Here is a 72,089-nt window from a genome sequence, read left to right on the forward strand (position 1 = left end):
ATGATTGTTCGTATACTTCAGAGTTAATTACAGACCTTTCTACGTTCCCATATTCAACTTAACTTCAGGATGCGTCCTCGAAATATCATGTCCATAATGTAGAAACACACAATCCATATCCATTGGTTGGCCGTCCATGGCACCAATATCGATATGTTACAATTAATGTATATTAGTATATCACAATTAATGTACATTAGCATGTCAAAACTAATGTATACTGGTATGTCAAAATGCGACAATTCATACCGCAAAATTGACAGCAGAACAACATGAACTAAGAGAAACATATGTGGGAAAATGTGTGTTGGGTGAAAGAGATATGCATCAGGTACGGTTCGAACCTTCAACATTTTTGTAGTCGCTACTAAGAGACAACCTCCCTACCGAATACGCCTAGGTTGATAGATGGGTGGATAGATGGGATGTAGGCAGGCAGACAGGCAGGCATAAATTGTATGTTGAAATATAGTTTTTAAATACATTGAAACTTGTCCTCTGTATATAATTATTCATCTAACACTGTATATATTAATATAAGCTTTACTTAAGTACAAATACAGGAAATGGACATAAAGGACATACGAATAATTAATATACTCAAAACGTTTAAGAACGCTACATCTTAAAATTGAAAAAGAATGTTCCATGAAAAGGATAGCAATGCCATAAATCCGGAAACCAATGGTAATTAGTCCATGCTACTTGAAAATGACTACCACTACTGGAAGCCGTATTCGGATATTTTTTATTCGGGTATATATATATAACACAGTCTGTGAAAACTACCGAATGTCCGTTAAAGTGGTAGCATTGTATAAAAATAATACCAAATATAGAAGTTTGATTCGACCATTGCCTTGAAAAATGCGTTCGAAAATGAAGTAATGAAAAAAAAGATGGAGTGCTGGTGTTACATAAGGTTTCTAGTATTGCAGTCTGGTCCGTATACTTTCGGTGACTCTGCCGTAACGAAGTATTAGAATTGTGACTAATTTTGTTGTGTAAAGTTTAAACTGAATTTGTTTTTGAGATACGCCATGAGATTGTAATTTACATCAGCATTTTAGAAAAAGATTTTTGTAAATGCACACAATAGATTTTGTATGACACAAATAACAACGCGAGCTACATGAACACATGTTACGATGGTCACGCCTCAGGTATCACAAACAACTCCCTAAATTAGATCATCTTTCATGAGTTATAATAAATGGATATTACCATGATTGTATACAAGCTGATGTTGCATTTTTAATTTCCATGTGTGTAGTATATCACCATCCGCCAGAAGCGGATATTTACACTTTGAGTTCACTAATACATTTAACACAGAAATGAATAGTATATTCACAAAATTAATCTTGTCATCTGTATTAACGTAGATGCTGGTCAAGTTTCACTAATAAGGGATACCAATTTTTAAAAAAAAATAGATATGTTTTTGTCAAGATATGTTTTAATGTCTTGCTTTGATTTGCTATGTAGTATATATTTTACTGCTGGATTTAATATAGATACGAAAAATACAGTATCATTACGCGGATATTCGGACCCTGGCAATTATTTCGGATACTCCGTTGGGATAGCAGTGAGAAAACATACAGAGGATAATTGGTAAGTGAAGCTGTAGGTAGTGCATGTTGTTTTTTTTCCTATATGTCGAATACGTTACAACAGAGCAGCGGTTCATAAAAACGTATAAAAGACTAATATAATTATGTATATATATATATATATATATATATGGCAGCTAAGTTCTGCTCTTAAGTATAAAGTGTTTGTTTGATTTTGATTAATTTCATTAAGTAACTAATAAAACCGATACATTTCTTGCTGTATGGCGACGGCGAAGCTTTAACTGGTAGTGAAACATCCAAAATGCCCCGCTGGGCTGTATTACACACACGCAAGTTTCTTAACAGAGTTTATATAATATACATATTGTTATCATTATAGGATAGTGGTCGGTGCACCGCGAAGTAATGACCCAGAGCTGCCAGATGTACAGAGACCCGGTGCTGTGTTTGCCTGCAACATTACTTCTAAAGGGAATTCTAACTGCACAAAACTGGATATTGACAGTATGAATATTATCTAGATCAGTTGTCACAGAGCCACAGCATGAATTCAACAACAAAATGATTCAGAGAAGTTGTTTATATTGCTTATCAACAATGCAGTTATTCTACATACATATACAATATATAGAAAAGTGTGTTGATCACTCATTGTTCACACATGTTTACTCTCATGATAAAAATATCCCAAAATTACTACAACAGCAGCAGTTTTGTGCTAGCATATTGGTAAAACTATTAAATGTTTTATCATACTTAATTTAAACGCTCAGTACAAAACTCTTTTGAAGTTAAGTTTTACTTACAAGGATGTTCATATTGATCACGTGCATAGCAAGCGTTCACACACATTTTTACAAATAGCCTGTAAGTTAAAAACATTTTTGTGCTATTCCACTGTTTCTAATTCCTTATTTGTTTACCTTACACTTAGAAACCGAGGGACTTGACAATGTGCAGTTAAATGGAAAACAAATAATATTCAAACACGGTAGAAATAATTCTTGGCTAGGGGGATCTATAGACGTTGTGACTTCCGGTTCATCAGAAAAAATTGCAGTAAGTATATATATATTTTTTTCAGTTGAGTAACCTTTAAACTTTAAACATATTGAGACAATCGATAAATAATTCATAGTTTTGATATTTTTATAACAGATATAATATGATAAGCTTTGCAGCCTCATCGACTGCTTTTTAATGCATCACTTTGTAAACTGACCTCTTAATGGGCTAATATGTTTCACCTAACCCGAGATGAGCCGGTCACGTGAGCGTCAAGAAAACACTTTTCATCGCTATTTGAAAAAAACGAGTTCTACCTTTACTGGTATAAACTACATATTTCCAAATGTTTATCGGAATTTGTATCGCTAAAATGTAAAACCGGCGCACTTCGGCGTACGTCATTAGACCCGGGCAACCGAACATCTATCCGCCTGCAAGCAGAGAAACGGTGTACGCCGCAAAAGTGAAACGGATTGGTCCATGTTTTATTATTTGTTTCGTTATTTTTTGTGTGTATACAGTCAAACCTGTCTATAAAGACCTGCCTTGGGAGAGCCAAAATGTGGTCACTAGTTAAAATACACTGTAAACGTTAATTATTGGCAACAAAAATGTGCTCTTTAGAACCAGGTGGTTTCTGTTCATAGGTGGTCTTAAGCGCAGGTCTGACTGTATTAAGATTTGTATTGTTTTGAATGTTTTTTCTTACAGCATTTGGAACGTGCACGCAAGAAAAGTATCATAATTTATTATGTATATATGGTATATTAATATTATATGTAAAAAATAATAATAAATCGTTTTGTTCACTATTTTCAAATCTTCATGTTTTATATATATAGCACAAATTATTGTGTAAAGTGTTGCATTATGAGCAAAACAAGAACGCCCTTATATTCAAAACCATTTGTTCTAAGACTATTCTGAAATTTTATATTTTTGATAAATTACATTGTATCAAACAATCAAAAAAGTATCAAAAACGTTCCAATAAGCAGGTTTTAGAATAACTACACTTAGCAGTCCAGATTCTATAGAATCAATGTAATGAATGTACTAAAACATTGCTACGTGTTGTCATTTATTACAGATTTGTGCACATAGGTGGTGCAACACATACTTTTATGGTCATTCATACATGACTGGTCTATGTTATGAAATGCCTTTAGATTTGAACATGACAAATGTTAAAAAGATACCTGCCTTGGTTGACGGAAGTCAATATATGAAACGTTTACAAGATGGTGATAATTTTGTACAAAAAATAAATTACGGTTTTGGTGGACTTGGCATTTCGATTCATTACACAAAGGTAACTGTACCATAACTGATAGATGCAATGAAAATAACTGGGTCATTTAAACATTTGAATGCATTTTTACATGGATTATTGGCAAATTTTCACCGTTTATCATTTCAACGTGAAATATTTTGTCTACTTACACAATAATTTAAAATTTTGGCCATAAACAATTTTGATATATTGAATACATAAAGCATTTTTCATTACTAAAGTGTATTTAAACTGAATATGTGTATCTTTTTATGTTAGAATTAAATAGAATTGCAGTTTTTATAACTGTATGCTATTATATGAATATACAATTACTGACATTTGAAATTATATTGCCTCGTACTATGTAAACTTTGAGAGGGTGTATACATTTGTTTTTATAGGAAAATATTTTCTATTAGGAATTTGTTGATTTTATATACACTGTACATATCTTAATGTAGTTGATATAATGCAGTGTTTGTGTGTACCCTTTTGTAGAATGGCAATCACTTACTTTTGGGAGCTGCGGGTCTGCTTGACTGGACTGGTGGTTTTGTTGATGTGGACAGAGATAACGTAAAAGTCATGCAGAATGATGTGAATTCTTTTGATAGATATCTAGGTAAACACATGACATTCATGTTAAGAGCGTGTTGCTTTTTTTTAAACAAAACATACGTTAGTGCAACAGACAGGCGCTTAAATTGGAGAATTGTTCAAACCATTTTTATACGCTTACAAAATACAGATTTATATAGAATTGAAAAGATATTTAAAGAAAACCAAGTGTATAGAATGTTATAGAATACAAACGTGTCTCCTTTTGTTACAGTACATAGCCGTCATCATTTTTAACTTGAAATTAACGTACTTGTTTAATATAGTCCATGCGAAATTTAAATCACAAGAAAGTGGACGAATAATTACATGTATATTGATCTAAACGCTGACTTTTATACATTGATTTATGCTAAGGTTATTCCTCTACAAGTGGTGTGTATTTTGCTGATTATCGGACATATTTTGCATTTGGAGCGCCGAGAGAACAAATGATAGGCCAGGTTAGCTGAGCATGTTGTCAAGAACGTTTAATAAAACAATTCAGTATGCATTCTGCACTTGCATTGTTCACACAACATATCTATTTATCATATTTTGTTGTCATGAGTGTTTTTGTCAATAACATCTAAAAATAGCATTCTTCGACCCAAAAATACAGGAGTGTATATATTTCTGTTTCTGTCTTTACATCAAATCTAATAATTCCTTGTACGCTAAAACTTACCTCTGCCAATACCTATACTAGATAATATACCATGATGTATCCAATACGCTGACTCCCCCTGAACACTCGTGTGCTAAATAGGTGGAGTCACCATTTAATGCGTTGGTAGATCTTTTTGTGAATCTCTTTAGAGTAATTTCGCCTGCTGAAAAACGATTTGTCGTATCTCCATTTTTTTTTTTTTCAAAATTGAGATATTGGTGCAGTTGAATCATATCTGAAATGCCGTATGTTCTGACACATCCCTTACTTACCAAGGTGGTCTAGTTTTGACGTACTGAAAATACGTACGTATCAAAATGTCGTATCTCCATATTTTAACCACCTTTTCCGAAACAGTATGTCTTATCTCAGTCAGACAGTCAAGTAACAGAATGTTGTCACAATCAACAGAATGTTGTCACGTGATAGAAACTGCTAAATTTGAAGTATCGTATGACCAAAACTTGGGTTCTGCATTAAAGAACAAAATGTCGTAAGTTCAAATCATTCTGAACACTCTCTATGAGAAATAACCGTTCTTACAAACAAGGCGATTTGTTTAAACGTATCTGATGTATGTAATGGTCAAATGTTATGTTTCAACATTTCCCGCCTAATATTTTGTTTAACTTCCAGTTCTATAATATATTTATATTTGTCAAATTGGTTTCTGCGGTGCGGCCTATATCTGTTCCATCGTTGATGAATATAATATATTTATTTTGTGAAAATTTTATAGGTTCTATTCTTCAAAGCTGGAGAGAGTCAGTATAAATTTCAAGATGCTCCTATGGTCTTAAAAGGTATCGAGAACGGCAAGGTAACAGATAACTTATAACTATCTAATAAATGAAAAATATAAACAAAATTGTTTCATTTTCTATACTTGTCAATGAGTATATATAACTTATAATGGTATATTGTAAGGCATTTCGACAATACAACGAGTTTTACATTTTATTGTACGCCAATCTTATTAGTTGATGTATTTGTTGTTGGGTTAACTTCATACGGACACAATGTTAGGTCATATGGCGACTCCCCAGCTTTGATGGTCGACAAAGACCCCGAGTGCCATCCTGAGTATCATTTCATCAAGGTTGGACACTAGATAGAACCAAAGACCTTGCGTTAGCCGACTGGATGTCTTTCTCAATGTATTGATATGACCACAAGGCAGCTTATCTTCCTAGTATTTCCACGTGACAACAATGTACATTAATGATCCATACATATAGCTTATACTGACATATGACAATGGAGTCGGGTAATGCTGCTGTGTTAAAACACGCTCAACTTCTTTAGAGATTCTCTTAGATTGCTATTCCTAACCAGTAGGGTAATTTATGAAAATATTGAGAAAATGATATTGTTTTGTGACAGAATCGAGTGTTGCCCACGTCGCAATAACAATATACCAGTTTCATAATGAAGTATTTGCTTGTTTTGTTTGTTTTGGGTTTAAGCCGTTTTTCAACAGTTTTTCAGTCATGTAACGGCGGGCAGTTAACCTAACCAGTATTCCTGGATTCTGTACCAGTACAAACCTGTTCTCCGCAAGTAACTGCCAACTTCCCCACATGAATCAGGGGTGGAGGACTAATGATTTCAGACACAATGTCGTTTATCAAATAGTCACGGAGAACATACGCCCCGCCCAAGGATCGTACTCACGACCCCGCGATCTTTAGACCAAAGCTCTACCTACTGAGCTAAGCGGGCGGGCTCATAATGAAGTAAAGGGTGTCATTTAATATAATTTGTGAGTATGTTTTGAAGTTGTGAAATAAATTGCAAAATAATGTTTGTGTAAAACATATTGTCCTATATTATCCAATCCATGCATATTGTACATTTTAGAGTTTACCAATGAACTCCTATTATGGAGCAACATTATGCACGATGGACATTAACAATGACAAGAGTGATGACCTGTTTGTAGGAGCTCCGGTGTACAGTCCTTTAATAGATAACCATTTTACACAGGAACTGGAAATAGGAATGGTGTTTGTGTACCTTGGCTCAAGATTGGTACTGATCTTCAAAGGCCAAAGCTTATTATTGGGTTGCTTTTTAATAGAATAATTAAAAACCAAAAGTAACATCTACTTTATTTGTTTCGAAATATCACCTGTTTGTTACCATACTGAAATGCGTTATTGTCTGTAAATTTGTTTCTCTTTCCGTTCACTTCCAACAAAAATGGTCAATGTAGAGGAGCTTCTTTGATCTATAAATACTATAATACGTAAGCATATATACTCAAAAATAGAGTAAGCGAATTCATGATCGACGTTTTTGTTCTTACGAGGTCAGAATGAGATCTAGTCAAGTCTTGAGAACAATAATATGTATCAAAATTACATCTTTTAAAACTAAAGAGGCAAACCGGTCAAAACATTTCTTCTTGTTTTCTTTTCGTTTAATTTGATCGACATACCCATTCATTAATAGCTATTAATTTCAGGCAATGGAATTTAAATCACAACCAGAAACACTGAAAGGAACTTTTCCAAAGGGAAGATTCGGTAGTGCGATTGCTAGCTTAGGGGACATAAACTCCGATAGCTTTGATGGTACGTATATATAATACTTTGCTTCACAAGTCTACTCGTACACTTACGTTCTACAACATTTTACTATCAATATTAACAGCCTTAATGTTTTAAATTGAATGCAACGCTCTAAAGATTACATATATCGATTTCGAATCTCATAAAATGACGAATTTGACAAGGTAACCACGTTCAACTGAACACGTTTATTTCAACACGCCAATATGTGCTATGTGCATTTAAACCGACGTTACTAGAAGAAATTGTGCGTCGTGACACGACGTTAAAGCCGTCTGTTTTTATTCTTGCAACCGCCATAAAATTATAAGCGATTTGTTGTCTCTGGTATATGAATATTAAATGTATGGAACACGCGATCAAATAAAAAGTTGTGAATGAGAGGAAAACAAAACTGTTAATATTATATATGAATTGTTGTTTGAAAATTTTCAGTCTTGGTATGAAATACAACGGTTTTGTTCTTTTAGGACAAAGCCATTATTTTTACTGGGGGCCATACGCCGCTTCTCATGGAATTGCACTGTGTGATCATTGTATGTTCTATGTGCACCGCCGTATGAAAACATCACGATTGTCTTTAAATTATAATCTGGTACTTTTAACATGTGTAAATGTTGAGTTTTGTTCAATTCGGGGCTAGAAGGCGTGGGCGGTAGCTTGCATTTCCACTGCCGTCCATAAACAGACTAAATCAATCAGAGCCTCCAACATTTTCGTTTATGTCGTGTTGGGCATAAAATACTTTTTGTATTTTAAAGTACGCAAAACAATGAATAATATTTTATCTTGATTGACTTTTTAAAGAATTGCTATCATTAGTACTTTCTCTCCGCAATTTGATCTTATAAAGCGAAGTGCTTTGTTGCAATAATTTGCTTATTTTAGCATACAGTGGTACATACTGTAAATACTGGTACTTTTACAGCCCGTGCATTTGAAGATTTGAAATACCTAATTGGGGATCAATTTCAAAATGGAATAACAAGAAATATCATTAAAGAAGATGGTCGGCGAATTGTAATAAGACATGAAGTTTATGAGGTTTTCATATCATTTGTATTATCATCTATCTAACATTTTGCAAATAGCAAAACTAAACACGACACTTCAACAGTTTAAATTTTTCACAATGTGTTTGTAGGGGTGCAATTTTGTTTCGTTTTTTTTTCTACGACGAATAACTACAGCAGTGGTCTGGAAGCCTCTACCTAGAAGACTTTAATCGATCGGATAATCACACCCTTAGGATTCATGTGATACTTTGACCGTAATCAGCTCTATCTGTAAATTGATTTATGTTGGTCTTTGAACAGGATTTTATTATATTTATTAAAGTTACTTAATGCCGATTTCAGAATACCGCGCCGATTCAGTGTTTGCATGCATCATACACATTTAGTAACTGACTGATATCGATTTTCCTATCGTGAGTGGCTAATTTTGTAACCGTCATTTACATAAACTCCGCTCAAGAGGCGAGTCAAGTTTTGTTAAGTATAATGGTTTTTAAAATGGATGATATTACAGTTTTAGCCGTATCTCAGAATCGGTTTCAAATCAAACATTTTTTACAGTCCTATCCAAAACGTGCACTCAGAGACTGATTACATTATGTCTGTAAAACTGAACTTGATTGACGTCGAATTATCTCGATCATTTCACGTGTGTAAGTATTTTTTTCCTGTCACCGATGTACATCGATTTCTTTGTGACAAGTCGATGAAAAATCATCAATCCCTTTAGTCTACCAATTATTTTCATATATGTGGCTGGAAAACACATACGTAGGCATTTCGTGAAGATTCAACTTTCGTGTGCTAATTGTGAAGTATATGATATAAGTAGTTCATTGATGCCGGTAGTCGCAATCCTATGGTCAGCTTAAGGTCAAGAAATTAGGTAAAAGGTCTTTATGTGCAGTTTTTACAAATTCCACTTTTATGGCCTCATATCTTCGCCATTTGATGTAATAAGTGAGCAAAAAATGGTATTTAACTTTGAAATAAAATCACTATATGCAAATTCGCTTATTTGCATATTAATTAATATTAATGACAGCGGCAAAATCATAAAAAATTACGATACAAATTGGCATGTATGTAGAGCTGTACAATAATTATTGTTTTTATGTATAATTTTCATGATTTGAAAAGCAGAAAGGTAACAAATGATATGTGGGATACTTTTCTACTGATTAACGCAACTGCTTATATCGCCATCATATGTGTTTTATGTGTAGATATTACTTGAAGTTGGTCGGGTGAGTTGACTTCTGACCAACAGTAATTTTTTGCACAATTGCGTATTTTTTTTCATAAAAGCAAGGCATTTTGTTTTGTATTAAGTACATATCTGCCGGTTATTTTAGGATGTAAATCTGTGTCACACAGCCAATATGGCTGCCATTTTGTTTTCAAAATAGCGACCAAGATGACCACCAAAGGTAAATATTTTCAAAAGTATGCATTTATATGAGCGTTTATACATGTTTTATTGTAATTTATTGCAGTATTAAGCTTGATAAATACAATTGATAATCAGACCATAAACCATATACTAGGCAAACTCGGATAATCAATATGGCGGTCATATTTCATAATGGCTGCCAAAAGTTAATATGTTACGGTCTTTTTTTTGCATACATTATAGAGTTTACATAATTGTTTTATGTAGTTTAGTACAGTAATGTGATAGAAAAATATTACTATTTTAAATCAGATTGACACCATCTCAGACAACCAATAAGACAGCCACTTTTCACAATGGCCATTAAAAAGTCAGTATTGTTCAGTTTTTCTAATATATTGGAGAATGTACAAAAGGTTCTATGTAAAGTTTGCAGTATTCTAACGGATAATTAAACATCATTCTTTTAAAAATATATTGGGTTTACAGACGGATAGCCTAAATTGGTATCAATGGTAATACTTGGTATTACGACTGAACACTCAATGTTTCTAGAGGTATAGAGAAGGTGACTATGGATATCTTAGGTATATCGGCAGGCAATGTTGGCTTTTCATACAGGCCGATATGGATATTCTTAGGATACAGACAGGCAAACTGTGTATCAGTGATATGTAGGCAGGCCAATATTTGGTATATTTTGTATACAGACAAGCCATATCCGGGCTGAATATTCATGCCATTGTCGGTATCTAGGGTATACTGACATACCACTCTGGGCATCCTGTGTATACAGACTGGCCGTTTTTGCTGTACATACAGACAAGGGAAAACCTGGCTATACTTACAGACAACAATAGGTAGTCTGGATATAGAGACAGATAACATGGATATCCTAGTTATATAGGAAAATTATCCTGGGTATACATACATGTACATTCTACTATGGGTATCTTAGTAATCATTCACTCTGCGTGTTTTGCGCATACAGAAAGGCCATCCTGGCTATACATTCAGTCCACTATGGGTATTCTGGCTTTACATACAGGTCACTATGGGCACATGGTATCATGGGTATGCAGAAAGGCCTATATGGGTATCCTGTGCATACGGACAGGTCATATTGGCTACCCATGTATACATATTGGTACACTGAATATACAGACAGGCAATTCTGGGTATTCTAGACATACTGAAGGGCCAACCGAGCCCTGCTTTAGAGACAGATAACTCTGGATATTCTGGGTATACAGGCTATATAGTTGTATAATTTTATATAGGTTTCTAAGGGTATCTTCAGTTTACATACACCTTATTTTGGGTATCGTGGGTATATAGACATGCCATCATGGCTAAGCATTCCGGTCACTTTGGATGGTATTGGTATACAGACTTGATACCTATGTATCCAAGGTATAGAGCCAGGCCACTCTGTGTAGCCTGGATATGCAAACATGCCATCGTGGTCATTTATACTGGCCAATATGGATATTCCGGGTTTACATATAAGCCTTTCTGGGTCAAAAACCTGGGTATACAGGCAGACCATCGATATCGCTGCTATACACTAGGCCAGGATATGCGTTGAGTATGCTTGGTATATAGACAGGTCACCTGAGTGCCTCCTAGGTAGGTCACCTTGAGTATCCTAGGTATACAAACAGGCTATCCTGACCGTTTACATAATGTCACCAGTATGAATATCCTGGGTATAAAAACATGCCCCCGGTGTACCCTAGGTATACTTTCAGGTCGTCTTGGCTATAGATACTCTTGGATCCTGGGTACCGCTATTTATAAAGTTGTTATTATACATAAAGACCACTCTGGCTATACTGGGTATAAATACGGGTCATCCTGATTATATACGGAAAACTATGGCCCCTCGTTGTATCCATTGTATACATACAGGCTACCAGGGTTATATATGTATGCCAGTACAGATATCCATGGTATACAGAAAGACCGCCAATGTATCCAAGATATACACATCACTCTGGGTATCATGGATATACAAACAGGTCAGGTTAGCTATACAAACAAATATACTATGAGTGTCCGTGGCATACAAAGAGGCAACTATGGGTACCTTAGATCCAGATACAGGTCATTTTGGGTATCAGAGTTATACAGACTGACCACTTGTGTATCCTGTGTATACAGACAGGCCATCTTAGCTATACATATATGGCAGTTTGGACATACAGTCATCCTGTCTATAAAGACCACTCTTGGAAGAGCCAAAATGTGGTCTTTATTGGGAGGTGGTCTTTATTCACAGGTTAAAAGACACTGTAAATGTTAAAATGGAAAACAAAACATATGGTCTTTAGAGCCAGGTGGTCTCTGTTCAGAGTTGGTCTTCAGCACAGGTTTGACTGTATACTAATTATACTTCACAACTTAGCGTAAAGTAATGGATCTAAGTTTGCATGTATACAAAGGATACCACGGGTGACATGTATGACTGTATTCCTATAAAACCCAAAGTAACATATCATATACTAATATGGATTGCAAGGCGGAATGTGGCAGTTCAAGGTGCAAATGCTACCGATCCATCCAGGTTTGAATGTTTGAGTGTGCATGCGAGGCTTTTTATATACCAACGGTAGAAATGTAAATGACAACGAGGACAATAAAGTTGTGACATCTTTAAAACAATGTCTTCTGGTATTTTGTATAGAGAAAAGACTATGAGCAAGACTGAACTATGTTGTGCAATATTTGAATAAGTGTTACATATTTATAATTTTCTTAATGCTTGGAATATTTACAAGCTTTACCTGGACATTGATACAACTGATTAGATCCTTATCAATGGTTAAGAACAGATATATGTGTACTAAATGAACGTTTTAAATGCATATTTGATACATTTTAATTAATATTCATGAGTATGCAAATGAGATGAAAAACTCATAATTAATATTTATGAAGAACGTTATTCCAAAATCAAAACATCTTACTATCTCACAATTTGGTTAATATGTGAGATATGAAAATATTGTCTGTTTATTTTTTTTTTTTAATTATTAATATACCCCACCCACTTTTGACAGTATTTACTCTTGCAAACAATAAATAATGCTACAAACAGATATATATTTATATAAAGTAATGTTTCAAATGTAATATTGCTTATTTTTGTCCATTTATAAACACAAATAATGAAGATTTGATTTTTGTGTTATTTGAAAATGTCATTTTTAACGAATTATCTGCTCATCATTTTAGTTTTCTTGAATATTCATAAGTATGCAAATGAGAAAATTTAACTAAGTGTTTGTAAATTGAATGTACAAAGTTCTGGCTTCATTTTGATACCGTAGTTGTTATTCTACACCGATAAATGACCAAGATACAAGGTATTTTATGTGACACATATGAAATGCACCGATTGACCTTTGACCTCGTTTATTTCACTATGAAGGGCCTCTCAAGGGCGACAACCTGGCAAGTCCTTCTTGTGACACCTAGTAGATAACGTTTAACTTGGTAGTCGTCCATCTTCAGAGAATGCCTACGCAAGTCACAATTTTGAAAACTCTAGGCATACTACTTCTAGCCTCACTACAAAATGCATATAAGGTCAGCGGGTGCATAAAGATCGAAAGTGTGTTTATACATGTAAACTACATGTGTATTTTTATCGCTTTGTCAGGGATCTAAGTTATAGCCTGATGGGCATCACTTTTCACATTAAAATATATATATTTAATTTCAACATCGATGCCCTATTTACATACATTACTCAAGTTATGAAGGTAATAGCTCTAAACTCTTTGGTGTGTTTGAGAATCCAGCAAACATGCGATTCTGAAGACATGTTTGAATTAACTGGAATCATTTTTTTTTCGTACATTGAACATGTATTTAGGTCCTACTTATCAACAGTTCAACTTCCGGTCATGTAGCCGTTGCACATGAATTTAAAAGCCTTAGGTGCTGGGCTCCTTCATTTGGCTTTAATAGCGAATTGAAACTTGATTCGGGATTCATGACTAAGTAAGTTTCCTTGCCAAGACACTTGCTCACGGCGGAAATTTATTTTCTTGGGTTTAACGCCAGTTTTCAACAGTTCTTCTTTTATGTCGGGTGGCAGTTTACTTAAACATCGCTCCTGGGAAGAACCAGTAATAGACTCCGTCCTCCGTAAGAAACTGTCAACTTTCTCACACAAAGACATCTGGTCGGTAGAAAGACTCGAACCCTTGCCCCCCCCCCCCCCCCCCACAAATCGGATTCTAGAAATCACACGGCATGTAGTTGCAATAAAGCAGAAGTCGGCATATAACTCTCAATATGATTTAGGGCGATGGGTTCGACTAACAGGTTATTTTTATCTCTACTTTTTTCCGTTTGACTTAAGTATTCATGACATCGCATACCACATGTCTACTGTATGCAGTAATAATTTGACGGGTTTCTATGAAATAATGTATATTTTTTCATATGGAAAACTTTTTTAATGAAATTCTAATCGATGTCGATCCTTTGGTTTGGTATTTTACAGAATATGTCGTAAATACAACATAGATTCTATAGAACGTACGTGTTAGTATACCTAGAATTTTCAAAATTGTGACTTGCGTAGGCATTCTCTGAAGATGGACGACTACCATGTTAAACGTTATCTAGTAGGTGCCATAAGAAAGACTTGCCCGGTAGTCACGCTTGAGATGCCCTTTATTGTGAAATAAACGAGGTCAAAGGTCATTCGGTGCATATTGTCATGTGTGTCACATAAAATACCTTGTATCTTGGTCATTTATTGGTGTAGAATAACAACAATGGTATCAAAATGAAGCCAGGGCTTTGTACATTTATTTACAAACACTTAATAAAAATTTTCTCATTTACATACTTATGAATATTCATGAAAACTTTAAAAAAATGGGCAGATAATTCGTTAAAAATGTTATTATTAAAAAATACAAAGATAAAATCTTCACTATTTGTGTTTATAAATGGACAAAAATAAGCAATATTACATTTGAAACATTACTTTATATAAATACAGTGGAATTCCGCTATTAAGACCACCCATGGTTCTTTGTAAAACTGGTCTCATTAGCGGTCTGGTCTGATTAGTGGACAAGGCTATACGGGGAAGGTCTGGCAGATAATAACACATTGGAATACAGTCAAGACGCAATAATGGCAAACACAGTGTTCAATTTATATGTAGCTTTATTTTCTTTAATTTCTATATATACTATTATTTTATAACCAATAATAATACATGATTTTTTCTATGAAAGTCATCATTTTTAATATCACAATTTCATTTGTATACATGCACATGTAATAAGCATTAATGTAATGCAGTTATAAAATTAATATCCAACATTTTATATATTAATCATACAAAACATACACAAGTTTTTCACACATTTTCCATGTCAAGATCACATTTGTATCAGTCACTTTAATTTCACTTTAATTTTTACCTTTCACTCATTTTGGTTTAAAGAAAGAGTCAATAGTTGACTGCTTTGTTGAACACAAAGCATCAACTGACAACTTTTCAAGTTCCTCTCCTGCACGACTGAACATGGCGAAAACTGAACCCAAGTCTTTATTCATACAATAAACTTTCAACTGGTCAATACACTTTAAAGCATCCTGGTGAGTTTTTAGGTCACATCTTGGTTCTGGCGTGGGCGCTACTCCACTACATTCATCATCATTATCACTATCGACAGACTCAGACTCAGTATTCTAGTGAGTTTGTAACAAGTCACTTTCCCAGTTCTCACTTAAATCCTCACCATTGGGGATGTCACTGTCCACATCAAGATATTCCTTCACTGTCATTGTATCACCTAAAGAGATCTTTTTGTTAGCTACACGCATCAGTTCCACGAGTTCTTGTATCGGCACATTATCATCCTCATCATCATCATCATCATCAACCACAACACTGTCACTCGCGAACAAGGATTCTTTAAACCCGGCTTTCCTAAAGCACTTCGTCACTGTGTCGGCCTTAACGTCCTTTATAGAATAATTTACCCACTGCACAGCGTCCAACACGTTCAAACTCTTAGACACGGATTCAGCACTTACAACACTCTCGTCATCGATTTTCGCGATCACTGATCTCAACAAACGTTTTCTGTAGAACTGTTTCATGTTCTGAATAATCCCTTGGTCCAGAGGCTGTAACTTCGCGGTGGTGTTAGCTGGTAGAAACAACAACTTAACATTTGATAAGTTCAAGTCAACTGGGTGAGACGGAGCATTATCCAGTAGGAGAAGCACATTACGACCTGCTCTTTTCATTTTAGAATTTAAGTCCTTGACCCACTCGGTGAACAAAGCACTAGTCATCCACGCCTTCTTGTTAAAACGCCAAGTCACTGGGAGGCTCTTAACATTAATGTTCCGAAAACACCGAGGCACTGCTGCCTTTCCTATGACGAGTGGTTTTTCGAACTGACCTTCCATGTTAACACATAACGACACCGTTAATCTTTCTTTCGAGCGCTTTCCCCCCTTACATTCCTCACCACTAACACTTAATGATTTATCTGGTAAGGCTCTGAAGAACAATCCCGTTTCGTCCATATTGTAGATGTCGCGCGGTTTATATCCCCTCACTAACTCTGGAAAACGTTCGCACCAACTGTCAACAGTCTCTTTAGACTTACACAGTCTGTTGAGATTAAACATTTCCCATTTTATTTATTTATTTTTTTTTTTAAATATATATCAAATTTTCTGTAGCTCCCTTTTACTGTGGCTTATCTCAACAGACTTATAAAATGCGATTTCGGCTTACATAACCTCGATGAGGATTCATCAGTGTCCTAACAGTACAAAGATTTATTGCCCAATGAACAAGTCAGTGTTATGCCATTACCACTGACCACAAGGTAATAAATGAGGCTTAAAACTCCAGCCAGATGTTGAGCTGAGAGAAAATAAACTCTGCTGCTCCATAAACAAGATACAAGTTTTATGTGAGTATTAAACTAGATTGTGTTTCCTTTAAGAAATGTGCAAAAATGGAGAATAAAATGTATAGGTAATTCATATATAAGTTTGCAATTTTATTAACAAGAGCTTTTTCCGGCGGCATGTGGATGACAATAGGAATTCTTTCACTGATTTAGTTATATTTTTGCTTCCAGTGCAACGCTTATACTTCACAATGATAGCATGGCAGTTTTGGTTTGGATCACGACCAGCTCTCCCTGTCTCCTGTAGATAGTCCTCAATGTCATTTGATGGACCGTAATGCACTACCGTATCTACACCCTTAACATCAAGACCCATGCTGAAAGAAGTGGTACACAAAACTACCCTTAAGAATGAGTTTTCATCTTGAAATGAGCTATATACATAGAGAGTCTTTAACAGAATCTGGAGTTTTCATGTGGAACATGTCCATTAGAGAGATTCCCTCTTTTTCATGCGTGGCCCGTGTATCATTTTCTAATTCAGCTCTAACGTGTTTGTAGACATGTGCCATGTGTTCTACTTTGCGGAAAAATATAATAATTCTTGGTGCTTCTTTAGCATGTTCCCTCAAAAGTTTTATGAGCCAGCCAAAGTTTTCGCGCACATTATCACTTTTTACTTGATGGACAGCATATCTGATATTAAGTTTATTTGGTGAAGATATCACATCTACACACTGTGTCATGCACAGACACTGTTTAATCAGTTGTTGTGTTTCTAGCGCTGCAGTTGCTGTAAGAGCTATCACAGGGACTTCTGGGCCAGCAAGTGATCTTAATTCGCCAAGTTTTCCATAAAGTGGCCTGAATGCTGGCTGTTTTGTTGCTGATGACATTTGACCACTGAAATAAAAAAAATCATTAGCAAGACTTAAACATTTGATGGTTGTACATTTTTATGTATGTTATTTGATCGAGGATAAATTACATATCTATTGTACATTATTCGTCTGTCTGTAATGTGTTTTAACATATTTTATGAATCTCATGAAATGTCCTTATAAACATGATCATTTATAACCTAATTAGTTATTGCACAAGTTATTTTAACCGATTAATGTTCCTTTATTTCTGTCAAAAATTGAGCTTAATTTCATAAAAATATTACTTATCAAATACTGTAGAAATGATTATTTTTGATAGGAAATATTTTACCGAATTGCAGAATGTGACCGAGGCGATAGCAATATTGCACTCCTCTAGTGAATGTCACATCATATCCAGTGGCTCAAGAGTCAATAACTGTTTTATTATATGGGTTCAGGCTTATTAAATAACAAATATTTGTTGCAACATATTAAAAGCAGCATACAGATCGTTCAACAAAATTGTTTTTTTTTAGATATCTTGAAATAAAAGCTAAATTTCTTAAGAAGGCTTTAAAACTTAATTACTGACAAACTATGTTACGGAAACGCATGAAAATTTGCTGCTTTTACTACTTTTTGCGATGAAAATCGAAAAGCATGTGCTTTTACTCCAGGTAAACTGTCTCCATTATAAATATCTATATTTAGAAGTCATTATTCACTACTTCAGTTATAGCGCTATTGGTTACGACGACAGGAAAATTTATTTATTGCCGCGGCGGTCCGGGGTTCGATTCCCGACGCGGTCATCTTTTTTTTTCTTGATTTGGAACTTTTAAAATATTTTAGAAACAAAAATTCATATTCTAGTATTCATAATATGACCAAGCTTCAATTTGAAAGAAAGATTATTTTTTAGCCAAGTCTGGAGGCATGCTGCTTTAATGTTTGAAAGTAACAATAGATCTAACTGTATGAAAACTTATGAAAATTTAAATGAAGACATGAATCATTGTGTATACAGTTTTATTGTAACAAGAGCTACAAGTCAGTCTATTTTTAGAAAGTTATGTTTATTGGGAAAAAACCCACTAGCCATTAAACAAGAAATATGTTTTGAAAGATGATGAACGATTTCCGTCAAAGAAATTTGGATTTAATAAAATAAAATATTTGTGAATATTTATATATAATTGAGCCGTGCCATAGGAAAACCAACATAGTGGGTTTGCGACCAGCATGGATCCAGACCAGCCTGCGCATCCGCACAGTCTGGTCAGGATCCATGCTGTTCGCTAACAGTTTCTCCAAATTCATTAGGCTTTAAAAGCGAACAGCATGGATCCTGACCAGACTGCGCGGATGCAAACCCACTATGTTGGTTTTCTCATGGCACGGCTCATATATGATTAATATGATTAATAAAATGATTGCAGTCGTGAGGGGGGGGGGGGGGGGGGGGGTAATGGAATGAACATTAATAATTGACAAGGTGCCTATTTTTAACAGACAATTAATAATTATACCAAGTACTTCTTAAAATATTTCATCTGCATCCTATATTTTTTACTGTGAGGCAATAGATTCACAGTAGGTTTTGTGTTAACTTAACCACTGAATGTTGCGAAAATGTTCTTGGTACAAATATCTTGGTACAAATATTTCTACATTGAAAAAATTACTAATTATACATTATATTAATTCAGTTACATTGTTCTCTTAAATTATCTCGATTTACATCAGGAAAAATAAGCATTATAAGAATGTTTATGCTTTGTGTATGTTAATACTTTAGCATGTTACCCAGACCGGAAGTACCATTTTCATCATTATTTAAAAACCGACACCACGAATACTTTGAGCGTTTGGAAAAATAGACAGTATAACCTTACTAACTTGAAAAATGTAGCTTATTACAGTTTTTAATCAGTACAAGAAAAATGAAACTAGAAATATATATTTAACGGTTTTCACATTTTTTATCTCGTCTTGTAAAGATTGAAAAAAAGTTTTTTGAATATTAAAGGTGAGGTAAGTGTATGACATTCTGTGGATATTTGCATTTTTCATACATTTTTGTATAAAATGATAGGGTTATGCTACTTCCATACTTGATATTTGTTTTACATTACATCAGTTGAATAATTATTGTACAAATGGTTATAAAAATGTAAGAAGAAATGTTTAGTTTCTTTCAAAATATGAAAATTAGAGAACTTGTAGTGTATTGACTTGTGTTTTTTGTTTTCAATTCAAAAAAAGAATTAACCAATTATGTAGCAGTATTATGTCAGTATATCAGCATGTAATATGACATACTTTTCATCTTTACTTTTCTAGTTGGAAACACGCCCTTTATAATATCATTGTTTTACTTCTAAAAATATATATTCAATGATATGAGTTATAATTATATACTTACAATTTCTTGATGCAATGAGCTTCATCAATAAAACCTGAACCAAGTAGATTTTTCTTTGCAAGTTCAGATACAATATTTCTATAATGTCCCAATATGCTCTCAGGACTGCTGAGTAAAATGCTGTACTGTCCCTTCAACACATCACTAAGGACCTGATGGTTAGTGGTTTTTGAATCTAGGTCAGATAGATAGAGTGCCTTTATTCCTCTGGACAGAAGACTTTTCTCCTGCGACTTCATTAAAGACACAAGAGTGACACAACAATGCAACATATTTCAGGCAGAATTTTACTATCCGTTGGTAGCTTTGCACAAATGGTGCAATTTCGAATGTTAAGGATTTTCCGCTGCCAGTTGGGGAACAAAAAAATACATCCTTTCCAGATAAATAGCCTTCTACTACTTATTTCTGATTTTCACGATATTTGTATATCCTAGTTGTGTAGTCCATATGCTATTGCTTCTTCCATATTACATACAAAATCTTCATGAAAAAGTTAAAATCACATCCCTTAAACCACTTTTAAATTTATCATTAAATAGGCTTAATTTTAGCTATGATCGAAAAACAATTCTGCACATATAAACTTTCAGATTGATATGATTTTCTGAGGTTGCCAACTACATGTACATGTCTATATATATTAGAATTATTGTTGGTCAGCTTTCAAGCCATATGTTACATTTTGTTACTTAGCACCCTGGTGCACAGCATGTCTTCACTTTGTATCTAAACAGAATCATAATTGATGTAATACATTGCACCATGCCGTTGACAGAGACCACTAAAGTCTAATTAACATGAATCTGCAATCAGATATGAAATTACAGGGACTATAGATAAGAAAATAATTTTTGTGATTTATAGCAGATATTAATCTATCCTCTGATATAAATTAATAAAAAGTCTTAGAAGGTATATGAATAAATTGTTTTTAATTCATTCACAAAATGATTGAAGGTATCTTGAAAAAATATTTCAAAATGTTTTTTCTTTCAATTTCAATCACTTCCCTTTAATTTTTTCTTATCAAGGATTCAAACAACTCATAACAGAATTAAATTGTACTATTTTGATAAATACATTTTCTATATATTTCAAATTTAAATTGTATTTATATACACTTACTGGGATATTTTACAATTAGTGAAAATTGATCCCTCTCTGGCTTATTCACCAAGTCATAAAAGCAAAGCACCTGTTTACTGAACCCTTGGGGCAGTCGGCCAAAGGTTACATTACATCATGAACGTGTCTGCAATGATTTCTAATGAGATAGTGATTATCAGAGGGTATGAAATTTGTCCGGCTCAGGATCGCATTTGTCCAGTCGTTAGAGACAGAGGCTAGAGATATTGTAAATTTTTGAGAAAGTGGTATCAGAGAGGATTTTATGGCCAAGTGCTTTACAGGTAATGACTCTAACGACTGATGCCAGTCTACAGTCTCTTGAGATACGCTCGCAAATCGGTCGTATTAGCGGTGCGGTCGTAATTTCGGCGTGGTCGTAAGTAGGAATTTTACTGTATATATCTGTTTGTATCATTATTTATTGTTTGCAAGAGTAAACACTGTCAAAAGTGGGTGGGGTATATTAATCATGAAAAAAAACTAAAATAAAAAAAAACTAACAATATTTACATTTCTCAAATACAAACCATATTTTGAGATAGTAAGATATTTCTATTTTAGAATAATGTTCTTCATTAATATAAATTAAGAGCTTTTCACCTCATTTGCATACTCATGAATATTAATTGAAATGTATCAAATGTGCATTTAAAACGTTCATTCAGTACACATGATTTTATTATATCTGTTCTTAACCATTGATAAGAAACTTATCAGTTTTATAAATGTCCAAGTAAAGCTTGTAAATATTCCATGCATTAAGAATATATATTATTAGTATTTAACACTTATACAAATACTGCACAACGTAGTTTACACAGTTCAATCTTGCTCATAGTCTTTTTTCTATACACAATACCATAGGACTTTGTTTTAAAAATGTCACAACTTTATTGTCCTAGTTGCCATGTACATTTCTAATGTTGGTATATAAATAGCCTCGCATGCAGATTCAAACATGCAAACCTGGTTGGATCGGTAGCATTTGCACATTTAACTGCCCCATTTCGTCTTGCAATCCACATTAGTATATGATATGTTATATTGGGTATTATAGGAATACAGTCATACATGGCACCCGTGGTATGCATGCAAACTTAGATCCATTATTTTACGCTATCGATGCAAAGTTGTGAAGCGTAATTAGTATGTATATAACTGGCATATATGTATAGCTATGATGGTCTGTCTGTATAAATGATGATACACATGTTGTCAGTCTGTATAACCCAGATACCCAAAATGTCCTGCATCTATACCTAAGGTACCGACAGATGCTTTTTTATGCCACGTCCACTCAAAGTGTATCTGTATGTATCACTAACCTGACCTGTAGTTTTATCCATATTACTTATCCAGAGTGACCTGTCTACCTTGGATACATTGCCGGTTTTTATGTATATCAAGGATATCCGTATTGGAATACATATTTAGCCCAGACAGCCTGTATGTATACAATGGGTACCACGAGAGGCCTGTTTGTACGCCTAGGATACCCATAGTTTTCTGTATATATAACCAGGAAGACCTATATACCCAGTATAACCACAGTGGTCTTTATGTATAGCAAATTTACAAATAGCAGTACCCAGGATCCAATAGTGGTCTGTATTTATAGCCAAGAGGACCTGACAGTATACCAAGGATACCCAGATAGAACTGCCTTTATACCTAGGGTATTCCCTTGACATATATTTTTACCCAGGATATTCATAGTGGTGACATTAAGTAAACGGTCAGGATTTTTGTATACCCAGGATACTTAAGGTGGCCTACCTACGATGCACTCAGGTGACCTGTCTATATACCAGGCATACTCAACGCATATACTGGCCTAGTGTATAGCAACGATGGTCTGCCTGTATACCCAGTTTTTTTACCCAGAAAGGCTTATTATGTAAAACCGGGATGTCCATAATGGCCAGTATATATGGCCACGATGACATGTTTGTATATCCAGGTTACACAGAGTGGCATGGCTTTATACCGTAGATACATAGATAACCTGTCTGTATATCAATGCCATCCAAGGTGACCTGAATGTATAGCCGTGATGGCGTGTCTATATACCCAAGATACACAGAATGGTGTGTATGTAAATCGAAGATATCCCTAGTAGCCTTTATATACAACTGTAAAGCCGGGATGACATGCCTGTATACCCAGAATATCCAGAGTTGCAAGTAGGAAACTCGGTTTGCCCTTCTGTATGTCCAGAATATCCAGAATTGTCTGTGTATTCAGTATACCAATAGTTGTCAGTATGCATACATGTGTAGCCAATATAACCTGTCTGTATGCACAGGATACCCAGATAGGCCTTTCTGTATACCCATGACCTGTATTCAATGCCAAAGTACCCAAAGTGTACTGTATGTATGGCCAGGGTGGCTATACATGTATGCACAAAACACACAGAGTGAATGATTGTATAACTAAGATACCTAAAGTGGAATGTACATGTATGTATACCCAGGATAATTTTCCTATATAACTAGGATACCCATTCTATCTGTCTCTGTATCAAGGCTACCTATTGTTGTCTATATGTATAGCCAGGCTGTATGTTTAGCAAGTAGGGCCAGTCTGCATACACAGGATACCCAGAGTGGCATGTCTCTATACCCTCGATACCGATAGTGGCATCAATATTTAGCTCGGATGGCGTGTCTGTAAACAAATGATACCAAAAAATGGCCTGACTATATATCACTTCTACACAGTTTGCCTGTCTGTATCCTAAGAATATCCATAGTGGCATGTATGAAAAGCCAAGTTTGCCTGTCGATATGCCAAAGATACATATTTGCCTTCTCTTTACCACTAGATACGTTTAGTGCCCAGTCGTTATACCAAGTATACTATTGATACTAATTTAGGCTATCCTGTCTGAAAACCCAATATATGTTTTAAATAGTAAATCGTATAATTATCCGTCAAAATACTTCAAAAACCTTACATAAAACCTTTTGTACATTCTCCGGTAAATTAGAAAAGCTGAACATACTGACTTCTTGACGGTTATTGTGAAAAGTGGATGTCTTATTGGTTGTCTGAGATGGTGTCAACCTGATTTAAAATAGTAATGTTTTTCAATCACAATACTGTGCTAAACTACATAAAACAACTATGTAAACTCTATAATGTATGCAAGGAAACCTTAACATATTGACATTTGGCAGCCATTTTGGTTGTCTAAAGTTGTCTACATGGCATATGGTCTTATTATCAGTTGTATTTATCAATTTTAATATTGCAATAAATTACACTGACACTTATGTAAACGCTCATATATGCATACTTTTTGGTGGTTGTTTTGGTCGCCATTTTAAAAAAAATGGCAGCCATATTGGCTGTGTGACATAGGTTCACAGTTTGAAATAGCCGGCAGATATGTACCTAATACAAAAGAATTGCCTTGCTTTTGTGAAAACAACTACACAATTATGCTAAAGATAACTGTTGGTCAGAAGTCAACTCACCCCACCCACTTCTAGCGGTATCTACAGATAAAACACTTTTGATGGCGATATAAACAGCCGCGTTTATCAAGAAATGAGTATCCTACATATCATTTGTTACCTTTCTGTTTTTCAAATCGTGAAAATTATATATAAAACAATAAATACTGTACAGCTGTACATACATGACAATTTTTATCGTAATTTTGTACGATTTTGTTATTTTCATTAGTATTAGTTAATATGCAAATGAGCTAATTTGCATATAGTGATTTATTTTCATAGTTAAGTACATTGGCTTCAATTAAATACCATTTCTGCTCACTTATTTCATCAAAATGGCAAAGATATGATGCCATATAAGTAAAATTAGTAAAAACTGCACTTAATGACCTTTGACCTAATTTCTTGACCTTAATTTGACCTTAGAATTGTGACTACCGGCATCAATGAACTACTTATATCATATACTTCACATATAACACATAAAACTTTCATCTTCACGAAATGCCTACGTAGGTGTTTTCCAGCCACATATATGAAAATAATTGGTAAACTATGTCTCAAAAAGATTTTTTGATTTAAAATTGTGATAGTAAAATTGAACCTCTATGTTCACAGCGTTTGTAAAAGGCGATCTTGCCTATACTTTGCTTGTCAAAACTACTAGTATTTAACGATCGTACCATCTAACCATGATGTGCATTTAAAAAGAACCACGTGTTCTGTTAGTTTAAAATCATAACAGTTACTGTAGTTTTCCTATAATAAGCTTGTCTAACTTCGACAATTCTCGACGTCGAACTTGGAAAAATCGAAATACACAGCCCAAAGACAACCTAAATTAACCCACTTGAAACCTGGAAGACAGGATGTAGTAATCAGACTCAGTTGGAGGTATAATTATAGTGACCACATCACTTTGTATTTTTTACCGACAATCGGATTACATTGCATCGTAGGAAAAGAAATGCGTACTAGTTTAAAGAAAATTGGCTACGTGTTTATCTGCACCATTTAGTAATTTTTGAAGCAAAAATGAAAATAAAAAAAATGGCAAGACTGCACGGGATTTACTCGGTCGCATTCAGCGCGTGTTGCGCTCTTTAAAGAACTGTCCGATACACATGTGTAGAAGAAATGACTTACAGTACTGAACAAGACTTAGTGCTATAATATAACAGTGACCTGAAAGTTTGTTCATTAGAGTGATATCAGTCATAATTGGCGCGCTAGAATAGCAATCAACATGACATGTAAACTGGACAATGAAGCTCTTCATAAAAAATCTAGTGCATGGTCTTAGGTTTCTATTCTCTATGTAACAAGAATGTACTAGGTATTACCATTCTCATCCATCAGATGTTCGTCAAAATCCCGGTTCATCCGGGGAGCCACGGTAGACCTCTGGTATGCGAGAATGGGTATTACCAGATGTTCACGATTCTAGGGACAAAACTTTCAGTTGTATTTTGACAAGATACTGCATCTAGTTTTAAAGTAAATAAATAAATATTGCTGAGTTTGTTTTCTCACAATTGAAAGCAAAATGGAAAAAAGGAACCTTATAGTTCAATGTGTAAAGATAACATCGATTATGCGGTATTTTCCGCGTTTGAACAAATTCCATGACCGATATCCGAAGAATATATACATCAATTAAAAAAAATACATGAAACCTTCGTTTAATAACAGACAAAATTTATGGTTACCCGTAGCAGTTGTGTTGTATTTCGTCGAGAGTTGCGTTGCTATAAATACAAATTATACACATCAATGTCGATTTTGTAACTTACACTTTACGTGGTTGCTTTTCTCGCTTCTTTCCACTGCGGCCAATAGGAATATACAATAAATATATCAGCAGAGTGAAACAAATAGACATTCTCGTCCAATCAGACAGAGTGTTTGATAAAGTATCTATAATACGTTATCAAGTAATCTGATTTGCAAACTTAAGTCACGTGGCATAGGTCACGAGTTCGTTCTTAGACGGCGCTCGCCGAAAAACTGTCTATAGATTTACCACCGAAATCCAGTTTTATTATTTCTCATATCATTCAATTAAACGACAAAAATAAGAATCCGTAAAAACATTGAGTACATAAACCGAATACTTACAGACAGAAGTTGTAGGGAAAGATATAGTGCTTCAAAGACCAATATACAAGAATTAGATTACTTTAAGTATATGAGGACAATATAAAACATTGTAAGGGAGGTGGGGTTTTTTTTGTGGGGGGTGGGGGGGGGGGGGCGTGGTGTAAAAGGGGGGACGTAAAAGAGGAGCATGAAATGACAACAGTATCCGGATTTAGTTTGCAAATCCTGTATTTTCGCAATGCCCACTATCTGATTTTTCTTTTCTTTTATTTGTTGATATCTGAAAAAAAGAAAATACAATTATTGGCCGTTTACTTCCACGTTTCTCAAACAATGATTTCTTGAGACGATTTCAAATTTGGTTCTCACTTGGGAGTATTTCCCACGTGGGAGCATTATGCTGTCAAATATATCATGTACATGAAGACATTTTTATAGTACATCCTTTATAGTTTGTTTCCTTACTGCAGAGAAAATATTATCAACGAAATAGGTTTCATTTGATAATAATGATATAATACGACACTTTTATGAATTTTATCAACCTGGTTAAGCCAATAAAGTTACTTTAAAATTTATTTTATGATGCAGAAGCTATTCTGTAGAGAAAATTTTATCAACGTGTTTAAGCCATTTATAACTGAAATAATACCACATCCTGTGTATGTACACAGGTGTTTAAGGAAGCAATATGTAATAGCGTATTCGCAAAAACAAGCATCAAAGAATTATTCTGACATATACGTTTCAATGATTGAAATCATCTTACTTTGAGCACGCTCTTGCAAAACGAAATAGCATAGACGCTCTATGATGTTACTCGGTGAGCATCTCCGTCCAGTTGCTGCAAAATAATTTTTGTTGTCATATATGTTAATTTTCAAATTTCCGTTAGATCTGTAAACTGCATGTCGAACTATTACGCATCTTAATGCAAGTTATTAGCACTGTACGTTTTAATTCTTTTGAATAGATGTGTTTGACCACTTCTGAAACATGTAGGATGTCCATTTTTTTTCTACAAAGTTTACATTTAATATTTTTATGTTGTCTTATAATATGAGAATGAGTTCTGAGTGATTTAGAGGTAAAACACTATGAGTGCATATACACAAGCAGTTGCTTTATTGATTGCAGATGTTGCAATAGGTGCACCTTATGAGGACAACTTCAAAGGGGCAGTGTATATCTACAATGGATATACAGGCGGAGTCTGGCCGAAGTATTCACAGCGGATCTATTCTGCAGACATTGATACTGGTTTACGAGGATTTGGCATATCAATTGCTTCTGGAAAAGATATCAACTTAGATAATATAAATGGTGAGAAGTTTTGTTGAATGTATCCGAGTGCAATGTATTAAAATTTTTATCAATGAAGAGTGTCTTATATTCGTTGTCGTTTCGTTTTCATAATAATTAAAAGATAAGTAGTCTTTGGTCTTGAACTTAATTTTGTTACATTTCCTAGTCCTTTCGGATCAATGAGAGAATTTAGTTTTGCTATAAATACTTCCGCTTGAGCCGGTGTATGGGGTGTTTTACATTTTATAACGTCTCATTAAGAGACTTCGAGTCGGTCAAACTGACTTTGTTAGTTTTATGCTTCCAGAGGATCTTTCAATAGATTTTATCAAAACAGAAACAAAACTGTTAAAATTTATATCAATGTTTTCTGTTAAAGAAAGGTTATATCAATGCATATCTGAGAGCTTGCACTTTTGCAATGAAGAAAATGAATGAGAAAAACGAGGCCCAAATTAATTCCTTATTTGTGCTTTTAAAAATAAAAAAATATTTGTATATTAGGTATTTTACTGGGCTTCCGGAATAATGCTGCTGCAATTACATAACGATAATAATGTCGTGTAAGGTAGTTAGTATTAAGTTCTAATACTACAATTACAGATATGGTAGTTGGCTCTTATCTGTCGGACAAAGCAGTGGTCATGTTCGGACAACAGGTGATAATGTTAGAAGCAGACCTAAAAGTATTGAATATGACAGGAGACCCGACTTTTTTAATTGACATGGACGGAGATAAAAATGAGACAGTAAATGTCTGTTTCCGTTTTTATGATCATCGATGTGATTATGTACGTAAGTACGCATTTACAAAACTTTGAAATTGAACATTAACACATAAGTAAATACATTTTATATATCTTATTTAAATAATTTCTACCTTTTAAACTGTATTTAAATAAAGTGTCTTAAATGAAAGAATTAATTAATTAATTTATAAAATCAACTTGAATGCAGAATAAAATGCGAGGCTCTCTGCCGTGCATTTTATCATGTTTATTCAAGTAGTTTAATAAGTTTACAAACAATTCACCAACAGCTCAAAGCTCGCAATGCATAGAACGCTATCATGGTTTAAGACCTTTTGTTCCCACATGCATCTTTTGTGCGTATCTACACCTCACCTATGCGGGTTCGAGTCTCACTCGTGGTGTAGAATTCTTCATATAAGGGAGCCATCCAGCTGATTTACCTATAATTGTGCGATGCTAAACCAAACAAAAACAATAGCAACCCTATGTGTATCGATAATAGATACATGGAGATAATACGTCACAAAAATAATTTATTCGAATATTTAAATTACTTTTACTATTTACAGACACAAGTATTATTTATTTCGACTTTATTTACATAGTAGATATGCAGTTTATATGAATTATCAAAAGGTAAATGGTATATTACTTAATATACAGTGTTAGAACTTTATAAAATAAATCGAGTTTTCATTATGTACGTTCACTTGGAATCGCTTCCCTAGTTTCATGTACATACATATAGACTAGTTCTTATTATGTATAATGCAAATTTAAATCCCTGCTTTTGAATTAACTGTTTTCTTAAAACTCTAGAATATAGCGATTTAAAGCCCTTGTACAGTATTCTTTCTTTGTAGGATTTAACCTCAGCATTACCCTTGATGCAGAGAAAGCTGATCTGAGGAGAATCAGATTTGTCAAGAATAACGAATCTTCGATAAAAAGTGTATTGCAAGTTGCTAGAAATAACCTGATGTGTGCAAGAGAACAATTAACAACGAAGGTATATACGCTTACATTTTGCTGATGTTTGCAATAAATACTTAGTAAAGTAGCGCGTGATGAATAAATAAATGTTTTTCAAATAAATATAAATCTAAAGGGTGTGTTGGATATACAGCGTAATTTCTGTGAAACATATTGCGTAAACTTAACGGACTGCATCGTAATATTTATTTTTATTTGGAGAGACAATAACTGCTTATAGATTTTATCAAACATTTGCAGAAATGTGTACGTATAACGTTACTGAAATATAGTTCATTCATTTTTAAGATAACAAATAACGTCTCTGATAATATAGTTTTAAACTTGCAGTCTACGAATGACATTGTTAGCGATATAGTGATTCAGGCGGACTACGACATTGCTGAGATGAACTGCCCAGATATAACTGATAGCGTAACCATCAGACTCTTCCATGGTTTATACCCTGATGATCCAGTTCTTCAACTGAGAAAAAAGGTTACTTCTTACTCTTTGCTACCATACAGAAATAGCCACGGATATAGTAGTAATAAAATCAATCTGTCAAAATTAAAACTTGCAAAACGATTCACGACGCATAGTGTCCTAACAGAATACCATCCAAACTATCTTCAGAAGGATCCTGTATAATACTGTATACAGATTATAAAAGATAGTATCGCTGAAAAAAAACATATACAGTTTTATATGCTGTTTTGTAAAGTAGTGGACCCGTTTTAATCACATTTGGAACATTCCTTTCGATTACGTTTCTGCCGTATAAAAGTTCGGCATTTTCCGGTTGTAATCGAAACCATTGCTTGAAATAGCTACATTAAGGCCGAATAATGCCAAGATAGCAAACGAGAATGCGACCCCAAACGGGTCCATTACCTTTTCTACTGTTCATCGTCTTCATAAATAATTGAAACTGTATTTATACTCCTGATTCAATGAGATTTTCACGGCGTCTTGAGCAAGATAAACTTGTTTATTATTTCCCTTTTGTATATAGCAAACTGAGCATATTTACAATTTAAATGCAGAGATATGCTGGAAAAAACCTTTTGCCTTTTCAGTTTCAGTTTCGGAAAAACTGCAAACGAGTTGTGTGCGAAACGGACTTAACCCTTTCAGCTGTGACTGAATACGCTAATATTAGTGGACACCTCTTATCAAGGAAATCAGAACTTGCTGTTGATATAGCAATAAGAAAAGTTGGTGATACGGCATATGCAACAGTTTTTGATATGGTCTATCCTAAATATCTTAACTATATACATATGGAATATTTACTCGGGGACTTGCAGATATCATGCTATTTAGCGGATCCTTTATATAATAACTCAAGACTAATTTACAGTGAAGACCAATCGGCATTAATCTGCTCTCTTGGGAACCTTATTTCCAATGTAACCAGTGTTCACTTCAGGCTTGTTTTAGAACCTATGACATCTGGTGTTGATATAGATTCAGTAACTGATCTTCAAATGCTTGTTACGACGATAAGCACAGACATAAACCCGACGGACAACAATGAAACCTTGTCAATCAACCTGCAACGTAATCCAGTAGCCAACTTCAATGGGTGAGTCCAACAAACTGTTCGCAGGATACTACTATATTTAGGTCTATTTTTAATATTCAGTATTTAAAGCTACTCACCCACAGTTTTTTCAACAAATTTATTTCCACCCAGATTGGCATAGAATGTCTATATGACTCTGCAATATGATAACGTGGGTAAACATAAAAGTTGGATATTGGTAAAAATGCAAGAAGAATGTATATTTTATGCATTATTTTAAACGCGTTGCAACAATTTATTTCTGTCCCAATATTTTTGGTTATTTATAAGAAAATCCTGCAAATTTCTTACGTCATTAACTTTGTACCACCAGTCACTTCCAGCATTTTCAGAATATTCACATTTTATGGATTTTGAGGTCATTATATGTTGCCTTAAATGTGTGGTTTAGTTCTTTTAACATTGTATTCGATAACAAAATAATCATAGTTTCGTATTATTAAAATTATATACTTGGTTTACACTTAATAAGTGGTTCCTCATTTATAATTAAACGTTCATTTTGCAATAAAAATCTCATTTAAATCGATTTGTTTCTAAAAGCATTTAATTTCAGCATTTGATTTCAGGATAGCAATCCCCCAGGTAGTAACGTTAGTGGGATACCAACAGAGATATAGAATGAAGAATATATACAAAGTGTATAACACAGAAAGAAAACATATTTCAGCTACGGTGAATATTTCATATCCACAAATACAGCGAGCGGATAAAGCTCTTCTGTTTCTAAATCAGACAAAGGTAAACCATAGGTTTAAGTTGCAGATTATAGAACTCCTGATAATTTTATCAGTTATAACTGATCAATTGTGACGGTCAAAACAACAACAACAACAACACATATTTACATTTATCAGATCATACTGTGTATAATCTAAATGAAGATGTTTAGAACCCATCTAGAAATTCGACACCTTTTTAATTTTATACCTAAGCTAAATACTAACAAAGAATAAATACTGATATGAGCCTTCTGTTGTTTTTTTTTAAAAACATTGAACGATTATATAATATCATTTTTTGCTTATAATACTATAGTTAGAAATAAAATGTTTAGTTTGATGCATTAATAATTACTAACTTGAAAGTCAATTATCTTTGCAGAAATCGTAATATTTCTTGTGCAAGTTTGCATAAACACATTGCATGCGTCTATGATAAATTTATATCATAAATTTAAATTATATCATTGTAAACTATTTAGATACACTGTGTCCAGACTTGTGAGGCAGAGTGTCAGTTGGCGCAGCAGTACGCGACACCAATTGTTTACTCGTACTTTAATGGCCAACATGTGTCAAGTACTGAAAAACCAGTGACGTCACTAACAGATATTCAAAATGCTGTAGGTTGACATATGTTTTTCGTTTGTCAGTAGTATATTCTAACTTAAAGATAAAAATAAGTTATCTTTCCTGCTCTGAACATTTACCGTAATCACTATTTTATAATTCTTAGGTGGTCAGTCGGATTTTGGACATGTCTCGTATTAGGAGTGAACATGCATAAATGTAATTAGCTGTTAGAACTCTCCAAGTATTTGAATATTGTAAGATATCAACAGAAAGGAATTCTTATCAATTTGACCAACCGAGTAAGACGTTTCGAACGCAGCAGTTAGTGCTTTGCGAAATTTAAATTTCTCCTTATACAAGTTTGAAAATGTTCACACATTAAAACCTATCGTTAATAACAAATAACTATAAGGAAATTTAAATGAGTGAACCATTATGGAACGGATATAAAACTGACTCTTACGTTTTTACGAAACTATCATAAGATAGCTTACTTTTGTTTCTAGCTATGGTAAAACAATATAATCATTGTTATTGTATATGTGTTGAATTTAATGTTAGAATGTTTAATAATTGCAAGTATCCATTTACAAATTGGAGTACAATTACAAGATGGCTTTGATTTTGATAAATAGAATATCTAAATGACATTAACAATACATTTTTCTAAACGTATTCAGTATTATTTCAGAAATGAACTTCAGGTAAAGTTGTTTTGCGTTAGAAGATTTATTTAGTGTAAATTAAATACAAGTACAAATTATGCTGAAGGAAGGAAGCATTGTTTTACAAACATGCTGCTTACAAGGAGGTACTGGCAGAATTTCCTGTGCGTCAGAATTTATAAAGAATATAACTAAACAGCGACTGACCATCTGTTAACAAATATTATTAAAGAAATAATACAAAATCTCATTTCTGAAGCATACCTCCATAGGATGTAATAGCGTATCATGTATAATAATTGTTTTAAACATTTCACATAAAGTATCAGTTGTTTCTTACAGGACTGTTTAAAACAAATATGTTCCATATTTACGTGTACCTTGAGAAATTTACAGCCAAAAAGTACTGCATACATCTACACGGAATTTGTAATAGACACTGAAATCGAGACCATCATTAAGGTATGGCGACTTTCTGAAATCATGCCTGTAGGTTTTGTGCAATGTTAGTTAATAGTTGGTAATGGATGATAATGTATTGTTTCGTATTTGAATATTAAGTAAGTCATCAAAGAAATTTTTTTTCTATATATAAATAAAGTACAGAACATAAAACATTAATATAAGTTTAACATGAAATACAATTATACAATTATATAGCTTAAGAAGGAAACAATTGCCTGATTTTAAGTTATTGCACTCTATGAAAATGGACAACCTTTTCTGCCAAAATGTATTGCATAACACATTCTACAGAATTCTGTTTTTAAACCAATGTCTGTTTGTCATCTTTATACAGGAAGGTGAATCAGTTGAACTGATATCTACTGGTAGTGTAGAGATAGGTCAAGGCAATATTCAAAATATGCAGGTACGTTATTTACTGGATTCTAATTTCTAATAATAAATTAATTATGTGGAACGTTCTTTCAAAAAGCATCACAAGCGAGAGAGTAGTTGTAACATGTTAGGCTTTATCATCACTAGGAACGTCCGTATTTGGCATAGGAAGTTTTTATTTCTTTGGCATATGAACAAAATGTAAGCAGTAATTTTGTCCATGACGTATGCCACTAAAACATTTTACGGGCACGCATCAGTTGTGCTTAAGAAATTAATTATTTCGTATCACTGCAAGATGTGTGAGAATATGCAGATAAAGATTATTTGTAAACGTGACTTTTTGCCAGCTCTGTCTAATAAGAAACACTTAAATTTACTCAATTTAGTTGCTGAAATGCGATTAGTTTAAATATGTTGTTGATATTCAGACACACTCTTGTGTTGATATTCTGATACATTCATACATATGTTCTTACCTTTAAAAGACCATCCATATGCTTTTAAACGATGCTGAGTTTGCTTTGTTGATTTATATGGTTTCAAATGATTTTCGTACATACTTAATTAAGTAATTTGTATCATATTTGGAAAGCAAATACGTTCTTCCTAACACATACAGTGTAAAATAAAGTTATTTCATATCTGGAATTGGGATGATGTTTTTGCACAAAAACACAAAAGCTTTACCATTTTACTGTAATAACACACTTTTGTCAAAGTATTAAGAGGCAATAAATGCACTGATACGTCTGTGTTCTCGATTTTAATCTGTATTGGATATTTATTCTTGTTGTTTTTGAAAATCGTACAGAAACTCATAACTGAATATCCTTCTAACGGTGATACATGTATGAAGTTAGGTAGTCAAATCTAAAAAAAATAATTACTTAAATACTGAATTTTCTTTGAATATTTTGTATTTTCATAATAATTTTCGAGGACGGACGCATACACTTTCAATGAACCATTTAAAATACCTTACATATATCTTATAACCATGATAACAGACAAACTGTACGTTACCTATTCCAAATTTTAAATGTCTTTTACATTAAGTGAAATATATCTTTACTGCTATCAGTGCATATAATAATAATTGATATTGTGTTTGCAGGTCAGTACAACTTTAAGAAAGAGAATGATAAAACCCTTGGTGAAAGAATTGCCATGGTGGGTAATCCCCCTAAGCGTTCTGTGTGGTAATCTTCTATTGTCGTTGATAATCGTTCTACTGTGGAAGGTAAATATATCTGCTTCCGACAAAAAATAGGAAATAACTACAACAAAACCAAAGTATTACCATTAGGACGGATATAAATTGTGTTATGTTCATTGTAACATCACTTGTTTATCCCTATTGTGCATTGAAGTGAAACCAGTGCAGCCAAACAATCCTGGGCCTTAGCCTCTAATTTCGTCATGAATATTTTGGCCAGTTATCATATTTATTTAAGCAGTTACTCTATAGTATAAATTGTCACGATACGCTATTTGTGATACAACACATTTGCCACTATGTAGGCTAATGTCACTATATGCTTATATGTTATTAGTTCTGTATCGGGAAATCTGCACGAAATCTGCAGCGGAATTATTGCGCGACTTTAGGAGCGCAGTATTCTTCCGCTAAGGAACGAGTGCATATTTCCCGATGCAAAATAAAAAATAAATTGTTTATTACATATGTATCTGCACGCAGACAGGTAATGTAAATATCATGAATTTGTTAAATAGTATGAACTTAATAAAAGTAATAATGCAACGACACACATTAAATTACGTCACGCACCCGATATGAAATTTAGGCCTCAGTGTATGGAAAAAATATTAACGTTTTGGGTTCCATTGTAACTTAACGCAGAATAGAAACGAGTATGAAATAATAATCAATATTATGCATTCATTTTCTGTTTGTTTCTCGTATACAAAAGGTATTAAGGGTATGTGTGTTCATATTATCTATCAATGCTTTTTAGGTAGGCTTCTTTGAGCGAAAGTTGCGGGATGAGTTAATAAGAAGAAAGGCACAAATATCAAATTCAGGAAAGGTGACTGGAAAAGTGTCGACTTCATATACGGGGCAAGTATCTGGCAAGCGTGTTACTGATGATTCGGGACAAGTGTCTGGGAGAAAGCCGACACGTGTCAGGAAGCTGTCCTACAATTGATGGTGGACAAATCATAGAAATGAACGATAAAACAAGTAGCATGACAGAAACCGGTCTTTGATTGTTCAGATGGTGATGCATCAATTCTCTTAATGCAACAATAAATTTAATAATTGAAATTTCTTATTCTATGTATTAGGTGATATTGTCAGATGCTTATATATATTTATTTATTTTATTTTGTTGGATTTAACGTCTCACCGACACATGATAGGTCATATGGCAACTTTCCAGCTTTAATGGTGGAGGAAGACCCCAGGTGCCCCTCCGTGCATTATTTCATCACGAGCGGGTACCTGGGTAGAACCACCGACTTTCCGTAAGCCAGCCGGATGGCTTCCTCACATGAAGAATTCAAGGCCCCGAGTGAGGCTCGAACCCACATCGATGAGGGGCAAGTGATTTGAAGTCAGCGACCTTAACCACTCGGCCACGGAGGCCCCGCTTATATATAAGACTTAGTGATATTGCTAGACATACAGCCGATAACCGGACATGTAGTCGATACTGCTTAAAATATAGTTATCATTGTTGATACATAGTTGGACGGAATTTCGACATTTAATCAGATCAGTTAATTCGTTCAAAATGGAAAGAATTTGCTTTCCTCAAATATAAATGATTATAAAATTTGTACATAAGGTCGAACGAATGACACTTGTATATTTTATTTTTGCTGTCTTGTAAATGATTGGAAATATAGGAATCAGTTTAAAGTCCTTAAGTATTTTGTAATTGATAGCTTCAAAGCTGTGTTCCTGTTCTTCCTGTTTACGTTATTTTGTATTATTTTGTTTAAATATATTTGTATGTTTATAGTTATTATGTGCATTTCCATAGATACATTGGTTAAGAGTTTCTTAGAGCAGTATGTAATGATAATCAATGTTAAGATTTGTTTCAATGTTTTCAAGCTCGTTTGCTGTTAGATTAAATGTTATCAAACTGTGTCAAGTGAATTGTATAAAAAAACAACGTTCGTAATGTACAGCATGAAAGGATAATAGTACAAGCAGAAACGGAAAATTACAACAACTGATGTCCCTGGGTATTTGCGTTATGATAATGATTAGTAACTATTATGTAATTACCTGCTCATTGCGGGACATGTGCCTTATTCATAAGGCTACCCCTGTTGTATATGTACTTGGGTCTATTTTTTACACATACCTACACTTATGTAGGGTTTTGTGTTCGTGCGACTGCGTTTTTTTGGAATGTGACTTTTTCTCCTGGAGCGTTTCCTATGTTTGTTTTTACATGAGAATAATATTACATTTTACCTTTTATTCCTGGGTTATTAACATGTGAATGATATCACATATTACCAATGCCCCTTCTTTGTTTTTACATAAGAATAACACTATTTACTTCTTTTCCTTTGTTTGTTGTTTACATGAGAATAACATTTCCTATCTCCACTTTCTCTTGGCTAGTTTTACATGAGAATAGCATTAAATATTACTACTTTCGTAGTTAATCCGACCATGGTAAATAAAATTTCGATAGCTCAAGGTACAAACTCTAATATTGTAAAGATATATATTGTTTATGCACCGATAGCCGGAATGTAACAAAATAACTGGAACGGAATAGAGACTTTAAAATGTTTTTTTCTCTACTAAAACTATAAATAAGATTAGTGTTATGTATACGGTATAGCCACTAACGTCAGCTCATATTTCAAACAGAAATGAACATTCATTTTTCTATATATTTTCAACACAGACTGTATTACTTGATGGAAATTATTCTCGGGAAACAACTCATAGTGTACTTGATGTAGTAAGTAAACATTGTTTCGTGTCCCTTGCAACACTTAACTATAAATTCTCTTGAACATGTATTTTTTTATGTTTATATGTTATGCAATCTTATCAAATTGAATAATGAATTTGTATGTTATTGCCAAAGTACCATTGATTTTATTAACTAACGTCATCACTGTTATTATCATGGTATTTGTGTAGATAAAATAAGACATAATAAAAGTTTTATTGTTTATTGTGTTCTTTTCGGAATCTATAATTTACGCCATAAGCGTTTGCTCAAAGTGAAACAAACATGAAAAAGAATATACCGTTACTGAAATTTCCCTTCGAAGACAGTAAAACCGCAAATCTAAGATATCATTTGCTTTTTGTCAAAGCAGTTGTTTACAAGTTGCTATCGTCGGAATAGAAGATAAGTTCAATTTGTTATTAAAATGTTGCATTCATGAACGAGGCAAACATGAATATCGACAAAAAATTTCTCCGAATGTAACTGTTTCTGTAAAAATAATGTAACAAATGGAGATTGAAAAGTAATTTGACATTTGAAATAATTATTTCAAGAGACCTTCACTTCCTAAAACTTCTTGAGTTCAGTTTAAAATTATAGTGTTCTTTGAAACATTCAGTATTATTACATATTTGCAGACTGAATTTCATTAGGATGTTTAGCATTCCCAATTGTATACATACTGCCTGCGCATTTGAATGTAATTTGTTCTATAATCACTATTAATTTCCTACTTTGATACTATACCATGTCGCAAAATGGCAAGGCACAATGCGTATGTCTAAAAGTCAGTGTCTTGTAAAATAGTTTTATGCGCTGTTCTGTTGGATAGCATACATGTACTACTGTTCCTGAATGTTACACACATGTGTATTGGGTGGCAAAATAAAATAATTATTGCAGGTAAGGAAAATATTGAAGGGCAAGACATAATAACCGTGCACAATGACTAAATACCTGAAATTTTGCGTTTATGTAACTTTGAGACATATTTGAATACTAAGTATATTGAGTAATATGTATGTTTATTTCTCTCAGTGTAAGAAGGTATTAATTCGCCTCCGAAATCCATTCAAAGTTAGTGCCATTTTCGTACCAGATATAAGCTTTATATGCTTCAAAGTTGTGTTGCTTGATAAAATTAAAGTGAAAGTAGGCATTTCCTGATGTCTACCTAGCGTTTTTATCACGTGTCTGTCAGTATCATATTTTTAGGTACATTTAAATTGCATATAGACAGACCTTCAAGACAAGGGTAGTCTCGCAAGAAGTGAAAGGCTGGAAATGCTGATTAAAATTGTTATTTTAACATAGAAAGCAGTAGCGGAGGCATGCATATTTAATCGAGAGCCAATGCCATTTAATTTTAAACTAAACGGTAAATATCCACGTTAATTGATTGCTTCATGAAATAGATCTAGCCATTATATTTATGCGGTGCCTCAAATACTTAGAAATGATCAATAATCTCCGTTGAAAGTGACAGAAATATCTGAAAAACAAAGCTGCTTTGACAAACATAATTATGGTTACAGTCAGACTAACGTGCTTAATGTGTTTTCACTCTACCAAAACAGGGCTTACAGTAACAGAAAGTGGCCAAAACAGTGTGTCTTTGAAGTAGAACCATCAGTTTTGGCAAATAGGTACAACTACATGAATGTACACGTATAACGTGCATTAAAGTGTGACATTTACATGGGAAAAGGGCAAAATTACGTACAAAGTCAAGCCATTTAATATTTGTAAACATTGTACCCGAGTGCAAAACCTTGCAGAAAACTTTTTGTCCTTATGCTTTAAGTTATCAGACTGTTAAGACAATATAGCTAATGAATAGGCTTTGCGACACAGCACTGGCATATTCATTTCTTGAAATGTGAAGTAAAAGCCCACATACCTGTCAAAAATATGTCTGCAAAGTGTATTTTCTGTTTAAATTTACGCGATTTTTGTGACAGCGATACATTTCGCTCACTTAATCCTTACAGCATACCACCATACGTCCTCCCCCTGGGTAATACTAACCCTAACCTTTAGCCAGTTTATTATACATATTATACACTAAATGCATGCGGACATGCAATAGTGTGTATTTTTGCCGTGCGCTCCAATAGATAATCACTTCCGGGCATGCGCAGAAGACCGCTCTAGCACTGCAATGAGCTACATCGTATGTAACAACAACGCCACACCCTAATATATCAAGTTGAAATTATTTGACAACGTGCATACGAAACACCCCAAAGTTAGTGGATAGTATATTAATTTTTATAGCAATGCGGAGTTGCAGCAAATGGTCCGGGGACCCTAACTGGCCGAGACATAAAAAAAACGACAAGAAAACAAATGTCACAAATGTCGTTCTACTGACAGATGCAACGAAATTCTTTGTGCCTGTCGGAACCGTACGTATAGAAGTATTACAGTACTGCTGTTGCACCCATATCAATGTTATTTATGTACGTACATGAATCACTTTGCTCGTTAAAGTTTCATTATTTAAAGGCCATTTGCCTTTTGTAACTATAATTGAAAGGTTAGTTCTTGATTGCCTTGCGCGATTACGGGTTAATTGCCCGACGATCATGTGCATAATGACCCAAGAGCCGTTGGCCAGAAGGCCATTATTCAGTTTGAGGGCAATTAACCTATAACCGCGCAGAAAAAAAAAAAAAGTTTGTCGATTATATCCATTGTGTTGGATGGTAACCAGATATTGAATTTATGATTATTTTACATCGATGAACAAATATTGCAAAGTAATCTCGTTATGAACATTCAGATTGTATGTAAATTTGGCACACAGTCTAATGTATGTTGTACATAGATATGGCTTGTATAAATTAAGAAATAAAATATATTGTCCCTCTTACATCATTATATATGAATGTTGTCATTTAAGAGAATTCCTGTTTGAAACGTCTTTCAATTTAGTTATGTCTGAAAAATAAGAGATCAAAATGTATAAATGGGTAATAATTTTAGACGCGTACTCTGATAACTGAAGAAAGGTATTTTGTCTTAACATTTGTACATCGTTAAGCTTTTCTTTTCACTAGTCGATGGTTTATGGACCGAATGGACACCCAGGTCTACATGTGACGTCACTTGCGAAACTGGAACTCACTCGCGGTCAAGGACCTGTACAAACCCGGCACCAGCTCACGGTGGCATAGACTGTGTAGGCAACAAGACGGAAACTCAGCAGTGTCACAAGTCACTTTGTCCTGGTAAATTGTCGTTCAGTAATTGTATTTCAAGCTAGAAATCAGTACACATTGAGTGGAAGCTTAAGATACATAAAAGTTGTTTTATCGGCATGGAGAAGCTTTTTTATATCATCGACATTCCTTTTTTCAGGACATCTTGGGTCTAACATTAAGTATATCAAAAGCAAACAAGAAAAAAGTTTTAGAATGACACACCAGGAAGTATCTACGGGCTGATTCATTTGACCACGTTGTTTGTGTAAATGATATCAGGTATTGTTTTACGTATTCAATGAATTATTTTTCATCTTTTATAATTCTTTTTTTTTTAAATAAACATTCTTAAAATGATATTGCTTGACTTAAAATCGCGAGTATACTCAACTAGAGACAAGCGATTGCTGATTCAGAAGAAGATGACCGATGAATTAAGACGACACTCGGAGAATTTGCGAAAACTTCATATTTTAAATGAATGCTCATCGAATTTTATGAACATGAACTCGTATTCTTTATTTTTGTAACTTTACATTTATCCTATTCCCCCATGTCAACCACCCCATACCTTTTAGTATTCCGTCACCGCTGCCGCAAAAAGCACCCAACACCAACCAACCGCCACATTACACGTCCCACCCCCTTACAACACATGCACACAAACTGTCTTTTCAATTTTACTTCCTCCTCTTCTGATATGAATAAGTAATTTTCAATGTAATTCTTTGTAATACAAGTGTTCTTTTATCCACACTATATTGTATAATAATTATATTATAGGGATTCGATCCTACCGAATTTCCTCGCGAAGCGAAGCGACGAAAATCGGGATCGATCCCTCTACGGTAACATGCGATATATACTGAATGAGATATACTATCGAATTAAATAATGTGTCTTTCCGGCACGTGCACAGAGCGTCCGACTTCGGATTGTTTGGAAGAATACGCTTTTTCCTTGTGCGTAATAAGGGTCCACATAACTTGAACCACAACGTCTTGCACATCAGTACAATGATGGCAGTATTGTTTTTTATTCCAAAATCTACCTTTAAATTGATACAAACGCATATTTCTGGGCAAGCTGATGGACTGTAACGATTCCCGATTGAGGCATTGCCTTATTTCATATTATATTTTATCCCTAGGCAAAGTTATATTTGTGAAACAGTGATACTCTTTTCATTAGCAGTACACGGAAAATGGAGCTCTTGGGAAGCATGGGGAGCTTGTTCAGTAACGTGTGATATCGGTATTCAGAAACGTCAACGGACATGCAGAAACCCAGCACCACAGCGGTTTGGAGACCACTGTTTCGGTGTAAATCTGGACGACCGGCTGTGTATACCTGCAGCGTGTTCGAGTATGTTCAATGTTTCCAATAATGTCTACGAGTGTAGGTACAGCACTTCAAACAAACAAAAAAAGGATAAATGAAAAGGTTGTAAACACCTTGAAAGCTTTATGAATTGACGATACAAAAAATTCATTGTTAAAAACATAGCATGCTTAACGTTGATTATTTTCTAACCCAGTTTAAAGAATTTTATATTATGTGTAACAATAATCTCATATATATGATATATAAACACTTTTATTTTATCATTTCAGATGGTGGGTGGACAGACTGGGAAAACTGGGGAAGCTGTAGTGTCACTTGCGGTGAAGGCTTCAAGTCTCGATCTAGAACATGTACAAATCCGAAACCTTCGTTAGTTGGCAGATTTTGTGATGGTGATTCGTCACAAGTAGAATCTTGTAACAACCACGCTTGTAGAGGTATAAACAAGTCCCTAGGGTTGTTAATTTGTAAATAAATGTAGGGAGAGTTTCGACTGCTAATTCAGGAGTCCTGTATACTTCATTTCCTAGCTAGTGAAACACTGTGCTGTAAGAGTTGATAAAATATATAACCAAACACAACACTTTTAGTGTCATTACTCCTATGAAATATGCAGTGCTGACAAAACATTGTAATACGTAAACAGAATATCGAAGAAAACGCTGTAAGTTTCATAAAAGAATCAAATATTAGTTTGCGACATTAAGTGTCCTATATTAAGTAATTTACAAACAACATCTCTTATCTTGTAATCAAAAACCCTTATACGACCAGAGGCAAAATCTGTTTTGAAATCTAAAATTTCAATACACATATAGCTAATAATATTACTAAAATTTACCAATTATTACCATATAGCTGGACCAGCTATATCCGCTGTGTGATGTATCAGCGTGGCTTCGCAAATATTTAGGGTAATTGTATGGATTAAACACGACTTTAAACACTTCCGTGCATGCTGTTCGCTTATGGTTTCTCTAATTGCAATAGGCTTTGAAAACGAACAATATGGTCCTGACCAGACTGCGCGGACCCATGCTGGTCGCAAAGCCAATATGTTGGTTTTCTCATGGTTTTCTCATTGTGCGGTTCATTTTAGTATTCATCACTATCTAAAGTTGCTGTGTTTATAGTTCGTTGATGTGTTGTTGCTATATTTTTATTGTTTTATTTTTGTAAATATAGTTACAGATGTCGCCTTTGGCAGTCATAATCTGACAAATTTCACAACGTACTCAGGACAAACGTTCGTGTTCAACAAAACTGCATTGAACACCGGCAACGGATATGACAATAAAACTGGGGTCTTTACAGCACCAGAAGCAGGTACGTACATGTTTTCAACACAGCTTTGTGCATTTCAAGGTTGCGATATGGTTTACGCCATAGTTGTTGACAACGTGCCAGTTAAAGTAGGTCACTTAAATGACTAAGACTGGACATTTTGTCGCTCTGCAGACACAGTAGCTGTTCTAAACCAAGGAAGTCGTGTTTCGGTAAAATGTAAAACAGGCAAATGTATGTTACGACGACTACTCAAACACATTTTCTGGTGTGTTTGTGCACATTTAAAAGTATCGACACCTGATAGCGTTATGCATTATATCGAATTTTCTATAAGATTATTCAATAAATATAACGTCTATAGTAAATGGTTGTTTTGGAAACGTCACGAGCCACATCTTTTGTGTTACATCAGAAGTTTTGCACCATGTGTTTGCTCAGTTTGTTTGACGCGAATTGTTCAAACATTTCAGTTATGTGAAACTCGGGTATTTTTCCTATCTCAATGGTCAAACATGTTGTTATTGTGGATCTTACAGTCATATCATATTCTAATTTAAAAATAAATTTTATTTGGACTGCTAAGAAAATTTTACCACTTACCATTTTCAAAAGTTGAACTGTGTCAATTAAGATTAATACAAAAAACCCTAGAGATATAAGTATACATGATTAATACCCCCAGGTATGACCTTTACATTTGACCTCGTGACATGGGTCGTGCGCTCTATATGCTGTTTCGAAGTGGTAAATAGTTTATGTTACTTTAGTGAAAATCATTCCAGCGATTGAGAAGAAATGAATCAAACACGAAATAAAGCTATTTGACAATTTATGGCCAAATGTGATGTTGTCCTTGAATCCAGTCACACAGCCCTTGTATTCTGATGGTAAGCATTTTTGTGTAGTAATTTGAAAACCATTAAAGATGCTCGGAGGGATAAAACAGTTGTTGTTAATGATGTGATTAGAACGGTACAACCGGGTCTGCTATTATTTTGCTTTGTTGCATTATATGCTGAAAAGGGATCTTCATACATACAAATGTATTACATTTGTTGGTTTTTAGTTCGTTTGAATAAATTCCATCGTTTTTCATAAGCATTTCATTTGTTAAACGCTAGGCATTTAACCAGTGTTTCTGTATTAACCTCTTCTCCGCAAGTAACTGTCAGCTTCTCCGCATGAATCAGGTGGAGAACAAAGGATTTCAGACATGATATTGTCTACTACCAGATCGTGATGGGAGAACAAACATGTACACATCGCCTGGTGATCAAATACTAGACTTAAATTTGTAAGATTTAAATTTTGCAATTTACCATTCCAAATCATTTCCCCATTGTGTTCCTTTCAATGTTTGCTGTGATGTCATCTCTATACTTTCACCCGATCATATATACATTGTACTGGGGTTTCGTTTTGTGAGTGTTGGGCGTGGGGCTGCTTTCTCAAAACGGGGAAATTTCTTTTAGACCTTATTACTTATTTTAACGTTACTTATTTTAATGTATAATTGAAACTCGGTATCTCGAATTCCAAAGGACCAAGCGTTTTACTTCGAGATAACCGAAATTCGACTTAAAATGATATTTTGTGCACGTGCTTTCGGGGCGAGACTTGAAAAGCCGGAATTTTGAAATATGTAAGTTCAAGATATTGTGTTTCCACTGTATTTCCTTCCCTGTGACTGTGGTGGACATCTACATAAAAATACCTGAGTTAGAGAAGTGAACTAATGCCGTATTTGCTGAACAAACAGCATTTCTCATATGGCAGTGGTCTTACCTACTTTGCAGCTGGGGCACTTACATAGCTATGAACATTTTTCAAAAAATCTGTGTGTAAGTCCCCAGCAAATTTTGCTTCGTAGAAGCTATGATAAATCGCACCGAAGAATATCTCATTTGTATTGGCGAGACAAGTCGCTGGTAATTGTTGCTTAAGCTTAAGAAATTGTCAGATCAAAGTTATATTAATGTGTTTAGGCACGATCATCAGACAGACTAATGAGATCCATTACGACACTTAGGGGAAGGTTTAAGAAGTGCGAAAATCTCATTGTATCACACAGTGTATCACAATTAAAATCTCCTTTCTTATATAAATCTGGATATGCAAGGGATGGTGAAAATAAACTTCCCCCAGTTTTTCACATGATGACACTATTATACAATGTAAATGAGGGAATGTAAAATTAAGATTTTAATTTTGACAGAAAATAAGCATAATTATGTTTGTCATCGGCACAACTATGTGTTCTTATGTAACACTGGCTAAACATTTTCATACCACTTATCTATTGATCAAGCTAAATTTGCCTTAATTTGCTAAATATCAACATAACATTGATGACGTTGGCTTGACTATTGTTTTGGTCATCACATGCAAAATGTGCATTAGTTTATACTTACTTGTCGATTTCGAAACAAGTTCTACAACTTAATTTATCATTCTCCAGACTCTTATTAATATTAGTCTCCCTCTTCGCTTGAGAGATGATTTGATAAAAGACGTAAATCGTATACTATTTTTTTTTCATCCGTTTAATATAATAGTATTAGGGAGCGTAGTAGTTACTCTTGCATCAGAAGACAACATCGCCCAGTCACGTCTTGATAATACATATAAAGAAGTAAACGCGTATCAAAGTTTACTGTCTATTCCGTCCATTAAAAGCCGGTGGTCCAAAAGGCCCGTTAGTGTAAAGATCCATCATATGATTTTGAACTTGAAGAATAAAATGACCGTTAAACAGAACTGAATTCGAAAACATATTATCTTTCTTACCCCGTGAGGTAATGTTTGAATTCAAATACGGAGTAGAGTTCCTTCAAACTTACGGATATTCGGACAGCTGTATCTTCATGAACATTCACTTTCGGACTAGCGAGTCGTCGGATAAGCTGGACTTCAGACGGACGACTGGGCGGATCTGCGGTCAATATTGATTTGCTAAGTATTACATACTAGAAGTGGGTGGAAATTAATTCAAAAGGTGCTAAAAGTTTAATCGTTATTGCTAATTGATAATATATATATATGAAGTTGTTAAAATCTATACGAAGATCATTTGGTAGCATAGAAGGCATCTCAGACTATCTTAGAATTTACTGTTTAAAGGTGATTTTGATAAAGTACTTTTATTTTCTGTTTTTGAATATATTTGTTGATAAACTGTTTAACACTACCATGACACCATATTAAGAGCAACATTTTAAAAGCGGGCGCTTAAAATAGTGTGCATATTATTATATATTTACTTTTATTTATGTATAACAGATGTTTTAAGTTATCAAAGGATATTATCATATACTTTATAAGTTATCAAAGGATTCATTATTGGCCATTAAAAACTGTTAACACAGTAACCTGTTTGTTTTACAAGATAAAAGAGCATGTAGTGGATAATCCTTTCGATTCTTCATCGTAATACCAAGTGTCACTTCAAGACCTTGCACACTTTTTTTTCGGACTGACATTTAGTGATATTTTGAGATATGTTGACATAACAATAAAACAATAGGGCATGCAGGATCTCCTTATGATCCTCTAGCACGATAACAAGTTTCATTAACATACTTAACGTATTTTTCAAGTTTAAGCAGTGTCCAGTTTGTTGTTTTGTTGCGGACGGCCGGAAAGGCAGGGAGTAAGCCTAAGGTAACACCGGTTTTCAAGCAGTAAGGGAATAAATGATCTAAAAATCTACTTATTAAGGGGAGGTAAACCCGACTCAACAAGAACCTAAATACATTCAATATATGCTTTTGAAAAACTAAAATCAATTATCGGGTTATGTTATGAGAGAGGGGACCAGTAGCAGTTTTTGAAATTAGTTTTAAAGTACTGTCAATGCAAAGATCAAACAGTTTTTTGAACAGGCTTATCTATATTATACATTTACAACTTCCCGATGGCTGTATATAATAAAATAAATAATACATCTCTCCCATAAAAATTAAAAGCATGTATCTCTTTATTCTTATATAATCATGGGGACTACGTCAGTTTTAGAAGTCATTGTTGTTTTGTCTAGCTATTTCATTAAAATGTGCACGTGGATGAGCCGAAAGAAAAACTATGTTTGGAAAGTCAGTAAATAAATGAGACCTTATTTAGGTCTAAAATGTTATTGTTTTCATATGCGTTATCTCTATTGAATACTAATTCCAGTAAAAGCAACCCCATGTTCCTCGTAAAAGGATTGTCAATGTGGACTGGTAATAGTACGTTGGCAGTATTCTATGATTAATGAATATGATTCTTTTTCAGAAATGCACACTTTCCCTAAATGTTCCTTACAAAGCAAGCAAAGTGTATCTTCAATAATGTATTCAATTTTTCAAACGCATTTCCTGTGTCCTTTTTCTCTACGGAATAAAACAAACATTGTTATATTTCCCGTAAAATGACAACGAGGATTGGTAATAGTACGATGGCAGTAGACAATGATTAATTGACATGCCATTTTTAAGAACACGCTTTTCGTAAAGATTTCTCATAAGGTTAAAAAAATGTAGTTCTCTTTTCAATAATGATGAATTATATTTATCAATTTGAAATGTGTTTAATTTCCTTTTAGTTTCATATTTGTTTAGTAATACGTGAACAGCTATTGTACATTACATAAGAAATAGAAAATACCTTCAGAAAGGTCTTAAAAAGTGTAGCTTAATCGTCTTATTTATTTATACATTTGCATTTTAATCAAACATGATTATGACGTTTGTTACGACAGTTAAGGGGCGGTTGAAAATGTCCTTGTATCAGATACTGGAACATAATTAATAGTTCCTGTGTTATATTTACCTATCGTTCTTGAACGATTCTTTATATTTGTAATAAACAGCTATCTGCTCACTTTTGCACAAAGAAAGAGTAAAAGTATAGATAAAAACAGCGCTATCGTTGCTGCTGATATTCAGCGTAGATAACAACGCCTGGAGGTATATGTTTTACTGGAAAAATAAATAAAATGTTTCCGTATAACAAACGGACACATGAAGAAGGCTTGTCAGTAGAAATTCACCTAGGGGTAGTACAAACCGGTTTACAGGAGCCAAGACCCTACAGTATTCCCTAATGACACGACAGTGTAAATAGAATTTCTCCCAATTTCTTACATATGTAGTTGTAACCTCATGAGCAGTTTGTTAAACAAACTAAACAGCATATTGCGCTGCAGACCAATATACTTCATCACTTTGCAGAAGTAAGAACCAAGTGAATCACCGTTTAAAACTAGACGAAGCAAGACAGGATAAAACTAATAAACATTTCCGGCAAAATCTGAAAACTCAAAAAATAAATATTTCATTTACTTACAGTTGCTATATAATAAGAACAATAAACTAAACTTAACGGTTCCATTTATCTTTCTTTGACTTTTGCGTCGTCATAAGTTATACATCTTGCCTTTGCTACGCTAAAGTACATTTTCCGGTCAATACTCAAGAGTATTTGACGAACGTATCCTATTCAAATGAAAGACTGAATTCGTAATTATAAATTTCCAGGCAAATATAATGGCAAAAACTAAAATAATTGTAAAAGGATTGTCACCATTTCTAATTGTGCGTTGCTTAGAAACTAGTAATCAGATTACAAGATATTATTTTGCTGAGGTAAGATGTCTGGGAAATGCACCGTATTATTGATTTAGGCGATAACTAGTTGACGTTATGCACAATGTTATATCTTCAGCAACTCAGAGCCTTTGATTTGAATAGAAGTCGATAATCTGTAGACCCTTTGAGGTAAATTTTTTACAGTAAAAGAAGTTTGCCCTTTTGAGTGTGTTTTGTATGCGCAGTATGTACTCTTTATAAAAAATGATGTGAGGCGCGTCATAAGAAAACCAACATAGTGCATATGCGACAAGCATAGATTCAGACCAGCCGGCGCATCCATGCTGTTCGCTAACGGTTTCTCTAGTTGCAGTAGGCATTGAAAGCGAGCAGCATGGATGGATGCGCAGGCTGGTCTGTATCCATGCTGGTCGCAAAGCCACTATGTAGGTTTTCTCATGGTGCGGCTCATGTACCCATTTTAATGCCAGATATATCTGCATTTAAGTGTGTCAAAGACAAGAAACTAATGAAAAGGAAAACAGGTCATTTATACATAATAGGTTATACATTTGAGTCGAAAAAATAGTACTATCAGAATTGGAGATGTCATTGTGGGCTTATTGCATCATAAGTGTGTGTGTGTGTGTGTGTGCGTGCGTGCGTGCGTGCGTGCGTGCGTGCGTGTGTGTGTGCATGTGTGTGTATGCGCGTTTAACGTCTTTTTCAACAGTTTTTCAGCCGTTATGTCTTTCAAAGCATGTTGCATGAGAAAAGAATTGCATTTGTTAGTACAAAAGGGTTTTGATTTGCCACATATCAGTGTGAAATAAGAGCAAAATCGGTAAGAATCTTGCCAGGAAAATTAGTAATATTCACACTTCATCTTCAGAAATTTGTAAAAAAGAACATGCACTGTTTTAACTGAATTTCAATAGGTGGACGACTATATTCAAATATTACAGACTGAAAGAAAATAGCATTTCAGTATTTAATTTATATACACTTAGTCTTAAAAAATGGAAAAGCAGTGACAAGCAAAACAAAGTAGATCATATCTAAATAGCTTCACAATAACAGGGATAGGAATAAGAATAACCAACAATTTAAATTCCATAGAAAAGTATGACAGCAAGATCTTTCTATTGATATAAAACGTTTTACAACTAAAGTGCTTTTAATGTTATTAGGTTAAGACTGCTATTATAGTAAAGACGGTACAGGCAAAGCCATTCTGTTCACAATTAATTGCGCACTCATTTGATATTTATAGGCTGTCAAAGAGTCCGTTAATTTAAAATGAACACATACTGCAAATGTTCGCGTATGCTTTATTTAACGAATTCGTGGTAAACAGCCCCATTCATAGTGTTAAGAATTTGCAAAACATGAGGCCTTGTGTTTTGGACATGATACAGATAGATTTGAATAAATATTTTGAATGTGCGAGTAGCGTCATTCTCGAAAGATAATCGAAAATAAAACAATCGCGAACATTATTATATCTACAGTATCATATAACATGATATAATGCAGTTGAATATCTGTATCTCGAATTAAAGCGGTCGAGCGTTTTACTTCAACATTAACAGAAATTCGACTTAAAAAGTTTTTTTATGCGCTTGTTTTCGGCACGGGACTTGAAAATATATTCGAGATAGTCGGATTTGTTACATAAGCGAGGTCAAGATATCGTGTTTCAACTGTATATATTTTCAAACGGCCTTAACAAGCGTATCATATATCTAAGTTGTTTAAAAAGCAACTCCGTAATGTCAAACTGAACACAATGTCTTAATGGTCTAGTTATTGCTTATACTTACTGGAAGCAACTACCAAAAATAAAAAGCAACCTTTATTTACACACATTAACTCTCTTTTAACGTACTTCCGCAAAGTGGATTTACTACCGGAGTTTGTCTGTGAAATGGCGGCATTGTATCAAACGGTCCAGTTCCTTTACAAATCACAAGATATCTGACTTTATGCAAATTTTTTTTTTTATGAAACAAAAGAAAAGTTGCCGTTTGTACTTGGCTATTATTTTTTAAATATTTTAAATACTGTAAAAAATACAATGGCATAAAAAATCAAAGAAACAACATGTTTAAAAGGTCGAAAAGTGCATTGTATTGAAATATGAATTGATAACGAAACATCGCTATTTAATTAGTAGACTAAGTATTTGACGCCACCTATGTCCATCAAGTCATTAGCTAGTGACTGACGGGCGCCTTGACAATCAGATAGCTGACAGACATGAAACAGTTCAACAACAACGATAACCAAGTAATTTGGACAAATTTACCGTACTCTCTAGCAATATCTATTCCGTTGTGCAAATATTTGCACTTTTATTGTGAATTCTTCTTGTGAAATAATGTCTTTATGAGCAGTGACATACGTTTAACCTAACATAGCTTGAAACTATGTTTAACGAAATACTATGAAAGGTCTCTAAATTCTTTTATTTATATTTTATTGTCATTTTGCTACGTTTACAAATCATTTTGTTACTTCAATTATTCATTTATTGTAACAAATGCTTGAAGTGAGATCCATGAAAGTAATAAATTATTCTGCAATGCCTAGGTCAAGAGGCCAGAGCTGTAAGCTAATTAGTCCAGTTTTCAGATCAGTTTGAAGACAGAGTGCAGAACCGCGCAAATGTGAACAGTGCAGGTCATGAGCAGACTGCACGGATGTGCAAGTTGATCAGGATCTGCACTGGTCGCAAAGGCAGAATCAGTCGTGTCCAGCACGATAAGGGTTAAAGATGATCAATCAAACCGAGTCTACAATTTTCACTGTTTGCCTTGTTTCGGTGCTTATGTGGGATCTACTTTTCAGATTATATTTACGCAAACCGTAATTTATTGTCACAGCGGTGGCTGGCGTCTGGATACAGTAGAATCAATTCAGATCTCTGGGGTTACGAAACTGCTTTTAACAGTGTGAAGATAATCCATGTATTTCTAATATATGACTGGGTGCGACGTCTTGGGGAACGCCATACTTCTCGCCAAGTCCACAAAAAATGTTTCGGTATTGAATCTACAGTTGAGATGGCAATATAAATATCAGACTTCCCTTTCTCCTAACGCTCTTCATTTGCTCCTTTTCATATTGTCACAACCGTTTACGACCATATGGTAGAACGTATCTCTATAGACGTTTCTCGAAGGTCCATTACAAACCAATGTTTACTGGATTACAAACGAGTACTAAGTAAGGAAGCCGACGCCTTAACATGTAGAATTGATGAAACGAATGACTCTAAAGTACTTTTTCCTGAGAAATCGTCTCTTGCCTAGGGATGGGCGTGTTGAAAATTTGTGCCGTTTCAGACTCATTTCTCGGAAAATCGTTCCTCTTAACGGAACTAATTTCAATTTGTAGTCAGTATGTCTGCACAAAACTGCAACATCTGATCTGTTAATATATTTTATCGTTGCAGGAAAAACATTGAATCTCTTGATTCTGATGGTACTCTCAATAATTGTTTTGCAGATTACAATAATCACTTTGCCCCCAGTGAACGTCAAAGAAATTGTGATTATCAAGACATTCCTTATCGATAATCATAATTATCGAGAAAAGTCCTTACCGATAATCATAAAATGATCGGTTCAATATCTTTAAAGACCTTGCATGGTTAAGAATGCAGCAATGCTGTGCATGCTAAATGTCATTTCCTCCTAAATAACATTAAAGTTATAATGTTAATAATAACAGCCTGATTAAGATGTAACCTTCTGTACTGACGTATGCTTGGCTTAGACAACATTTACCCAGCTAAATTTCTATAATGAACCTGTCCATCTTTCAATTTGGACACACTACTATTAACTGTTAAAATGGGTACATGCCAAAAGGAGACTGACTGAATGGCGAACAGTGCAGGTCATGAGCAGACTGCACGGATGTGCAAGTTGATCAGGATCTGCACTGGTCGCAAAGGCAGAATCAATCGTGTCCAGCACGATAAGGGTTAAAGATGAGTAATTGTTTATTTATTATTTAAGGTTTTCACAACTATGTTCTGATAATTCTAACATTCTGTTTTTAGGTCAGGCTAAGATATTTTATAAAATTTACAATGAAATTTGTTTGTTTGTTTCTGTTTGTTTTGGGTTTAACGCCGTTTTTCGACAGAAGTTCAGTCATGTAACGGCGGGCAGTACCTTATCAGTGTTCCTGGATTCTGTATCAGTACAAACCTGTTTTCCCCAAGTAACTGCCAACTTCCTCACATGAATCAGAGGTGGGGGACTAATAAATTCAGACACAATGTCGTTTATCAAATAGTCACGGAGAACATACGCCCCGCCCGGAGATCGAACTCACGACCCCGCGATCCGTAGACCAACGCTCTACATACTGAGCTAAGCGGGCGGGCTTACAATGAAATAGAATATGTTTTGTTTTAACTTGTTCCACTAAAGACAATTCTGAGACGACGCAAGGTTGTTTGATGATTTTTATCATACCTGTATATCCTGCTTTTATGTGATCAATAAAATCTGTAAAAAAGAGTAAACAAATACATGTACATGTATGTGTTCAAACAAATCATAAACCTTTTGATAAAACAGAGTAATTTGATAAGCTTATTTTTAATCTCATTGAATTGTTCATAGTGCTTATTTGTATACACATTATGGAAAAAAAAACACAACATTATTTTGTTAATTAAACCCAGCTGTAGCTAAATTGAGCGTTTGATATACATGTCGAAATTTTGTCACTGCATCTTTTTCTTGGATTTAATTTCACACCGACGCAATATTACGGCATACGGCGACTTTCCAGCTTTTTTTGATAGTGTGATACCAAACGTGCCCTTTCGTACATTATTTAATCGCAGGCGGGCAACTGGATAATTAAAGCCAGCTGGACGGCTTCCTCACATCGGTGAGGCGTAAGTGATTCAAAGTCAACGACCTAAACCACACGACCTGTCACTGCATTCTAAATAATCGCTCAGTCAATTACAAAAATACTAATTACCATTCATTAAACGCAACAAAAACGGTCACCCGAGTGTGATTATCTTCCTTAAACAATTCGGACATAATTATATATCTAAGCAACTTCGACATTTATCAAAATGAGTGTTAATACGAAACTAGAAATCCTTAAGACTCTGTTACAGTATTATTTCTACGACATTATGTCCTAGAATAAAAGGATGAAACAGATTTATGTATTTCACAATAATCATGAAGTAGGCAATTAAATTGAAAATCGTAAATAGTACAAAATCACATGTAGTCTTTTCATAGCTTATACTGATCTTGCGAAATAAAGCCTCAGTTCACGAAAAACACATATTATGAAGATCAAACTGTAATAGCTGCAGTTTGTAAAAGGTAAAGGTAAAGGTCTTGTTTTATTTAAGAAATAATAAATATGTGCCTATATTTTATCAGTTAATAAAATATGGGCAGGAGTTCGGATGCGTAATAATTAAATCACGAGTGCGTAGCACGAGTGATTTAATATTCGCATCCGAACGACTGCCCATATTTTATTAACTGATAAAATTATTGGAACATATTTATTATTTCGATTCTAACCACGTAAATTCTTCGCATTTTACAGCACTACATTTTAGCGCGATTGTCATTCGGCTGGCCATATGCTATTATAAAAACCTCCCCACGATTGGAAAGCGTTGCATCAAACGGAATTTTCCGATATTCAGTAAATTTTAATTAAAGTATTAAGTAGTTATTGCCGTGAAAATGTTATTTTCAATAACATCAAAGGTCGGATATAGAAATCAGAGGTAAATACTTAATTCAAGGTTTATATATGCAGTTTCTAAAAATAGTACACGTCACCTACATGATGGCACTGAAACATACACGCCAGAACATTGCGGCGGCATATAAACACGTAAAAACTTGAGTCTGGAAGATTGGAAAATTAATTATAATTTATTTACTGTCAAAGTAGAATCTAGTTGACATTTGTGGTGCCTACAACGCAGAAATTGTAAACTACACACACGACCAGACATAGATGCACTGGTGTTGAAGTTGAAACTTACCGGGCTGAAACATATTCTTACGGTAAAATATAAACAAATAAATTCATCAGTTAGATATTGTTTGTTTCAGAAAATTTGATGTACTTTTTATTACTACTACATAACACTGAAAAAGTCGAGTATTTAGTCGGTATATAACGGAAGCAGAGTAGAATCTCAGTCGTGTTACAATCGTAGGGCGGAATGGAAGAGCTATATTTTATCGTAGATTCATGTATAGGCGATTTCGCTATATGTTTATATAGCAACTGCTGCGGATCGTGTTAGAATATAGTGTCATCCCTATTGAAAGAGCCAGTCAAATTTGCTTATGAGACACCTTTAAAATGGGTATCAATTACCTCCCAACTCCTACGACTATGCCAGGAGCCAGGCAGATAGAAGTTGCTAACCATTCATTTAACTAGCTCGCGGCTCACGATCCGGCCTTTTCGGAACGAGTTTGTATCTGAGTGAATCTGTGTAAGTGTAAAATGTTACGACATAACGGACTTTTCTCAAACATTTTGATAAAACTGACATGTGTGATTGTGTGGAATATGTTTTACACAAATACATGTCATATATTGAACAAAATGAGAACAGAATAAGTAAGCAAATGTCTGATGACAAACATGTATATTATACACATTTGTTTTATTATTACATAAATGATAAATTAAAGAAAACTGGATCCAACACTTTATTAATTTCTGTCTAGTAGGATAACGAATCATACAGTCAATATATGTCATGGATATGTTTCAAGTAGCAATTAACACGCAACCAACATTACTTTTTTGCTGTTTTTTTTTTAAATAGCAAATATTATAGTAAACGTTGGTCCTCATTAACGAGAGCAAAACAGGAAAATGTCATATCAGACTAAACTATGTCTTATGACTGTATTTTGATAAACCTACACGATATTTCGGTTGCACTTAAACAATTGAAAAGCGCTTAAACAACTGAAAAGCGCTTTATATCTCATCTACTGTTAAACTCGAGCAAAACAAAAGTAATTCATGCAGAGCATTTTCATGGTGAACAATTCAAATGTATGATAAAAACGCACCATAACTACAGAAAATACGCTATTGAAGATAAAAGGTAAAGGTAGATTTCTCGGAAGCTCAGAGCACAACAAACACAACCAAAGAGCCATACATCGCAAAGTATGCCCACAACAAAAAGAAGCTGTAACGGAAAAATACAGTAGATGGGTTGCTTCAAAAATCCAACAACAAGTACATTATAAATATATGAAAATAATAGAAAAATGTGGGCGGGGTGGTAAGGGGTAGATAAACGGGTCGGATGTTGGGGGCAGGTGGAGCAAGGATGAATATTCAACAGGGAAAGCAACGTTCCTTAAACGCAGTATTCCTTCAACGTCGCAGACACGCACGTACAAAAGACAAACACCCACACATCTAACATACACATATAAACAAGCAAGTAAGAAGAAAACAACACTGTGGGACATCGCCCATGACAAACACGCACAGACACACATACACACAAACAGGAAATAACAACAACCGGGCACCGCCCAAGGACGACCGGCTGACAAAATTATGTTGGGCATGATAACGTACTCATGATAAAAGGAGAGAGGCAGCAAATGCAAGGAAGCGTAAATGCAAGGGAAACGGGTTGTCATCACCTAATTGTGCACCAAAGCTCCAAAAAATGTGTTTGAGAAGTTTTCTCTTTCAACCAAAGCATACTTGTCACATGTGATACATTTCACCCACGCACGATTTGTACGTCTTAAAACAACCACTGTGTCCGCTGAGTGGCAAAATGTCCAGTCTTTGTCATTAAAATGACCTACTTTAACATTCACGTTATCAACAACAATAGCGTAAACCACATCATATCCTTGATTCACACAGAGCTGTGTTGAAAACAAATATGTCCCTGCTACTGGCGCTGTAAATTCTCCAGTGTTATTATCAAAGCCGTTGCCCTCGTTCAATGAGACTGTCCTAAACTTGAAAGTCATGTTGGAATATGTGACAAGATCCATTCCATTACATCGGAATGCAACATCTGTTTTTAATATGAAAATAGAAACATATTTTTTAATAATTAGTTAATAATACCGGATAATATTTACAATGGAACAAAACAAAAAGGAGGAAAAGACGACCCAAGTTTTTGCTCATACTCGGTTAGAAAGGCGGATGGATTTTATGCTTCACCCAACAGGCCTTTGTTTGTTAGTGCGTATGTCAAACTGACAAATAGCATTCAATTTGATGTTAAAATATTGCTAGCGGTTTTTTAAACTACTGACATTCGTCTACATGTCCTAATTTTTATATAACTATATTATAAAGATGATATGGTAATATTTATGTTTCAGACTGCTAATAGGCATTAAAATTATGTACATGTAAAAATATCGCAGGCGGGCAACTGGATATCCGTAAGCCAGCTGGACGGCTTCCTCACATCACACGTAAGTGATTCAAAGTCAACGACCTAAACCACACGACCTGTCACTGCATTCTAAATAATCGCTCAGTAAATTACAAAAAAATACTAATTACCATTCATTAAACACAACAAAAACGGTATGTGACATGTTTCAGACTGCTAAAAGGGCATTAGAATTAAAATATGTAAAAATATCACCTCCTCTTGTTTCATGACATAATTATACTTTAATCATGTTACAGGTAATTTTCGTTTAGTTTTGCAATAGGAGATTGTCGCTCACACAAGGCCATTAAACTGATAACATGCATTTAATATTACGCAGTTCAATTTAGTACTTAAATCTGAATAGTTGAAATATCATTCTAATATATTTGTGATGAAAGATAACAACATTAGTAGAATATAGCAATACGGAGCCGTAAATATTAAATATTTGAAATGACAACACAGGCTTTCCGTAGCTTACTTAAATTTGTATTTAACAATCAGTCACGTTATATATAAAAAAAATTTAGATATGTGTAACATGAGGTTCACTAAAAAGCCTCTGAACTTTTGTCATTAGGATTTCCCAGCCAGCGGTTCGCTGATAAATATTATACATTTTGTGTAAATATTTTTCTCTTCATTCATGTAAATTGCTGCAGTAACGAAACCTCCTATATTTGTAAGAGGAACAGAATCTCTACAAGTAACAATAATTTCCTGTCTAAGACCTTAATTTACCGTGACTAGGTTCCGTTTTCAAAAGTGATGTCACAAGTAGACCAGGACGTACATTCCGTCCATATACCATCGACTGATGAATGCGTTTTAAACACTATAATTTTGATAAAAGACATACATTATAAACACTTTTGTTGTGAGAATTTGTATTCATAATATACTTAAGAAATAATATATCCCAAACAGTGATTTGTCGTTGAACAAAATCATTGTTTGGAGTTTAGATGCGAAGGAATTATATCACGAGGGCGCAGCCCGAGTGATATAAAAATACGCATCCAAACGACAAACAATGATTTTATTCACGCGCAAATCACTGTTTGCGATATAGATCTATTATTTCGATTCTAACACGTTATCAAGGATTATTATGTACATGATTGCCGATATCGATCAAATATTTGCCTGATTTCTGTTGATTTCTTTTCCAGCGCGCCGCTTTGCCGTCAAACGCCACGACGTAATAACTGTGACGTCAGAAAAAATGAATTGTTGAAAAATAATACACAGTTTTCAGCCTTCTTTGTTTAATAAGAAAACAAATCGGGTCGTGTTAGGATGAATGATTATTTAAGTAACACTTATTTGCAAGCATCTGTATTTTATTTTAGGTTTCAGACTATGGAAATAGCAATAATTTATTGTTATATTTCAATTCCATTTTGTTTCTTTTTAATATCAGAATGTCATGGATTATTGATACCAACTTTTAGAACATGTAATTTAAAGTGTAGATTTTTGTTAATTTTCTCATACGTCATTAAATTACTGTATTTAAACAATCAACAACGGTGACCACAAGCAGTAGTACCGAACTGCGGTAAGATAGTATGACCTTAACTTTTATGTTTTGGTTTACAAAGTATTTAACTGTTTTTTCTTCATTACTGTTAATCGTTCATGTCTCGAATTCATACGGCGGACAACATGATACTGTTTACATTCGGATATAGATATATGTCTTCGCATGGGCCGAGGTAAACTCTGCTATTTATACACACATAATGGTTTCGTGTTATTCACCCCTTTTACAATATCAACCAGGTAAATTAAAGCGTTCTTAAAAGCTTCAATAATGTCAGTGAAGTTTCGTTTCCTCATATTATTTCAAGAATATTTTTCAAAATTATTTTTGATACATCTGTTTTATGTATGTTAAGGTTGAAAAATATATCTAGGTGAACTTTCCGGGACACAAGGAAGAAGCTTACTGCATACCTGAGCACGCTTTAGGTATACAGGTCCGATCGTCCATATTCAAACCAAAACAGTGGTCGCCAAATCGTTGTGGAGCTGGGTTTGTACAGGTGCGTTGCCGGCTCTGAATACCAATACCACAAGAAACCGAACAAGTTCCCCATGCTTCCCAAGAGCTCCAGTGTCCGTGTACTGTTCATATGAAAATGTGACAGTTGATTAATTTAAACTTAAATATATCAAAATATATGTCTGTCAGTTTATAAGTTCTTGCAAAGCTTAGACAAAATTTGGAGTACGCTTTTGCATACTTTCACAACATCAGATTTACTTACTCTTGTTATTGTTACTAGGTCACTTTCTCCCTATGCTAGAGGGATCTTCTTATACACATTTATTTAATTTGGATTTAAATCTTAGGAGTTACATAAAAGTACAGCAGACAGGTTGACAATATAAAAGATAATAGGTAAGGGTAGATTTCTCGAAAGCACAGAGCACTAAAACACAGCCTCAGAGCCACGTATTTGCAAAGTATAGGCCCACAACAAAAAGAAACTTTCACGGAAAAATATTACAGACGGGTTGCTTCAAAAATCCAACAAGTACATTTGAATTTTATGCAAAATGTAGATAGAGGGAGAGGAGGGGGTAAGGGGTAGAAAGGGGGATGGGAGAGGAGGTTGAAAGGGAAAGTAGAACAAGGATGAATATATAAAAGGAATGCTACGTTCCTTAATCACAGTTACAATAGAACGTAAACCACAAGAGCGCAGACATTCATGTACACCAAAGATAAATACCCACAACACACCCAACTAACTAACATAGATAAACAGACAAGTAAGATACAACAACCCTGTATGTCACCGCTTTAGACACACAAGCACACATATAAGCAAGAAAAAACAATCGTTTACCGCCTTAGGGACACGAAAACTAACTCATTGTTAAAGGGGATAAAACATAAAGAATCCACTCAGAATGATCATACAGACATTTGATTATGCATAACGTCAATATATTTGAAGGTGATAGGAAAAGGCTTCTCGTTCCAATAAAAATAATTTGAACATATATTTATCATTAACAATATAGTGCACTGGCTTCAGTATTGTGAAAAGGACGCAAGTTTGTTAATACTGATATATTTGGGTCACATTTGTGATTCTACAACACAGTGACTTACCAGGACAAAGTGACTTCTGACACTGTTTTGTGTCCACTTGGTTGCCTACACAGTATTGTCCACCGTGAGCTGGTGCAAGGTTTGTACATGTCCTTGATCGCGACTGGATTCCTGCTTCACAAGTGATATCACATGTGGACCATGTCGTCCATTCCGTCCACACACCATCGTCTAGTGAATGCAAAAAAAATTAAGCAGTTCATATATTTCAAGAAATTATTTATATCATTTGACCAAAACCAATAATATACACAAGGTTAGCTTTTTGTAAATGCCGGTCTATTTATTGGATATGTGTAACACGAATTTAACTAAAAATCCTTGAATTTCCATGTCAAAATACGTAATAAGGATTTATCATACCATTACTATAACAACTGCCTGATTAAGCCTGTCTGTGAAAGGCAGCCGTTCTGACCTGAGAACACTTAACACTGTTTGAATCTATGATAAAGTCCAAGGACATCAGATTGTGTCTGCCTTGCATTTAAAAATCAATACGCCCTCAACTGAAATAGGTCTTTAAAATCCCAAATGTTATAAAATAAAAGCGAAAAAACAAAGACTAACCTTGTGTTTTGTGCCCGAAATGTCTGTTCTGCTGAACATGAATGAATAACTTTAATTTGCTGCAAAGTGAAATTTTATCCGAATTGAGTTGCAAGTCGAATACGCATTCTCACCAAGCAAACGTAAGACGTGACTTAAATACACACGCCATAACGCCGCTTGGAAGAAAAAGATAGCCATTACCGTTTCCTCGAAGATTTTATTCAGTAACATTCCATTCCGGATGCAATACTCCTTGATGTAAGTGCAGAGAACTAAAATCCCGAACAAACGCTTTACATTCATTAAGTCATTTTCCGTTTCTGTTCGAGCGTTTCCGTTATAAAAACTTTTTGTGGTAATTGCAAATACGGTAAGCATATGCTATAAATTAGTGACATGGTCTCACGTACCTAATAAAAGCGCGTTTATAAAAATAATTGCGTAAATATGTCTTTTAGCAGTTATTCTAAAAAACAAGATGGCGTCGTTTAAAAAAAAATAATAATAAAAAAGTAGTCCGGCAAAACAGTATAATTTATTCTACCCTTACGTTTTGCCCTTTATTTCGCATGAAGGTAGGATAAAAGTTGTTAATAAATTATGGCATGATAACTAGAATAACAGGTAACTGTCTTTTGAGAAAGGGATTTCTCAGACTCGGCTAGATACATTGTATGGTCCTGAAGGAGCGCCTCGCTCCTTCCAGGACAATATCTAGCCTCGTATGAGAAACCCTTACTCAAAAGACAGTAGCCTGTTATTCTCTATTTCTCAGTCAGCTGTTCGTTGAAAAATATTGTAATTATTCTTCTCTTTATTTGTGAAACCTATATTTGTAAGAGGAACAGAATCTCTAGAAGCAAAAATACTTCTTTCTAAGACCTTGACCTTGACTAGGTTCCGTTTTCAAAAGTGATGTCACAAGTGGACCAGGACGTACATTCCGTCTATATACCATCGACTGGTGAATGCGTTTTAATTTAATAGAAGACATAGTATTACATTATTAACACTTTTATTGTGAGAATTTGTATTCCACTTGCAAATAAGTCTAATTTCATCTATCTTCCTTTCCTCTTCTAATCTGTTTGAGCAGTTGTTCAGTGCAATTAGCACTTCTCCAATATTACAAGGCATACTCCTACATCAAAAGAAAGAAATCTTAACGTTTCGACAGAAGGAATCAATTTTGATTTCCTGATCATTAAGTTTAATTAAAACATTTAATGTGAACAGAACTTCGTTGAGCTGTATGGGCGGCTGTGTTCTATGAAGTGGCTTTTCTAGGACTTTTGTCCTCGCTCCAAAGCCGCAGCTTCCCCTACATGTTTTCTATAATTTGTATATACTTAGAAAAGGAAATGTTAAACGCCTTGCGTGAAAGTGAGAAGAGGACAGCTGGCTCCAAATATACAGTCTTCGCTTAAATCATCGCGGACGGCATTTTCCTAGAATAATTAAGATCATGACTGCGAATTGGTAGCGGAATCTGTTCCACTGTATAAAAGCTATTGACCGTGTGGTTTTGTACATACCTCTGCAAGCGTGTCTGTTACAAGATCCTACTTGTGACGAATCACCATCACAGTATCTCCCAATTAAGGAAGGTCTCGGGTTTGTGCAGGACCTTGATCGAGACTGAAAACCTCCGCCACAAGTGACACTACAGCTACTCCAGTTACCCCAGCTTGTCCACTCACCATCTGTTAATGTCAGTGTCAAATGATGAAATATCAGAGGGTTTTGCATATAAAACTTTGTTTTCACTAGTTCCGCTCATGTATCACCAAAAAAATATTGTATTAATAAGGCAAGTCACGTGCTGATGATACATGCCATTGATTTTTATTATTGAAATGCTGTAAATTTATTTATTATAAACATTAATGCGTCATTGTTTACACGCTTTCGAATTGGGCGTTAAGAAAATGTTTCTTCGGTGACATTTTTTTATTTTATTTGGTGTATTTGTTTATAAATATTTAGGTAACACTTATTTGGAAACGTGGAATAGCAAGCATCTATATCTTTTGTAGGTTTCAAACTATGCAATTAGCAATTGCTATATTACAATTCCATTTTGTTACTTTTTCATGGATTACCGAAACCTAGTTTTGGAACATGAAATTGAAAGTGTAGTATTCTTGTACGTCAAAAAAAAAATCAACAATGGTGACCGCAAGCAGCATTTCCAAACTGCGGTAAGATAGTTTGACTGTAACTACAAAATATTAACTATTTTTTTCCACATTAATGTTAACCGTTTCTGTCTCGAAATCATACGGCGGGCGTCATTACACTGTTTACACCCGGAAATAGATATATGTCTGCGCATGTGTCAAGGTAAGCTCTGCTATTTATACACACATAATGGTTTCGTGTTATTAACCCTTTTTAAAATACCATCCAGGTAAATTAAAGCGTTTTTAAAAGCTTCAATAATGTCAGTGAAGTTTTGTTTCCTCAAGTTATTTCAGGAATATTTATCTGCATTATTTTTGATATTTCTGTTTCATGTATGTCAAGGTTGATGAACTTTTCGGAACACAAGTAAGAAGCTTACTGCATACCCGAGCACGCTTTAGGTACACAGATCCGATCGTCAATATTCAAACCAAAACAGTGGTCGCCAAATCGTTGTGGTGCTGGGTTTGTACAGGTGCGTTGCCGTCTCTGAATACCAAGTCCACAGGAAACCGAACATGCTCCCCATGCTTCCCAAGAGCTCCAGTGTCCGTGTACTGTTCATATGAAAATGTGATAACTTAGATATATCAAAATATATGTCTCTCAAATTATAACTTCTTGCAAGGCTAAGACAAAATTTGGAGTACACTATTGCTTACTTTCACAACATCAAATTTAGTCTCTCTTGTTATTGTTAATAGGTCACTTTCTCCCTATGCTAGATGGATCTTCTTATACATACATTATTTAACTTGGATATAAACCTTTGGAGTTACATAAAAGTACAGCAGACAGGTTGACAATATAAAACATAAAGAATCCACTCTGAATGATAATACAGACATTTGATTATCCATAACGTCAATATATGTGTAGGTGATAGGAAAAGGCTTCTCGTCTCAATAAAAATGACTTGAACGTTTATTATGCCCCCCTTCGAAGAAGTTGGGGTATATTGTTTTGCAGATGTCGGTCGGTCGGTATGCCGGTCGTTATGTCGGTCGGTCCGTAGACCAATTGGTTTCCGGATGATAATCAAGAACGCTTGGGCCTAGGATCATGAAGGTTGAAAGGGAGGTTGGTCATGACCGGTAGATAACCCCTATTGATTTTGAGGTCAGTTGCTCAAAGGTCAAGGTCACAGTGATCCGGAACAGGTAAACGGTTTCCGGATGATAACTAAAAAATGCTTAGGCCTAGGATCATGAAAGTTGATAGGAAAGTTGGTCATGACCAGCGGGTGATTTCTACTGATTTTGAGGTCAGTTGCTTAAAGGTCAAGGTCACAGTGACCCGGAACAGTTAAACGCTTTCTGGATGATAACTCAAGAACGCTTGGGCCTAGGATCATGAAAGTTAATAGGGAGGTTGGCCATGACCAGCAGATGACGCTTTTGATTTTGAGATTAGTAGGTCAAAGGTCAAGGTCACAGTGACCCGGAACAGTTAAGCCGTTTCCAGATGATAACTCAAGAACGCTTAGGCCTAGGATCTTGAAAGTTAATAGAGAGGTTGGCAATGACCAGCGGGTGATCCCTATTGATTTTGAGCTCAGTATCTTTTAGGTCAAGGTCACAGTGACCCGAAACATTTAATGAGTTTCCAGATCATAACTCAAGAACGCTTGGACCTAGGTTTATGAAAGTTGAAAGACAGACTGGCCATGACCAGCAGATGACCTCCGTAGATCTTGAGGCCAGTAGGTCAAAGGTCAAGGACACAGTGACCCGGAACAATTAAACAGTTTCCGGACTATAACTTGCGAATGCTTGGGCCTAGGATCACGAAACTTATTAGGGATGTTGATCATGACCAGCAGATGATCCTTCTTGATCTTGAGGTCAGTATGTCAAAGTTCAAGATCAAAGTGACTAAATAATTTATGTTCCTTGTGCAATTATTAAATGCATCAAGGGGGGATTTTGTGTTCTACGAGCTCTTGTTTATCAATAAAGTGCACTTGCTTCCGTATTGTGAACAAGTCGCAAGTTTGTTAATACTGATATATTTAGGTCACTTTTGCGGTTCTACCACAGTGACTTACCAGGACAGAGTGACTTCTGACATAGTTTTGTTTCCGCTTGGTTGCCTACACAGTCTTGACCACCGTGCGCTGGTGCTGGGTTTGCACATGTCCTTGATCGCGACTGGATTCCAGTTTCACAAGTGACATCACATGTAGACCATAGCGTCCATTCCGTCCACACACCATCGACTGGTGAATGCAAAAATTGAACAGTTAATATATTTCAAGGAAAAGCCACTAATCTTTCCGCTTTTATCAAAGGACAAACACTTCAGTCATGCAGCAGTGACAAATGTATGCCTCTAACCCGAACTGATATCTTTAAAACGGATAATGCAACTACTATGCATTATTTAATCCAAGTTGGACTACTGGCTTTGACCTTAAAGACAGATCTTTGAAGGCCACATCCACTGCATATTTCCAACAGGTGTGCTAAACACTTTCGCTAAGTTTTTCAATTTAATTTAAATGTGGGTATCCTAGACGCAAGATGAGATACATATTTAGATCATGTGTGAATGAAAAGTCGAAGTCATTTTGTTAATATTTAAAAATGTTTCACTCCTCTTCACAATGACTTTGTGAGATATGAAGTTGTATGCTGTATGCAGAACAATGCTTTTTGTAATAAACGCATTTTCCAAGAGAATAAACTTCAAATACTAAATTGTGAATACCAAACTATGCGACGTTAAGTAATGTGATAACTGAATTGCTCCAAATTAAATGAAACAACGATGCTTTTTGGCTTCCTAGAAAAGTCGATGTATACAATATGCCCTATTTGGTAAATATATCACTTAACTATGTCTATCATTCACTTAAATATTATATGTTATTATTTAATAAGGTATTTGCTTCAAATGTAGAAAATCCCATTAAATATACCAATCTTTTACAATTACTAAATATATAAATCAATTTTGCATGTAGTGGTGCATTCATAATTAAATGGCATGCAGTAACAGTCGATTGTTAAAAAACCCTCTAATTTTTAGTGGTAGTACGCACTTACACAGTGTTCAGCCATACCTGTATACAGTGTATATTATTTCTAACATAATACACTGTTAACACACATAAACTTTATTATTGTATGTTTTCTTAATTAGGCTATATGCTATGTAGTATTTGTTCTTATATCAGATATGATACTTTGGTTTAGTATTTATGGGTAGTAATCGGGAATATTTGTTTTTATCATATACCCACGGTTCTGTAAAAAATGGCTTGTATTTCACAATTAAATATGAACAAGCAGAAAAAAATCCGTATTGTACCTTTTAAATTCCGTATTGTACCTTTCGTATTGTATGCTGCCGGACTACTTTCATTAATATGCATGACCTGACACAGATCTATAAACAGCGCATATAAAAACTTCACTTAGTTCCATTTTTAATATAGATAAACATTGAAGATTTCGTTCAGTAACAAAACATCTGTAATTTTGTATTCGGCTATCGTGGATTTTACAAGGGCGCTTGCGCGCCTCGTGAGATCCGATCTGGCAAAAATCCACTCGAGCCGAATGCAGCATCCCAGATCGAGCTACTGTTAATAACCGTATTATATTTTTAGTAAAATTTGAACAACAGAATTTCTTACCAACATCACAAAGTTTACAAAAGTCAGGGCACAAAGATTTAGCGTGATTTATATCTTTGCAAATTCCAAATACCGAGTTCATTCTGGGGCAGTCTATTGTTTCGTCATCAATGCATGCAGCAGCTGAAATAATTTTATTACACATTAAATTTTATATAAAATAATAAAATATTTTTCTCAGACTGCATTTGAAAATTCCCCTTCTAAACTCAATACGATTACAAGCGGAAATCCTTGAGTTCAAAACAAGGCTACTGTGTCTACAAAAACCTGTAGATATTTGTCCATAACACACGTGTTCCTTCTTTACTGTCACCGTTAATTCTTATCAATGCTAGACTAAATATAATTCAGTTTATCTTTACTTTTGACTTTACAGACAGTGACATCTTATTAGCTCTTTTGTTATTCCAATGCCAGTTTATTTTATAATCATGGTGTATTCAATCGACGACTTTCAAAAATCATACACGTTTAATGGCGTTTAATTCGTTCTTATCTTTGAAGAAAGTCGAGCAATCTGAATTTGCACTATGCTAAGCAACATTATGCTTAGCACCATTTACTATTAATAAAACATACTTGAATTGATTGCCTGGATTTCACTCCATAGCGCGGCCATATTTAAATGTTTTCAAGAGCTGTTTAGAACTATTTCTGTCAAAATTTGAAAACAGACTGCCATAAATCATAAAATTTGAACAAGAAATGATTTTTTTTTCATTTACTGCGATAATATTGTGTTAATTGCATCTTGTGTAACATTATAAATATATATCTTTTTGCTAATTGATTCTAGCAATGTTTTCCACTATACATGTAAACGTTCTCAGTTTAATTTCTTCTCGGCTGTATAGATAAGCCTTGAAGTTCACTCCCTTATTTGAAATGTGGAGACGCGTAATTGGCAGTCACAATGTTTTGTGCTCTAAAACATGTCTTATATAAGTTTGTAAGAAATAAAAAAAGATAAATATCTTCACATATTAAACTGACAAGTGTCTCATCTTGATACATTTACTTCAATAAATCCATGGCATTGGCAACTGTATTTGGACATATTTTCCCATGAAAACTCACAATTTCACTACTTTTCTACCTTTTCTTATTATGCTGGGCTTAACCAAGCTAAATTAAGCTAGGAAACTACATGCACACAATTATCAGGTTACAGAATTTCATGCATGTATCATAATGACAATCTATGAAATGCCTTTCTTTTGTCTTTCAAGCGTTAGCTTTGAACTTTTTAAGTCAGGCAGTATAAATTAGTCATATACATGTATAATAACAAGACAAACTGATACAAAGTACCACAGCAGGACCAAGATCAAGGTATTCGGGGACACAACCCCGGGTTCCCATTTCGTTACAATAACATGCCATCATTTAATATCAAGTGTACACAATGTATAACAAAACAGACGGAAAGCATAACTATAACATATATATTTCAACGTTTCAGTTTAGTGATGCAATCTATACAACAGAGGCCCTCTGGGAATATCCCAGCTACACCATCAATAAAGCAGGGCCCCTTCGAGGTGTCAAAATAATAATTAGGCAGAAAAGGTAGAAATTATTTACGTACGGTTTCTATGGGCACAAAGAATTTCGTTACATCGATCAGTACCACAGCATTCTAGGCATTTTTGTTCTTGTCGCCTTTTTATATCTCGACCAATCATAGTCAAAGAATCAGTTGTTGAAGCCCCGCATTGCTACAAAATAATGATGTTCTTCAATATTGTGGAGATGGTAATGTTTGCAATGTCAAAGACATTAAGTTGGTAAATTTTAAAATGTGTAGAATAATCAAAGATTATTTTGATTTGTTTAAGTTGTAATGTAAGGTCAGAAAGTACATTAGCATTGACATATGATTACGCAAGTCCACATCTGTCAAGTTGATATATATATATTGTTGATGCACGTTGCACTAGTTTGTCATGTCAATATATCAGAAAATGTACCAGTAATTTTGAGTATGGCAGTATATTGTTTTAGATATTTCGTATATTCAGAAAGGGTCTAGGACAGTCCGACTGTGGACCGGGGGTCCGAACAGAGACCTAGGAAACTAGATATTAAGATGAAGTTATGGTTAAGATATGAAGCTTGTTAAGATAAGACTTAAGAAGTTACAAAATGATTTACGACAGTTAGGTACAAAATATTCTACTGTGTAAATCAACATCAAAAACGTTCAGACTCGTGTTGTGTTACGTTACAAATGCATACTTTCGTGTAACTCTTCATAAGCACATTACATTTATATAAATCATGTTTTTTTCCTCTTTTCTTATACATAACCAAAAATATGTAATGCAAAGACCAGCCGTTTTGAAACAGAAGTGAAATGTAAATATAGCTTTAAAATCCAGTAAATTCTGATTTTAAATCATGAGCGTCAGCTCGTTTGTGCAATTATACCTTGTTATTTATACATCCTAACGTGACTATTTTAGTATGTCCCGACACAGTCGATTCCTGATAACAAGCCTGAAATACATTTTTTTTGTGTGTGAAAAGGCTTGTATTTCACAATTAAATATGAACAAGCAGAAAAAAATCCGTATTGTTCCTTTTAAATTTAAATTTTAAACTGCCGGACTACTTTCATTAATATGCATCACCTGACACAGATCTATAAACAGCGCACATAAAAACTTCACTTAGTTCCATGAAAAGGGTTCTAAAATATCTAGATAGTACTAGTAAGTGTATGTCTTTTTCAAAACATATTTGTTCTAGTTCTCTTAATACAAAGACAATTATTTCTAATACTTTGGTCAAGTATTCTCTGACAAAGCGTCTAATGAGACAAAGATAGACTTGCATTGTGTTTTAATAAGCGTCATTGTTGCAAAATTAAAAAAGGGACAGATTTTGCCTGTTTCACTTTTACACAATATAATTTCAAATAGAAACTATAAGAAGGGTAACATACCTCGTCTGTGGCACAGGTGATCGTGGTATTACATGTACTTGGATCACTGATTTTCGAGCAGCTATAACACTCCAATGTTTCTAGAGTATGTACCAAAGCGAATGCATAATTATCAATAATTCTAAGCATGTATCTAACAAGAAATTAGTAAATAAAAGTTTTGGTTGGTATGGTTACAAACTAAGTATAAATGAGGAACTTTTGAAAGCATAGAATGTAACCAGTCAAGATAGTAGTTGACGTTTTTGGTCGACTCGAATTAGGAAAGATAAGGAACTCGCCCCACAACCTTAATCTGAACTCTGACAGAGAGTTAACCCGATCTCCTGAAGACGTCACAAACAAGAAATTCGACTGTTCAAACCAGACCATCCAACCCATAACCCAACAAACACGGAACACACATATTACCATAGAATTACGCAGAAGAAACATTAACGTTTTCGATTGAATTATGGCTGCATACCGAACGAGGGATCTTCACCTAACTTAGGTTTTAGATTTCTAGTATATATTTTTACAACGATTTTTAGATGGTTACAAGAGCGTAAATTAATTAAATAAGAACTACCTTAAAGAGTATAATTATAATTAAGTTTTAGTACAGAAGTTCAAAGTCTATCTTGTGCCTCCGTGAATCTGCCGGTCTGTAAACCGTAGGCGACTTAAACCATCAGTGCTAAAGAAAAGCGACTTAAAGTCAAATAGGTTCAATCTCTTGCTTCAATATATATCATCTTTTACTTAATTTCAGATCTTTTTCTATTTCTAAAATCAATATATACATTATATATCCAGCTTAACTGAGAACGACTACTTGCAAAATGTTGCATACTTACCTACGCCTGTTATTATCAGAATTGTACATATAGAAACTGCAAAATAAAAAAAATGCAATGGAATTATAGAAAACGTATCTTATAATAAATATCTTAGCTTATTCATATGTATTCAGTTGTCATATCCTAATTAACAAGACATACTACATAAGTTTGCTGTCCAAATAAAGATATTAGTGTTTGATTTATAAATTCTGTTGTTGTTTTTTTGTTTTTATTTAGCAAGAACGAAGTTATGATCACATGCATATGATTTTACGCTACCAGGAGGTTAGATTAAAAACTTTAAAAAAATGAAAATATATCTTATAACTGTATAGTCAAACTTGTATTATTCACAGGAAGGGAACTGTTAAAGGTTATAACTACATTTTTGATAGTGTTGTAAGTGTGATCTGAGAAATCTGTTCTAATCAAATATGTTGAAATTAATATAACAGAGCTGGTTATTGTTATTTTTATTATTCTAGCTGACTGTAAGTTAATACATATTGAATGATCCAATGCGGTGACAATAGGTATTTGTCATACTGCTGGATCTTTGACGCA

The 72,089-nt window shown here is 34.4% G+C and overlaps 2 protein-coding genes across 2 annotated transcripts in view; one reads left to right on the top strand and one right to left on the bottom strand.

Annotated features, from left to right (window-relative positions):
• Positions 1 to 1,328: 1,328 nt before the first annotated feature.
• Positions 1,329 to 36,595, top strand: LOC123538036 (integrin alpha-9-like). The gene is made up of 20 exons (XM_045321997.2): positions 1,329 to 1,617; positions 1,960 to 2,084; positions 2,515 to 2,639; positions 3,679 to 3,900; positions 4,363 to 4,486; positions 4,840 to 4,925; positions 5,871 to 5,951; positions 6,992 to 7,162; positions 7,599 to 7,707; positions 28,145 to 28,330; positions 28,916 to 29,107; positions 29,928 to 30,073; positions 30,388 to 30,534; positions 31,116 to 31,624; positions 32,194 to 32,365; positions 32,829 to 32,969; positions 33,927 to 34,046; positions 34,384 to 34,455; positions 35,542 to 35,667; positions 36,404 to 36,595. The coding sequence occupies exons 1-20, from the start codon at positions 1,439 to 1,441 to the stop codon at positions 36,593 to 36,595; spliced, it is 3,225 nt and encodes a 1,074-aa protein (XP_045177932.2). The 5' UTR covers positions 1,329 to 1,438.
• Positions 36,596 to 63,355: 26,760 nt separating this feature from the next.
• LOC123545593 (thrombospondin-2-like) overlaps positions 63,356 to 72,089 on the bottom strand; it is a 9,302-nt gene continuing 568 nt past the window's right edge. The window contains exons 2-9 of the mRNA XM_053546907.1: positions 71,541 to 71,576; positions 70,702 to 70,781; positions 70,185 to 70,253; positions 69,343 to 69,472; positions 67,752 to 67,874; positions 66,159 to 66,329; positions 64,498 to 64,668; positions 63,356 to 63,630 (exon numbers count right to left, since the gene is read on the bottom strand). Coding sequence (XP_053402882.1) covers positions 63,356 to 63,630; positions 64,498 to 64,668; positions 66,159 to 66,329; positions 67,752 to 67,874; positions 69,343 to 69,472; positions 70,185 to 70,253; positions 70,702 to 70,781; positions 71,541 to 71,576 — 1,055 coding nt within the window. The remainder of the gene's footprint in view (positions 63,631 to 64,497; positions 64,669 to 66,158; positions 66,330 to 67,751; positions 67,875 to 69,342; positions 69,473 to 70,184; positions 70,254 to 70,701; positions 70,782 to 71,540; positions 71,577 to 72,089) is intronic.

The sequence above is a fragment of the Mercenaria mercenaria genome, chromosome 1, assembly GCF_021730395.1.
Source record: "Mercenaria mercenaria strain notata chromosome 1, MADL_Memer_1, whole genome shotgun sequence".
NCBI classification, from domain to species: Eukaryota; Metazoa; Mollusca; class Bivalvia; order Venerida; family Veneridae; genus Mercenaria; species Mercenaria mercenaria.

Coding starts and splice junctions, on each gene's coding strand:
- LOC123538036 (XM_045321997.2), top strand. CDS start 1,439: ATGTTTTTGTCAAGATATGTTTTAATGTCTTGCTTTGATTTGCTATGT. Junction 31,625..32,193: donor CCAGTAGCCAACTTCAATGG/GTGAGTCCAACA, acceptor ATTTGATTTCAG/GATAGCAATCCCCCAGGTAG. Junction 35,668..36,403: donor TAATCGTTCTACTGTGGAAG/GTAAATATATCT, acceptor AATGCTTTTTAG/GTAGGCTTCTTTGAGCGAAA.